The sequence below is a fragment of the Pinus tabuliformis genome, chromosome 9 (genome assembly GCF_031772625.1).
Source record: "Pinus tabuliformis cultivar Carrire ecotype Pingquan chromosome 9, CPIR1, whole genome shotgun sequence".
In the NCBI taxonomy this organism is placed as follows: domain Eukaryota; kingdom Viridiplantae; phylum Streptophyta; class Pinopsida; order Pinales; family Pinaceae; genus Pinus; species Pinus tabuliformis.
This window is the reverse complement of record NC_142307.1, coordinates 1,176,629,305-1,176,701,393: the sequence shown is the minus strand read 5'-3', so window position 1 is coordinate 1,176,701,393 and position 72,089 is coordinate 1,176,629,305. Positions and strand designations below refer to the sequence as shown.

Below are 72,089 nucleotides of genomic sequence, written 5' to 3'. Positions count from 1 at the left end.
TAATAGACTCGTATTCTATGGTCATATCATCCTTCCATAGTTAATGCTTGATGACGTCTGAGAATGATGAAGGTTCATTTTGTATGATCGTGCTCATGATGGTCAGATATCCTTGATACCTATGGGTTTCTTACTTTCACAAAAGGTTCCTCGGGGTGCAACATGTCCTTCAGCATCATCAAGTAACCCCTTAAGCCATGAAGGCCTCTTCCTAGTGTTGGCATTTTGGCTCAGGTGTGGTGCTATGATACAGGTGTTGTCCTTGATGGCAACTCTCTTTGATGACAGATCTCTGTTCAGACTACAAGAATGAAGAGAAATCTCATATACGCAGGTTAATTAAGTCAAAGTTGCGTATACACGCTGGTGATATGCATACTAAGTCGCGTATACGCAGGAGATCTATATACGAAGGCGCGTATACACGCAGATGCATGAATAGATGAGGGCGTATATGTCGGGAAGTTTCCTTTTGGTCCATGGTAGTTAGTCCTCGGTACTCGTGCCCATGTCTTTGGACCAAAGTACCTCGACAGACGTGTAGATCTCTAGTGTTGAAGTTGATGGTTTTGGATTTCTATGGTTTTGGCTCTTGGTATTGAGCAAGGCCTAAGGCTATATAAGGAGAAGAAGATCATTAGGCAAGGATATCTTGAAAAGGGTTGAATATCTGAAAAAGAAAGAGATCTGGTATGCAGGTTCTGGGTTGCTTGATCTAAGCTAAGGAGAGATCACATCGGCTGATGGAAGTCTAGATCTAAGGATAGATCGAGGTCTATTGGTTTGAAATGCACTATTATGATATGGTTGATCATGCGTATTTCTAGATCTGCATACTGACGCAATGTTATGTTCTGGGTCTAACTGATGTCTGGTACAGCTGCAAGTTAAGAGAATTCATTTTTAGATCTGTACGCTGTTTGCCTTCGGTAAAAGAGCGTGTATATGCGGGTTTCTCTCATTGAAGTAGCGTATATCTTTTGAAGTTTGATTTTGGGGTTGCAGTTGGATCTGACTGCTATTGCAGAGTTCTGTAATCTGCTCTATGTTCTTGTGACTGGTGTTGACAGGGTTCAGTGATTCAAAGATTGATGATGCTAGTATTGGTTGTTTTGTGCTTCAATGATCTGTTGTGAAAGTTGAATGAATTGTGGTCTTCAAATTGTAATGTTGTGCTTCAGGAATATCCAGTCTGAAAATGTATGAAAGGTGGTACCTGAAAGAAAGAAGATTGTAGGTCAGCACCTACGTACTAGTATCTTAGCTAGTACAAGAGCAAAGGGGGTTGGAGCTCCCTTCCAAGGAAGTTTGGAGAACGAGAGAAGGTTGTAGCCTGCGTACTGGTATAAGGCTGCACCAGTACAAAAAGATTGTAAACTGAAGTTTCATATTAAAGAAAGATAGAGACAACTTGCAGCAGGTGGTTTTCACCCACATTGGGTTTCCACCTTATATCTTGGTGTTCATGTGTGTGGTTTTTGTGCGATGATCTGTTCTGTTATACTGCATCTATTTTACTATCATGGTTAATAATGTCCTGATGCATTTACTGAAGATAAACTGATGAATCATAAGTTTTTTTTTATTATACGCTGGTTTCTTTAGACACAGTAGCGTGTACACGCAGTTTTACTTAACTGAAGTAGCGTATATGTTTCTGAGCATTGAAAAAGTTTTACAGATTTGATAATACTGATTCACCCCCCCCTCTCAATATTATTTCCAACAATTGGTATCAGAGCAGGTCCTTCAGAGAAGCTTGACCGCTTGAAGGTAGATCGTTCATCATGAGCAACTACGAGAAAGAAGCATCAATCAGGCCACCGGTTTTTGATGGGACAAACTTCAATTATTGGAAGGTAAGAGTTACTGCCTATCTTCAATCTCTGGGTACAGAAGTTTGGGACATCGTAGAAACAGGCTACGCCTTTCCTTCAGCTACTCCTACAGATGCAGCTGAGAAAAAGAAGTATGAAACAAATGCAAAAGCAGTCAGTACTCTATTAGGAAGTATATCCCAAACGGAATTCATGAAGGTAATGCACTTCAAATCCGCAAAAGAGATATGGGACAAAATGGTCACAAGCTATGAAGGAGATGAACAGGTAAAGCGTGCTAAACTTCAAACTCTCAGGATTCAGTATGAGACTCTCAAGATGTATAATGATGAAAGTGTGGCTAATTATTTTCTTCAGGTAGATGAGATTGTTAATTGTATGAAAAATTTGGGTGAAGAAATAAAAGAGGCTATAGTAGTTGAAAAGGTTCTAAGATCATTGTCCCCCAAGTTTGAATCTAAAGTATCTGCAATAGAAGAAAAGGAAAATCTCCAAATTCTCACTATGTCTCAGCTTCATGGAATTCTAACCGCTTATGAAATGAGAAAGGGAGGTCCATCAGACAGAAGAGAAGCTGCCTTCAAAGCTTCAGGCAAAGAAGATTATTATGAAGCAAATCATGTGCCAGAAGATGAAGAAGAAGAATCAAATTTTGTCAGAAATCTTCAAAGGGGTTCCGGAAGGTTCAGAGGTAAGTTACCTTTTAAATGTTTTGCTTGTGGAAGAGTAGGTCATTATGCTGCCAAATGTCCTCACAAAGATAAGAATGACAAGGGAAAGGAACCTGTTAGATGGAACAAGAAACAGAATGAAAAGAAGAAAAGCTATTACACTCATGAGGATAGTGATGGTCTTTCAAATAGTGATGAAGATGAACAAGGTAATAGATATAAACTTTTAATGGCTTTTGAAGATGATGACTACATGGATGCTCTAGATGTAGAAGGCTTTTATGAAGAAATGAAAGATCTCAAAGTTTGTCTAGAAGAGAAGAATGCTATTATTGATTCTCTACAATGTCAACTAGCTGAAAAGGAAAAACATCTTGAAAAATTGGAATGTGAGATTGTTTGTCTTAGAAAGGAGATTGAGAAAACCAAAGCAATTAATCTTAAGTTTGTTAAAGGATCTGAAACCATGGATGAGATTATCAATGTGCAGCGGTCTCCTCTGATCAAGACAGGTCTTGGATATAATGGAGAAACATCTCAAGCCTCTACCTCTAAAAGTTATCTTGATGCAGCAAGGAGAAGCGAGCAAAGGTCAAATAAAAGTCATCAGGTGAATCAGGGACAGTTTATCTCAAGAACAAATAAAGACCATCAAGAAATTCAGGGACAAACTGCCTTAAGGACAAACAGAAGCTACAATCAGCCACAGGTAAAATCTTCCCAATTTGCTCCAAGAATGAATAGAAGCTACAATCGGTTGGATGATAGATCTGATTATCGCAGAAGTTTCTTTAATGGCCAATGCTTTTCTTGCCATAACTTCGGTCACAAAGCAGCTCAATGTGTTGCCTACAAAACAATCATGACTAGAGAAGCTCAAAAGCAAGGGAGAATGACTGAAACCATGAAAAGGACTTATAACAACTTTTCGGTTCTTGAAAATGAAGTTGAATGCTCTATTTGTAATAACTTTGGTCATGAAGACTCTGAATGCAGGAGCAGGTTCCGGAAGACAACTCAGAAGGAACAAACCTCAAATGTCAGAACATGGAGAATAAAGGAATCGCAACCAGAAAGATGTGGAATAGCCTTTTATGCAGAAGGTCAAGAAAGTCTATGGTACATTGACAGCAGATGTTCGAAGCATATGACAGGGGACAAAGAAAAGCTTGAGTCATATACTGCATTAGAAAAGGGGAAGAAAGTTTCTTTTGGAAACGATATCTCTGCAGCCATAAAAGGAAAAGGTGTTGCTCCATTGAAAGAGAAGGTCAAAGCAGGAAATGTTTTATATGTTGATGGATTGAAGCATAATCTTCTGAGTGTAAGTCAGATGTGCGATCAAGGAACAGAGGTAATATTTAGATCAAATGGATGTTGTGTTCGCGATCTTGATACAGGTAAAACAGTGCTCAAAGGAAGAAGGACTCCAAATAATCTATATATCTTTGAGGAAAGACAACAATGCTACTTAAGCAAGGATGATGAACATTGGCTATGGCATCGGAGGTTGGGGCATCTAAGCTTTTCACAAATAAGGAAAGCATGCAAATATCAGGCAGTTTGTGGTCTTCCAGATATCAAAATTCCAAACAATACCATATGCAAATCTTGTCAGTTTGGAAAGCAAACCAGAACTAACTTTCCAGAGAAGGAAGGATCAGCTAGCATGCCTCTTGAGCTAGTCCATACAGATGTTTTTGGTCCATTTAGGAAAAGGACACCTCAAGGAGAAGAATATTTGATATTATTTATTGACGATTTCTCCAGATTTGTTTGGTTAGGGCTTATGAAGCACAAAGATGAAGCATTCGAAAAATTCAAATCTTTCAAAGCCTTGGTTGAGAATGAATCAGGACACAAAATTAAGTGCCTCAGATCTGACAGGGGTGGGGAGTTCACTTCAAATGAATTTTTCGATTTCTGTGAAGAACATGGGATAAGAAGAGAATTTTCTACAGCTAGAACTCCTCAGCAAAATGGGGTTGTGGAAAGAATGAACAGAACAATCCAACAAATGGCTCGTGCTATGCTTGATGAATCAGGTACTCCCGCAACCTTCTGGGGTGAAGCTGCACATGCTGCGGTTATTATTCTTAACAAAACAAATGTCCGAGTAAACAGCACTCAAACACCTCATGAGCTCTGGAGTGGTGAGACTCCTTCGGTGAAGCACTTCAAAATCTTTGGGAGCAAATGCTATATTAAGAATACTGATGAGCAACTTGGAAAACTTGAACCAAGAGCAGATGAGGGCATTCTTCTTGGTTATTCTCCACATAGCAAAGCATACAAGTGCTACAATAAAAGACTTGGCAGAATTGTTGACAGCATTGATGTAGTGGTTGATGAGAAGGGATATATTCCTAGGCAAGTTCATCATGAAGACATTGAAGAAGATGAAGGCTACCCTCAAAGGCAGAATGATGAAGAAGAAGAACCTCAAGAAGAACCAGAGGAGCAGACAATAATAGAAGAGAAGACTCCATCCAGATATGTTCAAAAGAATCATCCAGAATCTCAGATTGTGGGGCAGAAAGAAGCAGGAGTACAAACAAGAAGGACACTTGCAGAAGCTTCAAGCTATTTGGCATTACTCTCCTCCACTGAACCACAAAATGTGAAAGAGGCATGCAAAGATGAATGTTGGGTCAAAGCAATGGATGAAGAACTTGAGCAGATCGAAAAGAACAACACTTGGGAATTAGTTCCTAGACCAAAAGATAAGAATGTAATAGGAACAAAATGGGTCTTCAAGAATAAATTGAATGAAAATGGAGAAGTAATTAGAAACAAGGCCAGACTTGTTTGTAAAGGGTATGCGCAGCAAGAAGGAATAGATTTTGAAGAGACCTTTGCTCCTGTGGCAAGACTTGAGGCCATCCGAATGTTCCTTGCTCTCTCAAGCTTTCAGAACTTCAAGGTATTTCAAATGGACGTGAAATCAGCCTTCCTGAATGGAGACTTAGAAGAAGAAGTATATATTGAGCAGCCAGATGGTTTCATTCTTGGGAATGATCCAAACCTTGTATGCAGATTGAAAAAGGCTCTCTATGGACTCAAACAAGCTCCAAGGGCTTGGTACTATCGGTTGGACAAATATCTTCACCAACAAGGCTTTTCAAAAGGATCAGCAGATAGCAATCTCTATATAAAAGTTGAAAATAACAAATTGCTAATTCTTGTTGTTTATGTAGATGATATTATCTTTGGCAGCAATGAAGAGACTATGAGTCAAAACTTTGCCTTGGTTATGCAGAAAGAATTCGAAATGTCACTACTTGGAGAATTGACATATTTTCTTAGATTGCAAATCCAACAAAATGAAGGAGGTATATTCTTGTCTCAAACCAAATACCTCAAGCAGATCTTGAAGAAGTATGGCATGGAAGAGTCAAAGCCAGTATGTACACCCATGGTTACAGGATGCAGCCTCAGTGCAAATGATGAATCAGCAGCCGTTCACCAACCCACTTATAGATCCATGATTGGGAGTTTGCTTTATTTGACAGGTACCCGACCAGATATTACACATGCAGTAGGAATTGTTGGAAGATTTCAAGCCAACCCAAAGGAAACTCATCTTCAGGCAGTCAAAAGAATCTTCAAGTATCTTCAAGGGACCCAAAACTATGGCTTATGGTATCCTAGAAATACAGATCTCACTCTTCATGCTTACACAGATGCAGATTGGGCTGGAAGTGTGGATGATAGGAAAAGCACAAGTGGTGGTGCCTTCTTCATGGGTTCCAGATTAGTATCATGGTTCAGCAAGAAACAGAGTTCGATTGCCTTATCTACCGCTGAAGCAGAATATGTGGCTGCGGCATCTTGTTGCACACAACTTCTTTGGATGATGCAGACCTTGGAGGACTTTCAAATCACTTGCACTCCACCAGTATCTATCTTATGTGACAATACAAGTGCAATCAGCATTTCAAAGAATCCAGTCATGCACTCAAAGACCAAGCACATACCAATCAAGTACCATTTTCTTCGGGAGCAAGTGCTTGAGCAGAAGGTCAAGTTGGAGTATGTTCCTTCTAAGGAACAAGTTGCTGATATTCTCACAAAACCATTGCCCAGGGAAACTTTTGAATATCTCAGACAAAAGCTGGGAGTAGTTGATGCTTCATCCTGCTGTTGAAGCATGTTTGTTCTACAGAAAAGTTGGTATACGCAGGTTACGTAAAGGATATCCGCGTATATACGCCTATTGGTGCGGGGTAAGTCGCGTGTATGTTGTACGCCTGTTGCAGAAAGTATATCCGCGTACATACGCTGGTTTATGCAGGAGAAATCGCGTATATGGAGTTCTGAACAGCAAGGGCAAACTCCGGTTTGAAAAGGTCTGAGATGGGTATGTCAGAATTCATCAGACTCAGTTTCAGGGGGTGCAGCAGGCACAGGTTCAGGGGGAGCAGCTTAAAAGTCTCATTAAGCATTGTTGGCATTTAGATGTTTTGGTTGTTGGTTTCAGGAGAAGGAGCTCAAAAAGAAATCCTGGTTGCTGATCTAAAAGATGTTTATCAGATGCTACTGGTGACTTTCATAAGTCTTGGTCTAGATCTGTTGTCTCTATGTCATGTCTCTCTTTTGTGATATCTCTTTTATGGCGTCAAGGTCATGTAACGGCCTATGTTGGTTTCCCCACTATGCCTGGGATGAATGATGTAATATAATTGATTGTTTCTGATGTGTCCCCTCTTGGTAGGGAGTATGGATGTATGTATTGAGTCTTTTAGTGATAGGAAGGTCCCTTATGGTGTATAAGTCTTGGTTCTTGTTGAAGAACATCTTTTGCAGATCTAGCCTACAGTCAGGGGGAGCATGTTTCAGCACAGCCAAGCAGAGGTATCAGCATGTACTCAGGGGGAGCACAACCCTTTGCCCTTGATGACAAAGGGGGAGAATGATTCTAAGATCTGAAGGTTGCCATCAAGTCCAAAGGGGGAGATTGTTGGCATTTTGGCTCAGGTGTGGCGCTATGATACAGGTGTTGTCCTTGATGGCAACTCTCTTTGATGACAGATCTCCGTTCAGACTACAAGAATGAAGAGAAATCTCATATACGCAGGTTAATTAAGTCAAAGTTGCGTATACACGCTGGTGATATGCATACTAAGTCGCGTATACGCAGGAGATCTATATACGAAGGCGCGTATACACGCAGATGCATGAACAGAAAAGGGCGTATATGTCGGGAAGTTTCCTTTTGGTCCATGGTAGTTAGTCCTCAGTACTCGTGCCCATGTCTTTGGACCAAAGTACCTCGACAGACGTGTAGATCTCTAGTGTTGAAGTTGATGGTTTTGGATTTCTATGGTTTTGGCTCTTGGTATTGAGCAAGGCCTAAGGCTATATAAGGAGAAGAAGATCATTAGGCAAGGATATCTTGAAAAGGGTTGAATATCTGAAAAAGAAAGAGATCTGGTATGCAGGTTCTGGGTTGCTTGATCTAAGCTAAGGAGAGATCACATCGGTTGATGGAAGTCTAGATCTAAGGATAGATCGAGGTCTATTGGTTTGAAATGCACTATTATGATATGGTTGATCATGCGTATTTCTAGATCTGCATACTGACGCAATGTTATGTTCTGGGTCTAACTGATGTCTGGTACAGCTTCAAGTTAAGAGAATTCATTTTTAGATCTGTACGCTGTTTGCCTTCGGTAAAAGAGCGTGTATACGCGGGTTTCTGTCATTGAAGTAGCGTATATCTTTTGAAGTTTGATTTTGGGGTTGCAGTTGGATCTGACTGCTATTGCAGAGTTCTGTAATCTGCTCTATGTTCTTGTGACTGGTGTTGACAGGGTTCAGTGATTCAAAGATTGATGATGTTAGTATTGGTTGTTTTGTGCTTCAATGATCTGTTGTGAAAGTTGAATGAATTGTGGTCTTCAGATTGTAATGTTGTGCTTCAGGAATATCCAGTCTGAAAATGTATGAAAGGTGGTACCTGAAAGAAAGAAGATTGTAGGTCAGCACCTACATACTAGTATCTTAGCTAGTACAAGAGCAAAGGGGGTTGGAGCTCCCTTCCAAGGAAGTTTGGAGAACGAGAGAAGGTTGTAGACTTCTGCAGGTTGTAGCCTGCGTACTGGTATAAGGCTGCACCAGTACAAAAAGATTGTAAACTGAAGTTTCATATTAAAGAAAGATAGAGACAACTTGCAGTAGGTGGTTTTCACCCACATTGGGTTTCCACCTTATATCTTGGTGTTCATGTGTGTGGTTTTTGTGTGATGATCTGTTCTGTTATACTGCATCTGTTTTACTATCATGGTTAATAATGTCCTGATGCATTTACTGAAGATAAACTGATGAATCATAAGTTTTTTTTTATTATACGCTGGTTTCTTTAGACACAGTAGCGTGTACACGCAGTTTTACTTAACTGAAGTAGCGTATATGTTTCTGAGCATTGAAAAAGTTTTACAGATCTGATAATACTGATTCACCCCCCCCTCTCAGTATTATTTCCAACACCTAGAAGAGGAAGGCTCATATGGAGGAGGATCAATCAGATCCATCAGGCATTGATTCATCATCCTTTTCTTTTGGTTCCCTGGTGTCGGCTTCTTGAGAGCTCCTCAAAGTCAAAAGATTGGTCACCTTGCTGAGAGCCATATCTTCGTCAAAGGTGACATCATGACTAATTATGACTTCCCTTTGACCGGCTACATAGATTCTATAGCCTTTAGTATTTTCACCATAGCCCACGAAAATTCCCTTCTTTCCAGATGCCTTCAATTTATTTCTTTTCTCTTTCGGCACATGAAAGTATACAGGGCTTCCAAAAATTACCGGTGAATTTTTCTTCAGGAGTCTTGGAACCCAATGCTTGATGAGGGCATCAATTTTGTACATATACGACGGTGATTGTAGTTTTAGCCCATAGAAACATCAGAAGTCTTTGATCATGTAGCATGGCCCAGACAGCTTCCATCATCGTGCGGTTCTTCCTTCCCATCACACCATTCTGCTCAGGAGTATGTGGTGTAGAAGTCTCCCTCTTAATGCCAACCTCAGGTATGCCTGAGTGAACCAATTGTAATATATCAAAGGTCTTGCTTTGGCTTGAGGGGAATGGTCCCCTTTTGAGCTTTCCTTTAGCACATCCTAGACATACACCTTCATTCGCTATTCAGAATTCGGGCATCCCTATCACCATTTGTCTTACACCGAGTATAGCTTTATAATGAAGGGGGAAAACCTTTAATGCCAAAGTTCAGACTGAAGAGATGTGTCATAAGACATGACACCTAGCAGACTTCCATCGACCTGATATAATGAATCAACACTAAACCCAAGAGTAAAGGCATCTTTAACATTATTTTTCCATATACATACCTTGCCATCACTGAAGGTTACCTTGTAGCCTTTGTCTTCCGTTCCCGAGATGGACACTAGGTTCTTTTTGAGGTCAGGTGCATTTAATACATCCTGGAATTTCTGGCCTTCTTGAATGCTTGTCCTCTTCCTTGATTCCCAGCTCTCCTCTTACCTTTGCTGTGTAATTTGTCATTCCTTTGATTGCCATCAGAGGGATTTTGATCATCGTCCTAGAGTGAGTCCTTTCTATCCATGCACACCCTTGCATAGTGACTTGCTTTATTGCAAATGTAACATCATCATTTTCTTCTAGCCTTAGGTCCAGCCTTTCCTTTTGATTTAGTCCCGGAATTATTTCTTTTCTTTGCATGAAAAGAAAAGGTAGGAGGAGGACCTTTAGGCATGGGCATTTCTTACACTTCTTCCCTTGTTTCTTCTTGAATGCATCTAGCCATTAATTCCTCAAAACCAGGAATTACATTATAGTTCAGAAGAGTAGTCCTAAACACATACCATTCAGATGGTAATCCTTCAAGAGTTGTGAGTGCCATTTCTCTATCAGTAATAGTTTACCCAATAGATAGGAGATCGTTCTTGATCTCAGTGATTCTTAAGAAGTATGCTTGCATACTTTCATCTTTACCCTTCTTGATTTCCCTCAGCTTATTTCTAAGAAACAAAACTTGATTTGCATCATTAACTTTAAATAAACTCACCAGTCTATCGTAGATTTCCTTGGAGGTGTCTAATCAGAGATGTAGGCCACCAAGCGCTTGTCGATAGAGTCCCGGATGATCTTCTTTGTTTTGAATTCTCCATTTTTCCATTTGTTCCAGGCAACAGCATATGCATTTGATGAAGGCTCACCAATATTGCCTCTTACATGGTCCAGCACTCCTTGATCTTCAAGGGTTAGATCGATAGGCCTCTTTCATCCGTGATAGTCAACGTTCTCACGGAGCTTGTCTTCGGCAGGAAAGAGTGTTGAGGACCCCATAGTTCTTTTAGGATAGCCTTGCCAATCTTCTCTTCAATGATTGCTCTTGCTGTTTCTCGGGCTTTGTCTTCACCTCAGCTCTGATACCATGTTAAGTTATGGTATGTTCTATGCTTATAACAGTTTACTTCTTTTTCTTATTATATTCCACCGATTAGCAATCACATGTACATAAAGTAAAGTGCAGATAGAAAAATAAACGATCGACAGAAAACAAGCCAAGACAAGAGACACAAGATGTGGCGGCTAGCCAGGGACAAACCCCACAATGTGTGGGGAAACCCTTTGATCAAATCTTCTTTTATCTTCAATAATTCAGCAGAGAGAAATAGTACAATAAATCTGATTCATATCAGTAGTAGCAAACCCTAGATCAGTAGCATCAGCATTAGCGGCTTCATTATCAAACTAGGGCAGACCATATCTCACAAACCGACAGTCGGATTGACTTCATTCCACCACCAAACGTTTTGGCTTCCAAAGGAGGTTCATATGAACCTACAGTGCAATTCAGATGAGGAGATCTTCTAGGCCACGCAAGTCAATCTTTACTTCTGCAGTTGCAGCTTCAGTTTCAGCAGTTTTAGGCTTCAAACTAGGGCAGTCGATATCTTGCAAACCGTTCATCGGATTGACTTCATTCCACCACCAAAAGTTGCGGCTTTCAAAGGAGGTTCAGATGAACCTATAGTGCAATTCAGATGAGGAGATCTTCTAGGCCACACAAGTCAATCTTTACTTCTGCACTTGCAGCTTCAGTTTCAGCAGTTTCTGGCTTCAAACTAGGGCAGTTGATATCTTGCAAACTGTTCGTCGGATTGACTTCATTCCACCACCAAAAGTTGTGGCTTTCAAAGGAGGTTCAGATGAACCTACAACGCAATTCCAAAGAGGATATCTTCTAGACCATGCAAGTCAATCTTTACTTCTGCAGTTGCAACTTCAAATTCAACAGCTTCCGGCTTCACATGTGTGAGAGAGAGAGACCCATTTCAGCGCAGTAGAGAAGAGACTCATATCTTCGCAGTAGAGAGAGAGAGAGAGACGTGATGAGATGAGTGAGTCTAAAATGAGGAAAAGTCCTCTTATATTTATACACAACGTTAGTGGGTGAATAGATGCGACTGTTGGGCTTCTGAGCCTACATGAGTTGTAGGTCGGCTTGATAATAATTCCATAATCAAAATAAATTCATATTTCCATGAATACTTATCGGAATTGGATGATCTTTATATCAATCTTACACCTCTCGACGAGAGGAATCTAATAAAAATATTATTAGCCATGAATAAGATTACCCACATGAAGTTTTGCCCAGGTTGCCAATTTTAACACATTGTCTGTGCTCAATGCATCATCTATGCTATATTTTGGAAAGATGGTTTGAAACTCTTCCTCCGTGTTTGGTAATTGTTAGGATAGCTTTCCCTCTATATCTATTCTTTTATAATAATATACAATGTTTAATGTGTTTCCATTCAAATTGATCTCTCTCAATGGAGATCTATTACCTTGATAGATATCGGACTAGTGTTGTATCATTACATGTATCTCACTTATGGTGAAAGTTGATAATGATGGTTACAAAAAATTGAAGAAAAACTACAGTTGGTTTTCTTATAGGTAAATCCAATTGATAGATTGATCCTCAAATTGATGGTTTTTCTAGGTAGGACAAGAGGAGCGTTGTTTCTTTACGCAAACCATACTATGCGAGATATACATGCCTATGACGTAGTGAGCCCAAGGTTGCCTTGTATCAGTTAATTTTGCTTAATACCATATCCAATAAGATTATTTTTTCAAATGAAACAAAATTCCCACTGTCATTTATGATGAAGCCCTTAGATTCTATATTATTAACCTATTTTATTCTAGTAATATAGAACAACCAATTGCTAATGATGTTAACTAGAGAAAATTTTGGAGCGTTAATATATGCCTAGTTTGAAGGTGTATCCATGCAATATCTTTTTTATGATATAATTATCTTTCACTATGTTTTACTTATTTTTTTATTTAAGGTAACATATGAAGCATTTTTTTTTCAAAAATGGAAGAGGAAAAAAGTATACTGATAATATTCTAAATATTGCAAACAATTTAAATTTTTATGCATGTTGTGTCTTAAATGGTAAACTAAATATCTTTAATTTTGAAATCCTACTTATAGAATAGTTTTTACATCCATTCCAATCCTTGTTAATTATGTGTCCCATTTTCTTATAAGAAAGGAGTTCTTAAAGGAACTTGTGTGGTTATATTTCCTTCTCTCTCTTCCCATTCAATTATTATTTATAAAAAATGGACAAAGAGGAGGTGCATCTTCATTATATATAGGGCTGAATATAAAAATTTTGATGTTTTTTTTATTGTTTGTAGGTGAGAATTTTCTATATGCACATGAGGTTGAAAGATGTGTGTGTGTGTGTGTGTGTGTGCGCGCAAGTGGGTTTTAGGGACCATATTCTGAACCAAACTTTGATACCATGTGTGAATACCCAACGAAGGGTCCTCTAAGAAAAACTAAAATTTATCACATAAGTTTCATAGCAATAATGGCATATTCACAACACAACAATGTTTTTTTACAATACCATATATAACAAATTAACAAATTTGATTTACAACGTATTAAAACAGGTAAATAATTTTGTTTCTAAATATTTATATAAATTAAAAAACAAGAAGAATAATACATGATATAGTGGTTTCGTTGTGGTGCTCCTACTGGGACCACCTGAATAAATATATCACCATTATAACTAGGAAAGTCTATCTAGCTTCCTAGCCGAGGGAATCTCCATAAGTTCCCTATCCCTCTGAGTCCAAGTCCAACCATAGTATTAGTGTCTCTGAAACCAATCCAACACCGTCCAATCTACAAACCAAAACCAAGTATCTATATTTTATATGTATAATTTATGACATTAGAGAAGATTTTGGGGCTTCTTATGAAAACTATTCTCTTGAATATTTTTGTTTCTCTCATTAGAGAACAAGACAATGTTGAGAAATGGAAACAAGAAATTCCATTTTAATTTTTCCTTGAATTAATCTGAGAACTAAAATCGAATTCTATTCTCATAGTAATTTTTAAATAGTTAATTAAGTTTAGTTCACTTAATTAACTTAGGAATTTCTAGTTGGAAGTCTTTCTGTAGTCATGTATATGTTATCCCTAAATTTTGGGGTCCCAGTATGAGTTCAAATTAAGTTGCAATTAGATAACTCAATTGACTGAGTTATGGTTGGTTAAATTAGTTCTAATTGTTTGTGGAACTAATAGAGGACTAACAATTAGTCGATGCACTGCTGAATCCACAAGTGTTACTCCAGTTAATTGAAGATTCCCTCATGAGAAACTCATGCATGTCAGTTTAGAGAAAGACCCAGTTGAGACTAGAGTGCAGGGATAGTATACTATTAGTTGTATGATTTACTAAGTTGTAAATATCATTCATGAAATCAGAGAAGGACCTATGTTTGTATTGCATAGTTTTGGAAGAATGAATTCCCTTTAAATACGAGTTATTCATCCCAGGAATTGCGCAAGGAAATAGGGGCTTGGTAGGCAGTGGAAATTGGCTAAGTGTTGGCTAATAGCAGGCTTGTGAGGTAGAGAGTTGAGCATACTTGTGTAGAATTACTCTTGTCAGAACAAGCTTTGTATATTCACTCATATTTCTAATTTAATGCAATACAGGTAAGCGGGGTTTTGAGCTGTGGATTTCCCCAGGAAAAATTATTTTGTTATGTTCCATTGAGTTTTCTTATTCTAGTTCATCTTGTTTTCATCAGTCTATTCGCTTCTGTTGGTTGAAAATAGAAGGAGATTCTTGTCCTATGCTTTAGTAAATTTCATGAGCTTGTGAATCTAAAGGAAATTCTACATGGTATAGAAGATGAATTCGTATACTAGAGGAGATTTAAAAGTTTTGATTTTTGGGATATAGGTAAAATTCGAACTTGCAATACATATTTCAGATGGCGTTCTACGGTTTGCAGCTCGAGTTTTCCTTGGAAGGAAACTCAAATTATATATCCTAGAGGAATAAAATGGAGGTTGTGTTGGAGGATAATGGCTTGAAGGAATTCGTTGATCGAGACTTTCCTAAGCCAGCAACATCGGATGCACAGAATCTGGTCGAATGGAAGACGCGTGTCGCGAAGGCGAGGAGGATAATCCTTGAGGGAGTTTGAGAAAAAATTGTCTAGAGTCTCCATGGAAAGGAAAATATGTATGTTATGTGGAAATAATTGACGGAATTGTATCAAAAAAAGAGTGACCAAAGGAAATTAGCACTAAAGGACAAACTGCAAAAAAATCAAAATGGAGAAAGGCGAGACTATTCCGAAATACTTGACCAAGTTCACTCAATGTCATGATGAACTTGGAAGTGTTGGAATCATCCTTTCCAAATATGATATGATGAGTCTCGCTCTTCTGGGACTCCCAAAGAGTTGGCATAGTTATCAGGACTATGTCAATGGTCGGGAGAAGTTGCCAGATTGGGAATGACTATGGTCAGATTTGATGTAGGAGGAGATAAGGAGGAACACTACAGATGTCTCTTCATCAAAGACTGATGACAAAGAGAATTGTTCCTTAACGAATAAGGCGAAGAAGGGGAAAGGGAAAGCTTCCCATTCCAAAACTGATTCTTGCCATGGAGGTAAGAATAAAGACATGACGAAAGTTAAGTGCTCTCAATATCATAAGCTAGGCCATTTTGCTACAAATTTTCCACTCAAGAAGTCCAAGAAGAACTCATTAGGAGGAGTGGTGGGTGAGGCTTTGGCCTCTCAATTTGAATTGGAATTTTCCCTCATTGCATGCATGGTATCATCAATGATGGGAAGTGTATGGTACTTAGAAAATGGAGCTTTGTTCCACATGACTAGTGACAAGGATTTATTGAGTGACCTAGAGGAGAAATATCTCCAGATGCATATCAAGATGGGTGATGACGGGAGGTATAGTGCTACTAGATTGGGCATGGTTACTTCTCATAGGGATCATGGGGCTCCACTCACCTTGAAGAATGTTATGTATGTGCTTGAACTGAAAAATAACTTGGTATCCATTTCCTTGCTTGAGGATCGAGGCTATGATGTGATCTTCTCAAAAGGAAAGGTGTTCCTTTGACACATAGCCACGGGTAAAGTAAAGAAGATAGGGATTCAGGTGAAGAATCTCTATAAGTTGGACGTAGAGGATTGTGTTGTTTTTAGAACAAAGGAAAATATGGTGCAAAGCCGAGACATTGATCGGTTGTTGCATAGGCGATTGGGTCACTTGCATCATGGGGATTTGAAGATCTCCATTGTTTTCCCAAAGGTACGCTAAAGCAAGTTGATACATGAAAGGGGTGTACTTTGGGTAAATACACCGAGTCTTCCATTCATGACAAAGACAGTCGAGCAAAGGCTATTCTAGAGCAAGTCCATTCACATGTGTGTGGAACGTTCTTGACAATGTCCATGACCAAACATAGGTATTATGTTATATCCATTGATGAATTTTCTCGAAAATGTTGGATACTTTTTATATAGAAAAAGGATGAAACCTTCACAAAGTTTTGTGAGTTTAAAGAATTGGTGGAGAAAGAGTTGGGCAAGAAGGTTAAAGATCTATGGAGTTATAACACTGGTGAGTATGTCTCAAACAAGTTTAAGAACTTCTGTGCAGCAGAAGGGATTAAATGGGAATTGATGGCACCCCATAACCCTTAGCAAAATGGGGTGGCCGAGATGAATAACAAAAGAATATTAGGGCAGAGAGGGTGATGTTGCATGATCAGGGTCTCCCACTACACTTGTGGGCTAAGACATGCAACACAATGGTTTATGTTCAGAACCGTAGCCCACATCAGATACTTAGGATGAAGACACCAAAGGAGGCTTATTTTGGTAAGTGGCCAGATGTTGGTCACTTCAAGATTTTTGGGTCATCGGTATATTTCCATGTGACCAAATATGCATGGAAGAAGGTTACGCTGACAATAGAGTTGGCGATATTTGTGGGGTACACTGATATGCCTCATAACTAGCGGGTGTACTAGCTAACTAGCAAGATGATAGTGATTTGCAGGGATGTCAGATTCGATGAGGAGAAGGCCATGCGAGTTTCCCTTGGGAGGGAGCATCAACTACATGTGGTCGAGGAAATTTTAGCTCCTAAGGATGAGGAGCCTTCTATTGATGTGGAGAAGCCACATGTAGAGGATCTGAGAGTGGAGACATCAACTCAAGAAGAGTCTTCCAGAGATGGGAGAAAGTGCACCAGAGAGGGAGATAGATTGATGTCAATGCTAGAGAGAATTTGGTAGCACCCACATCATAGCGCAGACAGAGGAGGTCACCTTATAGGTACACTGCATACATGGCTCTTATGAGTAGATGTGTTGTGATAGAGCCATATTCCTTTGAGGAAGTAGTGCAATAGAAAGTTTGGGTTGATGCCATGGTGGAGGAGTATGACTCCATAGTTTGTAACAGTGTTTGAGATGTGGTCCCGAGACCAGAGGATAAATTCATGATGAGCTCCCGTTCGCTTTACAAGGTCAAGCAAGTTGCAGATGGTAGTGTGAAGAAGCATAAGGCTATATTTGTGGCTCGTGTATTTTCACAGGTAGAAGGGATTGACTATGATGAGACCTTTGCTCCTATTGCAAGGTACTCATCAATCAGATCTATATTGGCACTATCAACACATATGGGTTGGAAGATACATTAGATCGATGTGAAGACAACCTTCCTTAATGGTATGATTAAGGAAGAGGTGTGCATAGAGCAACCTGAAGGTTTTGAAACCTTCAATTGTGAGTCGCATGTATGTCGACTCAAGAGAGCGTTGTATGGGCTGAAGCAAGCACCTCATGCTTGGTACACCAGGATAGACAACTACTTCACCGAGTTGGGCATCATGAAGATTGAATTGGATGCAAACCTCTACCACACCTTGGTGGAAGGTAAACTATTGATAATTGTACTTTATGTTGATGATCTCATACTGACAAGTGATGATCAACTAATAAAATCTTGCAAGGAGGACCTTGCAAGAGAGTTTGAGATGATCGGCCTTGGGCTCATGCATTACTTTCTAGGCATGGAAGTATGGAAGGGTGATGGGGAGTTGTTTTGTCTCAAGGCAAGTATGCCAATGAGGTACTCAGGAGGTTCTACATGGAGAGCTGCAAGCCTATGGAGACTCCTCTAGTTGGTAACTAGAAGAAGGATGATGTTACTTTAAGAGAGGGAGTGGAAGCTACTTTTTACAAGCAGCTTGAGGGTTCACTAATGTACTTGGTTAACACACCACTGGATTTATGCTATGCAGTTAACTAGCTTAGTCAAGTGATGGTTAGGCCTACCAAGCTGTATTGGAAGGCGTCAAAGCATGTATTGAGATACCTCTAGGGCACTACTCAGTACGGATTATGGTACAAATGAACATAGGGAACGAAGCTTCAAGGCTTCACCAATGCAGATTGGGAGGGGAGTCCATCTAATAGGAAGAGCACATTAGGAGGGATCTTCAGTATTGGGTTAGCACCAGTTTCTTGGTACAACAGGAAACAGAGATCAGTGGCACTCATTTTGGTAGATGCAGAGTACATGGCCACAAGTCAGGCAACATGTGAGGCCATCTAGATGAGGAAGCTCTTGGTTGGTCAATTTGGTCAATAGATGGATCTGATAATGATTTACTGTGATAATCAGAGTTGTATCAAACTCTCTGAAAATCCAATTTTTCATGATAGGTCCAAAGCACATTGATATCTAATATCATCATCTCAGAGATTGTGTATTGAGGTGGATCATGTTGTTAGAGTACATTTCCACGAAGGAACAAGATGTTGAAATTTTGACAAAGGCATTGTCAAGATATAAATTTGAGTTTCGCAGAGATAGGATCAGAATAACAAATAATCCTTTTCTTATTGAGAGGGAGTGCTGAGAAATGGTGACAAGAAATTCCAATTTAATTTGTCCTTGAATTAAACTGAGAATTAAAATATAATTTTATTCTCATAACAACTTCTAAATAGTTAATTAAGTTTAATTGACCTAATTATCTTAAGAATTTTGAGTTGGAAGTCTTTCTGTAGTCATGTATATGTTCTCCCTAAATTTTAGGGGTCCGCTATGAGTTTAAATTGAGTTTTAATCAGATAACTCTGTTTACTGAGTTATGGTCAGTTAAATTAGTTCTAGCTTTTTGTGGAACTAATAGAGGACTAATAGTCAGTTGGTGCACTGGTGCATCCAAAAGTGTAACTCCAATTAAGTGAAGACTAGTGTCATTCAGAGAAAGACTAGTTGAGACTAGAGTGTATGGGCAGTGTACTATCAGTTGTATGATTTACTAAGTTGTAAATATCATGCATGCAATCAGATAAGGGCCTGTGTTTGGATTGCGCAATTTTGGAAGCATGAATTCCCTTTAAATACGGGCTATTCATCCTAGGAATTGTGCAAGGAAATAGGGGCTTGGAAGGCACTCGAAATTGGCTAAGTGTTGGCTAATAATGGGCTTGTGAGATAGAGAGTTGAGGATACTTGTGCGTAATTGTTCCTTTGAGAACAAGATTTGTATCTTCACTCATATTTCTGATTTAATATAATACATATAGGTGGGTTTTGAGTTGTAGCTTTCCCCCAGAAAACTTATTGTGTTATGTTCCATTGATTTGTCTTCTTCTTTCTCATATTGTTTTCATCGATCTATTGGCTTCCACTAGTTGAAAGTAGAAGTAGATTCTTGTCCTATGCTTTAGTAAATTGCATGAGCTTGTGAATCTACAGGAAATTCTAGAGACAAGACCTTCCATATTGGATCAATTAGCACTATAGGTACATTTAACAAGGTCCTAATAGCCAAATAGAAATATAAAACCAAGAATCCAAAGAAGCACCATTCTCACAACAACAATAAAAATAATGGTTCCAAACCCTCTTAACGAGTCTCAACTCCTAATTGTGACAAATGACCAAAATTAAAGCATAAGAATATTGGTAGATGTTACAATTGTTGTGAGGATGAAAGTCATCTAGAGTCCAAATGTCTAAAAATATATAGAAGCAATAGTGAAGAAGAAAAATATCAACCTTGATTTTTTTTGCTAACGCTTCTTCTTATGGGCATGCACTTTCTGCTTCTAGTTTCTCCTTCAACACAACCTCTACTTCTTCATAAGAATGGCTTATTGAGTCTAGATATTTTTCATGTAGCTATGCATAAACCAAATTTTTTTCTCGTAATGAACATAACACAAAATAAATATTTGTTTGTGATTATAGATCTCTTAGTTTTATAGGGTCTAGAATAGTTTAAGTAGATAATGGTAATTTCAATAATGCATTATGTGTTCGAAGTCTTCCTTGCAACCTTTTATCAGTATATAAGATAACCCATTTAGGTGAAGATAAAATAGTAGATTTTTCACTTCACCAAGTTGTAGTTAAGGATTTAAAATATCTTGAGAATCTCATTTCTACTAAAATAGTTGATGATGCTACATGTTTGTACCAGTTCGAAAACATTGGACATCAAATTTTCCCACAATTTTTATTGCTCATAGTAATAACTTGAGAAAACTTTAGCATGAGATATTTGGTCATATAAACCATCGCTCACTACATAAACTATGTAATCAAAATATGGTGATTGATATTCCTCTCATTTCTTGCAAATATGGTGTTTGCGATGGTTGTTTTCTCAGTAAACATCATTGGGATGGTTTTGATGAATATGCCTCATGGCATGCCTTAACCCCTTTGCATCTTGTTCATGGTGAATTATGTGGCCTACTTTATTCTCCTTTTTTAGATTCAAGTACTTATATACTTTCATTAATGACTTATGTTCTCAGTAAACATCATTGGGATGGTTTTGATGAATATGCCTCATGGCATGCCTTAACCCCTTTACATCTTGTTCACGATGAATTATGTGGCCTACTTTATTCTCCTTTTTTAGATTCAAGTACTTATAAACTTTCATTAATGACTTATCGAAACACACTTGGATTTATTTCTTAAAACTTAAGAGAGAATTTTTTGACTTGTTCTTCGCCTAAAAGGCCCTTGTATAAAAATAATCTAGACATTAACTGCAATGGTTAAGAATAGATAATGAGGGTGAATATGTCAACAATAAATTTAGAACTTACTCTATTACACGAGGAATTCAAATGAAATATACTATTCTATATACACAACAACAAAATATTATTATCAAATGAAAGGATCGTACATTAAAAAAAATAGCCAATTGTATGATTCAATCTAAGGGATTAAGTCATCATTATTGGGTAGAAGCAATCAAATGTGCAGATTACATAAAAATTAAATTCCCACAAAGGTTTTAAGAAATATAACAATAAAAGAAGCATAAAATAACACTAAGAAAATTGTAACCTACTTTTGTATCATTTTTTGTGTAGAATGGGTTCACATTCCTAATGAAAAAAGAAAAAATATTACAGCTTAAAAGTGAGAAGTGTAATTTTATTGTATATTGATAACATAAAAGGTTATATACTTCTTCAACTTCACTCCAATGAAATAGTCATTAGAAGATAAGTTATTTTTAATGAAAATATCTTGTCCCATGAGCCTAATTGGGGGGTGTGTCCTCTTGTGACTATGAGTCATCTCTAGAATTTGTGCCACCTTCTCTTCACATTTTGGTTTTGTTTTAATGGTAACACTAAGAATGAAAATACACCTTCGCCTACTCATATTCCTCCATAAAAATAAATCCAACATGAATCTATCTCAACACCATAGCTTTGCAAATTGGCTTTCTCAACATATAAAGTAGTTGGTGACCTTGTCTCTGATCCTATAGATCAACGCTATACTTGTTCGTAGTTCTAGCAAGCCTCCTATAATTTTTCTTAAACTTTAGAGACTCATGATCTAGAATGATCCGAATGGAAAGTTGCATCTACCCATGGTATTCATTCACCCATGGTATTTATCCACCCATGGTATTCATCCACCGATGGTATTGTAAGTGGAATCCACCCATGGTATTGTAACTGACATTTACCCATGGTATTCATTCACCCATTGTATTTACCCACCCATGGAATTTACATGTAGTATTGTAACTAAAAAAAGACTATAAGTAACAAGTCACATTTTGTAAAAGGACAGATTATCCACCACAATGTAGATTTTACAGTTATTCTCTATTTTAATAAAAAGTCTCTTTGTGGTTTTTTTATTGTGTTTTCTCCTCTCTTTTTTTCCTGGCATTTCAATCATTCAGATCCCCCCCACCCTGGCCCCCACCCCCCCCCAAGATTCATTTCAATTTTTTTAGACCTTGGGGGTCTCCCCCCAAGATCCAGATTAGTGGTATCAAATTTAGGTTATGGCTGCATGGGAATGAGGATTTGACGCATATTTCAGTTTCAAATTTTTGCAGCAATCTTCAACAAACTTTATGCACGTGCTCCGACCTCTATAAAGCACTTTCTTAGGCGAAGTGGGAAGAACTTTTATTTTTATTTCTTTTCATTTTTTTGCAAGGATTTTTTGGACAGCGAGTTTGCAGATCAGATCTAAAATTTTTTGTGCAAAAATTACAAAAACAAATAATAGATCTAAATTCCTTACTAAAAAATACCCAAATTCGAAAAACAAATTGGTTGAATCAGAGTTCGGATGAGGGATATATCGTTGATTTAAAATTAGTTATTTTTTCATAACTTTTGTGACGATGGGACAATTTCAACGTGAATATTAGTTTCCAGAGTGTTTAGATAGGGATTTCAATCACATGGGAATATGCATAATGGTCATTCTATGATCAGGTGCTCAAAAATTCGCTCAAAATTCAATTTTGTCAGATCGGTGTGGAACCTGAACGACTGCGTAGTGCTTGTCATCCAAAATCTAGTACAACTTGTTTCACGCAAAGCAGACTCTGTATGCTCCCAGAAACATGTTATGTTCGTTTTCCTAAACAGATGAACTTGAAAAAAAAAATATGCAGGCAAGCCAGTCAGCAGTTCGTACTGCTCTTTTGGCACTGACTGGGCATGCCTATATTGCACACTTACTGTGCATATGACTGATTTGACCTCCAGTGAATTGTGTGTTGACACATGGCAGGTTCCTAGGTTGAGTTTTGGATGAATTTCATTGGTTGGTTGGAGACCAACCATAGGCTACCACATGGCCCAACTAGGGGCTGCCACGTGGCAGCCTAAGGGCCACCAAAAATTGGGTTAAGCTCTGAGAAACAGAAGGTGGGGGTCAAGCCCATGACCTCCAAGTTCAAAGTTCAAGCCATTACCAACACGTCAGACAGTAGTTCTTATTATATGTAGTGTTCGACATATATTTAAAATTCACATTTCATGCCATCTAGACAAGGGGCCATCCACGGGGGCCAACCCTTGGGCGCATACATTACACACGACCACGACGGAGCGGAGTGGGGGCCCGGTTGGCGAGTGCGGGCCGTTGGCCTTAGCCTCGAGCATGTCACCCCCCATGTGGCCCAGAATTTTCGAGATTAAGGCCTTATGGGGAATCTAATCTGTCTGACAATTTCGCTTGAAAGTAGGCGAAATCATCATTCAGTTAGTGGAATTGGGGGCAAATTTGTAGGATTGTGTTGGATTTAGGGAAATTGAGGTGCAATTATCAAAAAGACTTGGAGAAGCCATAACTTCTTCAATTTTTTACCAAATCAGGGGTAGAAAGAGGCTATAGAGGCATTTTTGGGCACTCTGAAGCCATTGGAATAGGTTTCAGATCTATCTCAACATTGTAAACTGATGTATTCACACTTTTTAGCATAATAGAGAGGGTCAAGCCATTCGAAGCTGGACCAAGAAGGTGTAGCCCAGGTGGGGCGAACTCCTTCATTATGTGTTGTTGTGATACTGTTTTGGTCATGTTCATGTCTGTTATATGCTATTATTCAGTCATTTGTTTATGTTAATTTATACATGAAATTTACATAAAAACACTCAAAAAATCATGTTAAAATTTGCAATTAACCTCATGAATCCTTAAGCACTTTTGCATATTCTGAAGAGGAATTTAGCACAACAAAACTAATTTTCCCATTTAGATCAGGTTTGGCATCGGAGCACTTGGTTTCTTCGTGCAAGTAGGATTTAATTATTTACAAGTGAATGTGATGCTTATAAGGTTGAATCTTAAGAGAGGAGAAGGAAATTTGGTTGAAGGTCCTGAAGTTGGGTCAAGGAGAAGGAGTGCAAGATTTCCATAATCTCCACCACTAGTTCTAACTCGAATTGCAATAGAAGCTTCAGTGAGCATGTCACATGAAGGGGGGCCTTCAAATATGATATAGGATGAGAAGATTTTTAGGAAGGATTTCTTTGACATGACATAGATAGTAAAATTCTTGTATGAAGAGAGGAATACAAGACTACAGGGTGAAATATCCAAGCCTCCAAAAGGAGAAGATTCTTTAGGAGGAGGAGCTAATGGAAATGGAGGTAAACCTCCACCATCTCCACCATCATCTTAATCTTCATCTTCACAGGAACCTTCACCCTCTTCCACTTATATAACCCTTACTCATACTCATCGACATACGTCAAAAGGAATTAGTAAAACACCCCTATTAAAACTTGATGTTAAATTTGAACTTCCCATGTATAATGGTGAAGTGAATGCAGAGAAGCTTGACAATTGGGTTCATCAGTTGGAAGTCTATTTCAGAATTCAAACCCTTTAAGATGATGACATAAATATCCAGATAGCTTCCTTGAGGGTACAGAGTGGAGCACTAATATGGTGGGAGGCCAAGACTCAATAAGAAATTAAAAAAAACATGGCAAGATATCAATTTCTTGGTCTAATTTCATTTCTGCAATTAAAAGACATTTTTACCTTCTAGAATATATGTAGAAAGTCGTCATGAATTGGAAAACCTTTAGACAACTTAAGGGTCAAAATGTGGAAGATTACACCCAAGAATTTAGAAGGTCTCTAATGTTAGGTGTAGATTTGCAATCGCAAGACATGTTGCTAAAGTATATAGGGGGTTTACACAGTTAACTTACACATACTATCCTTATGCTTAATCGCAATAATATAGATGAGGTTTGTGTGCAAGCCACTCATCTTGAGGCAAGAGGGAAAAATACTCCAGAAGAGGGTAGTAGAAATCCATTTAAGGGTAAAGGAAAAGAAAAGGGTTTCAAGGGAAAGGAAAGAAAATTGAATGCATTAATAAAGAAGTAGAGAAAATAACATGCAAGCATTTTTCCAAAGAGGGTCACGATCAATCTCATTGTTGGAAGCTTCATCCTGAGATGAAACAAAATAAATTCAACAACAAGGGAAAACAAAAGGCAACTGCAACCACTCAATAGGATTTGGGATCCATTTTAGGTGACGAAACTAAAGTCATATCCATGGGTATAAATGGTAAGGACTCCATTGCTAGCACTAGTACTTCAAATTTACACAATGAAACTCCAAATGAAAAGAAGAGGATATAATTTTTTCACATAAGCATTTCTCAAAACATAGCAAAATTTATACTCTTTTTGATAGTGACTCTCAAGCCAATCTCATCTCTAAAAACATTGTCAAAAGTTTAAACTTTGAAACCATTCCACATCATAAGTCATATCCATTAGGATGGGTGTGTGACAAGTAACTAGAAAGTGTAGACTAAAATTATCCATTACTACAAATTTCATAGATGAAGTGCAACTTGATATTGTGCCATTAGACATATGTGGTATAGTTTTTGGTAGTTTATATCTCTATGACAGAAAATCAATCTTCCATAAACATGAAAACAAATACCATTTGTTCGAAGATGGAGTAGAATACATTGTAAGATCCCATAGCAAGAAACTAAATCTTTCACTTGTAAATGTGGGGCACATGAAAAGACTAGTGAATTCTAGCAAGAATTTTGTGCTTCTAATGATAAAACCCAAGAGTAATATTGATAATGAAGCTTTTCAAGGTTGTGAATCAAGATTGAAATCTGAACTGGTTGATGTTGTTAACCAATATAATGAGATGTTTCAGGAACCAAAAGGATTTCCTCCCAAGAGAGGAATCCAACATGAAATACAATTGCAGTAAGATTGTCCTCTTCCTAACATTGGCATGTACACGATGTCAGTGATGGAAAGTGCAAAAATTAAAAATAAAATTCAATAGTTGTTGGATAAAGGGATCGTCAGGCCACTTTCTTCGCCATGTGGATCACCTATTTTTTTGGTGCCAAAGAAGGATGGAACATGGCGCATGTGTATGGACTTATGTGCATTGAACAAGATTATGGTAAAGAACCGGTACCCACTGCTTAGAATAGATTATTTACTTGATCAATTGAAATATTCAAATTATTTTAATAAGTTGGAATTATAGAGTGGCTAACATAAAATTAGAATTGTTGAAGGAGACATTTGGAAGACATCATTCAAGAAAAAACAAGGTTTGTTTGAATGGCTAGTTATGCCTTTTGGTTTATGTAATGCTCCTGCTACCTTCATGCATATGATAAATGTTGTGTTGAGGCCATTTATTGATGAGTTTGTTATAGTCTACTTAGATGGCATCTTAATTTTCAATAAATCTCATGATGAACATGTCATGCATGTGAGAAAAGTACTTGATGTCTTAAGGAAATAACAGTTCTATTTAAAGATGTCAAAGTGTGAGTTTGGAAAAACTTCTTTAGTTTACTTGGGTAATATTGTTGGAGGAGGTAAGCTAAAAATAGATCCCTCCAAGGTTGACTTCATTTTGAATTGGCCAAGGCCCAAGACAGTTGCTGAGGTAAGAAGTTTTTTGGGAGCAACCCAATATTGGAGGAAATTCATTGCTAATTTTTCTTCTATAGAAGCTCCTTTGCATGCATTGACTAACGTGAAAAAGGTTTTTCAGTGGAGAGGAAAACAACAAAAGGCCTTTGATGAATTGAAGGAAAAGATCAATTCATCCCTAGTACTTGCACTTCCAGAGTCGAGACAGTCATTTGAGATCCATACTGATGCTAGTGACTCCGCCATGGGTGCAGTCCTCATGCAACATGGTAAGCCTATCTATTTTCATTCAGAAACTTTCAATGGTCATGTGATTAATTATCTTACAAATGACAAGGAATTGTATGCATTGATTCAAAGTGTGAAAAAGTGGAAACACTACTTGATGGGTAAGGAAACAATCATTCACATTGATCATCAACCATTGCAATACTTTCAATCTCAATCTAAGTTGCACCAATCAAGGCACTTCCGATGGATGAGTTTTCTTCAACAATTCCACTCGGTGATAAGGTATAAGAAAGGTATCTACAATAAAGTTGTTGATATGCTTTCTAGGTCTATTATTACTGTAGCTACTTTACTCAAGCATAATTTTCTTTTGCATGAAAAGTATATTGAGTAGTATACATTAGACAATGAATTTCAAGATGTTTATGCAAGCTTGAGTCAATATAACCAAGTAGAAGAATTGGATTATAATTTGCATGATAACTGGTTGTACCATCTTGATAATATGTGTATTCCATGGGGAGAAATATTCAACATCATAAGAGAGGCACATTCCTCTCTTATTACTAGGCATTTTGGTATAAGTAAGAGTGTGGCACATCTACAGAGGTATTTTTATTGGCCTCCTAGGCTTGAAAGTGTGTCAAGTTTTATTAAAGGATGTTCATTATGTGCAGTCAGTAAGTGTAGCGATAGGAACTTACGATTGTACACACCACTTCCGTTACCTTCACGACCATGGGAGAGTGATTCTATGGATTTCTAGGAGGTCTTCCATTTTCAAAAAGAGGTGATTATTTGTATGTAGTTGTGGATAAGTTCAGAAAAATGTGTATTTTGATGCCATGTAAAAATAAAATTACAGCTGAACAAACTGCTCAGTTATTCTTTCAGAATGTATGGGTGCATTTTGGATTTCACATATCCATTGTTAGTGATCAATATTCTCGCTTTGTTGGGAATTTTTGGTCATGCTTGTGGCGATTCATGACCACCAAATTGAAAAAGAGTACAACATTTCATCCACAAACAGATGGTCAAACAGAGATGGTGAACAAGACCGTGATACATCTTCTTCATGGGTATTGCAACAAGCATCCTAAGTTGTTGGATGAACATTTTCACTACATTCAACATGCTTACAACCATTCCAAGCACTCTTCAACTGAAACATCGCCATTTGAGGCATGTTTGGGATACTTGCCTAAGTCTCCTTTGGATTTAATTTTCGGAAAGGATGTTTCTATTGATTTTCATAGTGACAAAGACAAATCAAGAAGGTTCATTGAACAAATCCAATTGGTACACCAAAGAGTTCAAGAACAACTGGAAAAGAGCCAAGGCAAGAACAAAGAAAGGCACGACAAGCATTGGGTAGATCACAAGTTCCAAGTTGGTGATGAAGTTTGGCTTCAAATTGACAAATAGAGGCTCCAAGGAGAAGGTAAAAATTTGAAACTAGTTATATTTAGAATTCTAGAAAAGATTGTTGACGATGCCTTCAGGTTGGATTTTCCTTCATACATGTAAATTTATGTTGTTGTTAATGTGGAAAATTTAAGGTTGTATGAGCCTCCTTTTATTGAAGATCAATGAGAGAATGCTCAATTTTCGTCCATTGAAGATTTATCTCTTGAATACCTTGATGAACTACATCAAGACACCATTCTTGATAGAAGAAAAATCTCTTCAAAATGAGAGAATGTGGATTACCTTTGTGTGGGGCTCAAAGGAACAAAGAATTCCAAAGCCAAATGGACTGAGATTGGACAGGCGAGGGAATTGTACCCTCACATGTTGAACAACTGAAAGTTATATTTTTGGGTCCAAAAGCTTCTAGTGGGGAGGAATGATCAGGTGCTCAAAATTCAAAGTTGTCGAATCGGTGTGAAACTTGAATTACCATGTATTGCTCGTCATCTTGAATCTATGACAACTCATTTTGCATGAAACAACCCCTGTATGCTCATAGAAACATATTCTATTCATTTTCCTAAACTCGCGAATTTAAAAAAAAATGCAAGCAGCCCAGTCAACAGTCCGTACTGTTGACATGTCTATGACTGGGCATGCCTACATGGCAGGATGACCATGCCTATGATTGATTTGACCTTCGACAAATTGCGTGTTGACATGTGGCAAGTACTTAGGTGGAGTTTTGGATGAATTTCATGGGTTGGTTGGTGGCCAACCACAGGTTTCGATGTGGCCCAGCCAGGGACCGCCATGTGGCAGCCCGAGGACCACAAAAAATCATGTTAAGGTCTAAGCAGTAGCGGGCGTGGGACGAACCCACGACCTCTGAGTTCATATTCCAAGCCATTGCCAACATGCCATTCATTAGTTCTTATTATATATAGTGTTTGAAATATATTTAAACTTCACATTTCACACCATCTGGAAAATGGGCCAGCCATGAGGGACAACCCTTTGGCGCATACATTCAACATGAATGTGGTGGAGCGAAGTGGGGGCCGGCCGTTGACTTGAGCCCCTGGCACGTGGCCCCCCATGTGGCCCAAAATTTTCGAGATTAAGGCCTTACAGGGTATTTAATCCATCCGATAATTTCCCTCAGGATTAGGGGAAATCGATGCTCATTTAGTGGAATTGGAGGTGAATTTGTAGGATGGTGCTGAATTTTGGTGATGTTGAGGTGTGATTAGTATAAATACTTGGGAAAGCCATAACTTCTTCAATTTTTGACCAAATCGGGAGCAAAAAGAGGCTAGACAAGAATTTTTGGGCATTATGGAGCCATTGGAATAGGTGTCAGAGCTATCTTAGCATTGTAAACTAATGTATTCACACTTTTGAGCATAATAGAGAGGGCCAAGCCATTGGAAGTTGGACCAAGGAGACGTAGCCTAGGTAGGGTGAACTCCTTCACCATGTGTTGTTGTGATATTGTTTTGGTGATGTTCATGTCTATATGTTGATGTTTAGTAATTTGTTTATGTTAATTTGTACATGATATTTACATAAAAACACTCAAAAACTCATGTTAAAACTTGCAATTAACCTCACGAATTCTTAAGCACTTTTACATATTTTGAAGATGAATTTAGTACAACAAAACTAATTTTCCCATTCAGATCATTCTATTTCCAAAAACAGGTTATAATAAATATTTTGAGTTATATTGACTTAGTTATGCCCATTTTAAATTAGTTTTTATATCTCGAGCAGCATTCAGAGTGTGTTTCATTTGGAGACGTGCCCTCCCACCCTGTTTTAGTAGGAACCTGCTTCACATTCATCAATTTCAACATAGCAGCATCTAGGTTGGGTTCTTTTGAGACGCGCCCTCCCACCCTAATCTATGTAGGCACCTGCTACTTCATCAACGGTCAGCATCATAGTTATGGGTCAACCGCAGAAAATCCTTGTCATCGAAGTTCATTTTCTAGGTCACACACTGTTATTATCACAGTTGGTCACAACAATTACAAGGTATTTGTATCCTCGGATCTTCTTTTTTCATGGATATGGGTCATCCACAAACCCACACTTCATCGAAGTCCATTTGTTAGGTTGCACACTATCTATATCACAGTTGGTCATAAGCATTACACGGTATTTCTATCTTCGGATCTTCGTTCATCAAGATTATGGGTTAACCACACAAAACCATTCTCTTTAGTGGCTCTTCATATTCAACACAAACTTCTTAATATGGAACTTCATGCAATGGGGACCATTACTTCTTAAGGAGCGAGGAATGGTCTGAATGGAAAGTGGCATCTACCCATGTTATTCATTCACCCATGGTATTTATACATCCATGGTATTCATCCACCCATGGAATCTACCCATGGTATTGTAAGTGGAATCCACCCATGGTAATATAAGTGGCATATACCCATGGTATTCATTCACCCATGGTATTTACCCACCCATGGAATTTACCTGTAGTATTGTAAGTAAAAAAAACTATAGGTAATAAATCACATTTTGTAAAAGGATGGATTGTCCACCTCAATGTAGCTTTTACAGTTATTCTATATTTTAATAAAAAGTTTCCTTGTGGTTTTTTTTTGTTTTTTCCTCTCTTTTTTTTCTAGCACTTCAATTTTTCAGATCATGGGGGCCTCCCCCCCCCAAGATCCATTTCAATTCTTTTATATCTTATGGGCCTCCCCCCAAAATCTGAATCAACGAAACATTTGCAAAATGCTTCAAACCGTCAAGATTGGGAAACAACAATGAATGAAAAATATCGTTCCTTGATAGAGAATGATAATTGGGAACTTATACCTCTTCCAAAAGGAAGAAAACTTGTCATATGTAAACAAGTATACGAAACTAAATATGCATCAAATGAAAGTGTTGAAAGACATAAGCCTAGTTAGTTTCTGAAGGATTCTCTCAATTTGAAGGAATTGACTATAGTGAAACCTTTTCCTTCATTAAAAATGAATTACATCCCCCTTGTTCCAACCCTTGTTTCCTTACATAGATGGGAGGTCCATCAGGTGGATGTTAAATCCACCTTCTTGCATGGATATCTACAAGAAAAAATATACATGGAAGAACCTACCGGCTATGTTCAAAGTGAATCTAGCCTTGTTTTTTGTCTTAAGCCTACTCTCTCTATGGTCTTAAAAAAACTCCTCAAGATTGGTACACAATTATGGATAGCTTTCTTCTTGACACTAGCTTCTCTAGTTATCATTCCAAACCCAAAATCTACACCAAAAAGGTAGGAATTGACATCATAATCCTTTCTGTTTATGTTAATGACCTTATCATCACTAGTAGTGACCCTAAAAATTTAGCCCATTTGAAATCAAGCCTTAAGAAGAAGTTGAAATGACAAACTTAGGTTTTTTTCATTATTTCCTTGGCGTCCAAGTGTGACAAACCAAGGAAGGAATTTATGTTTCCTGATATAAGTGTGCATGTAACCTTCTTCATCACTTTCACATGGATTATTTTAAACTAACTCATTTTCCCTTTTAGTCTAGATTCAAACATACTGGAACTTACATTAGGCCTGAAGTTGCTACCACTTTATATCATCAATTAGTTGGAAACCTCTTATATTTGACTCATACCCATATTGATATTTCCTTTGTTGTTGGTGTTATTGTATGGTATATGATAATACTAAATGAAATTCATTGGAAAGTATAAAGAAGGATAATTCAATATATTTGGGTTATATTTCAATTTTGGATACATTACAATTCACGAGTGAGTCCTTTTATGGTTCGTTGCAGTAATTTAGATTCGGATGGTGATCTTAATGATCAGAAATATATTGCAGGTTTTGTTTTCAATTGTGGTTCAAGACCTGTCAATTAAGTTTATAAAAAGTAAATGCCTATTGATCTTTCTTTAGTAGAAGCAAAGTATCGGTCAAGGCTTAACACAATTCAATAAGTCCCATGGCTTTAACATACCCTTTCAAAGTTTGGATTTTGGAAGCAACATTTGATGACCCTCTGGTCTGACAATTAGAGTGCCATCAAGCTCACCAAAGATCTAGTTTAGCATCAACACAACATAGACATTGAGTTACAAATGCATTTTATCAGAAATCTCATATACGATGGAGTTATTGAAATTCACTTTTTCCCTAGAAATGATAAAGTTGTGAAAATTTTGACAAAGTATCTTATAGAAGAAAATTTTTCTAAAATTCGAGATATGTTAGGAGTTTAAGAATTTGTCATTAAATGGAGATAGGCTTTGATGTCTCCTTCCTTCTCCTATTGTGTCACCTCTGTAAATTATTCAATCTTATCCCAAGATGTTCCTAATGGGGGATGTTAGGATATTTAAACATTTAAGAGTTAGTTAAGTTCAACATGTTCTAATATATCTATTAGGTAAAGGTGTGTTTATAGTGTGTTTCTTTAATATGCATTAGTTTCATTGTAATCCATTAGTCACAATATGTTGTAGACCTAGAGTATGCCAATGACTCATATTCTCCTTCATACAAATGATTATTGATTCATGGCTACACATTTGAATGGTCATGATTTTTATTTAAACGAAATGATAGATCATGGCTAATGATTGATTGTGACAACTTCCTTATGTAATTTTTTTTTGTTCATTAATAATATTGCCTCAAATGATCGTGGTGGTTGAGGTTGTGGAATATTTTTCTTTCACATGGTTTTAACCATGTGAAAATAATGTTGTTGTGATCTTTGATCTGATTGTCTGAGTGGTTATTCAAGGTTTTCATCCTGTATGGAATACCATGTTTACTTGAATAGAAAATGTTGCTTCATTAACAAGCTCAAATACTCTTAGAGCCTTGTTAGCCATCACATCCTTGAATTTGATGTCAATCTTCTTGAATTTAAATTTATCAAAGGAGGTATATGTCAATCAACCACTAGGTTTTGAAGTAAAGTTCCAAGGGTAGAAAGTGTACGAGTTGAAGAAATCCTCGTATGGCTTAAAGCAAGCTCCAAGATCTTTGTACAAACAGATTGATTCATATTTACTTATCAACAGGTTGAGTGGGAGTACTATTGAACCTATTCTATGTACCAAAATTAGATCATATAAAATCATTATAATTTGTATTTATGTTGATAACATGATATGTATTTGAAATTGATGTTAGATGACTTCAAAGGTGCTACGAAAAGAGAATTCGAGGTGACTTGTCACCTAGTACCTTTTTGGAATTTAAATCAAACAATATGATCATAGGATTTTCAGATGCCAAAAAAATTATGCTATCAATACCTTAAAGAGAATCAAAATGAAAAAAAGCAAACCAATAGATACGTGACCAATTGTAACAAGAACAAGATTGAGCAAGTAGGGTGATGCATTGGAAGTTAATTCAACATTGTATAAGAGGCTCGTAGAAAGTCTCATCTAACTCACTACAACTAGAGATGATGTTATGTATCCAATTAGTTACATCTATAGATTTATGGAGTCTCCAAACGACTCTCACCAAAAAGTTAGAAAAAAAACTCAAGGCCTATTGCAAGTACAATTGATGATGGATTTTACTACACAAGTTTCCATGACAACACACTTACAAAATCCACAAATAAGGATTTTTTTGGTGGAATTTATATTAGAAAACGTACTTCATGATATAATTTTCATTTGGGTGCAAATTTGATCTTGTGGGCCTCCAAGAATCATGCTATTATCTCAATATCTTCTCGAGAAGTAGAATATGTGGCACGTACTACAAAATCATAAGAAGGTACTTGAAGTATTTTTCACATGAGGAGTAGCCAACTTCTATTTTTTTTACCAAATTTTAATGATTACATAGTCAAATAACCATGTATTTTAGCAAAAAAGCAAGCACATTAACACTCGTTATCACCTCATTCTTGAGCTTTTCAACCATTGTGGTATATCTCTTCAATTTGTGGATGTAGAGATCAATGCTAGTAGATATCTTCACCAACCATTAGGAAGAATTGTTTTTGAATTTCGGAGACAACATTTAGGCATTTCCATTGTTGATGAATGTAAAGTTCAGATTGAGAGGGAGTGTTAAAATGTAATCTCTCCTCCTAACTAAGTTATTCTAACAATTAGTTGTCATATACTTCTAATTAGCTATTAGTTCTAAACATTTCAATAAAGCTTTTAATCTTAAATATTTCTTAACATTATTACTCCCAATTATTTTTTATTCTTTTAGTTTATTATAAGATTTATTTAATAGTGAGAAGGGAGAGAAATCCATAAATTTCTAATTAGTTTTGATTCTTGTCTATATTTCTGAGTTCAACAAATACTTATTATAAACAGTTGTAGCATTGTTCAATTGTTATGTCTTTGTTGCATTGGAGGAGGATACATATTTGGTCCAGACTTCGGCCACATTCAATAATGCTAAATCTTGTTTGGGATGTGCCTTGAGCAAAACTATCAAACATTGTATTCAAGTGGCTCCCAAATATACTCCCTTTTGTATACTTAAAGTCGCAGTTATAAATAGTTAGTGGTAGTGACTGTGCTTTCTGAGTTTAACAATTACTTATTATGAACAGTTGTAGCATTTTTCAATTGTTATGTCTTTGTTGCATTGGAGGAGGATACATATTTGGTCCAGACTTCGGGTGCATTCAGCAATGTTAAATCTTGTTTTGGATGTGTCTTGAAAACATTGTATTCAAGTGGCTCTCAGATATACTCCCTTTTGTATACTGAAAGTCATGGTTATAAATAGTTAGTGGTAGTGAATGTGTATTACATATCTCTGCATGAAGAGTGATGATTACAACAATTATGTAGAATAGTGTATTTTCGCATCAGAAGAGTCTAGCAAGAAATTATTCCATTGAAGTCTGTATAATTTCCATGCATTAAATTGTTTTATTGAAGTATGTATAATTCCCATTGATGTCTATATAATGCCCTTGAATTTCAATAGTTGTTGGACAATGGAAAGCCTACACCAATGCAAGGAAATACCAAAGTCCAATAATGCTTCACAAAATCTTATTATCCTGCAAAGCAAGTGATAACACATCAGGTAAATTTTTTACTATAAACTAGTTTTACTTTTGACTAAAAAATAACCCATATTAAAGTTAACATTATAGAATAAAACATTATTATATATATATATATATATATATATATATATATATATATATATATATATATATATTAATTACTGTTAATTGGTTATAATCTCATTCATCTTATTATGTAATGATTTCATTTTATACATCTATGACATGAGAAATGTACAGTGAAATAAATATCAATTAAATAATGACTATACCTTGTGTTTTCCTGGATGTACCGTGTGTTTTCTCTTTACACCTCTGCAACAGAGATGATAATTATTCGGGACCTCAAATATCTCATATGACTATAAATATATTAGTGTATAGCCATAATAAATTTGTTATAATATAATTATATGGTTATCGTGAGCTACTAGTCAAATTAAATAATCAATTAATTTATTTAACTTTCATAATCCAAAGATACAGAAGGAAATATTATTATATTTTGATGAAAATTGAAAAAAAAAAATTAAAACAAAAAATAAAAGAAATTTCAAATTTATATAAAAATAATATACAAATAAATTGCATAATCAATTATTTTATTTATTTCTAATAATCTAAAAATATCTTTTAAAAATCCAAATATTAAACTAAACCTTTGTAAAATTATATTTTAAAGTATAAGTCATCATTTCGGTAACTAGGGAAAGAATAGAGAGAGCCCCAGCACTCCATACTCCATAGAAGTACTTGACATAACTGTAGTTTGCTATCACGTGAAATCAGGTCAATATCTCCTTAGAATCCCCCTAAAGGGCCGGGTCTACTCCCATTAGCTAAGGAAAGACGATAACTAAGGTGCTTATCTCCTTCTCATTTTCACCACCATCTTTTAAAAATCCAAATATTAAACTAAACCTTTGTAAAATTATATTTTAAAGTATATAAATAAAAATATTAAAAATATATTTTAAAGTATATAAATAAAAATATTAAAAATAGAAATGTTATAATGCATTATTTTATTTATTTTTATAATCTTGGAAAAAAAAATCAAATGCGAGATGTTTTATGTGCAATGCCAGGCCAATTTAAACACGGTAACCACAACATATAGAATGCCATCCAATTTAAACACGGTAACAACAACATATAGCATGCCAGCTCTTTCGTGAAAGATCTCTATGAGATCAGGTAGCTAGGGATGTAGGCATTGTTTTTTTACTAAATATGGACAATATTTATCATGATTTTTTGAGAGTAACACTTTAAATATTTATAGTAATATTTTTATTTATTTATTTTAAATATTTATTAGATAAAAATATTTTTTTTGAAAATAATTGATAAAATATGTATTCTATATATAATATTTAAATAAAATAATATTATTAAATTATTTTTAAATTTTATCAATCTGATTCTAGAAGATTAAAAGTATCTTTCTGTTTTAACTAGTTCAAAGAAGAAAATTAATATAGCTAAGATTAGAATGAACTCTCATGAGCTCCATAGTGAAACTGGTCCATGGATGGAAAGGTTCTACTATCTCTATGAGAATACGAACATCTAGAATGAAAATCACTTCCTCTTAGAGTGCCCTACGTACAACCACATTAGATCTCAGTTTCAAAATCTTTGTTGCAATACTGACCTTCCTAGCCTTTTACGTTGTCAAAATTACAGTGAGCTAGGTGGCTTCTCTCCAAGTTTTTTGAGCATAGGAATAAAATCTTAAATCAAACTAAATAATTTGTTTCTTTAGGTCAATGGACCTTAACCATCATCATCATCATCATCAAAAATATATGTTTAAAAATAAAATAATGTAAATGAAAAAATATCTCACAATTTTTTTAGGCAAATCTTATAGACATCATAAACATTATAACATTTAAAAAAATAAATAATTAAAATAATTAATGGAAGTGCACCAACTTGATCAGCTTGCTAGAAATGAATGAAACTTTTAAAATGAAAACATTTCAATTCTTCGTGACAAGTTAACCTAACTAAAATTATATAGTTATTTTATCTATTCTTTTTAAACTCATATTATTATTCATCAAAGATGACTTAATATCTTGAGCCTAACCCCAAAGGCAATTAGGAGATTTGACATCCCAATAGGAAAGGTACTTAGCAACGGGGCTCGACCAATTAAACTAACTCATTTTTAAACTAAATTTTAAACAAAAATATTTTTAAAAATATAACATTTCAATGATTATTTAATATTCTTTCGTCATCCAAAACAAATTGTATACTACAAGTAGCTATTTATAAATAATACATTATTTAATTTTTTAAATTAAGATACAAAATCGAATCCTTATCATAGTTAATTAAATATAGTTATATTTTTTTTTAAACTATCCATAGGACATTTCTATTTCCAATATCTTATTATATATATTTTTAATATGTATGTTTAACTGATATTATTATTATGATGGTTAAAAATAAAATATATTTAATATACAAATTTAGGAATTCAAATTTATTATTTTATTTTATGTTGTTTTTAAACTAGATTTTAAACAAAACTATATTTAAAAATGTAACATTTCAAAGACTATTTAATATTCTTTTTTCATCCAAAACAAATCATATATTATAAGTAGTTATTTATAAATAATACATTCTTTTATTTTCTTATTTTTTAAATTAAGATAAATTTTTTCAAATAACTAGTCAATTCATGAAAAAATATGTAAAAAATTATTTATATTTTAAATTATAGTTTTCTAAGATAAATTAATCTAACTTTACTTTCTCAAACTTACCTGAGAAATACATTTTGGAACTACAATTAAAAAAATATTAGAACTACAATTAAAAAAATAGTGCCCACATAACTTCATTATTTTTCCCTTAACGGCAGGGAAAAACTAATATATAGCACTTGTTCTTGCTACTATATAGCACTTGTTCTTTGGGGCAATGACACGAAAATGATAATAGTATATGGTCAATGAAGAACGATAACGATGGACCTTTGCGATGTTCAAATATTCTGAACCCATTGACGTAATGCGGTGTATTGCGAAGAGATGAACATGTGTTAATATTGATGTAATGTTGTGTAGGTTAGAACTTAGGATCATGTCAACCTATCAACATCTTTCCAACCCGGTCTTGCTCCTCCAAAGTCGCTATTAAATTTCTGATTTTAATAAAATTTTATCAAATTACTCTAATTTTTTTATATATCTCATATTTCATTAAATTATAATTAAAATGTGTTTCGTTGAAATTTCATCATATCACTTTATCACAAGAATATTTTTTTAATATATGTAATATATTATTAAATTACTATTAAAATGTGTTTCATTTTTTATATATCTAATATTTTATTAAATTATAATTAAAATGTGTTTCATTGAAGTTTCATCATACCACATTATCACAAGTTTTTTTAATGTATGTAATATATTATTAAATTACCATTAAAATGTGTTTCGTTGAAATTTCAACGTACCACATTATCATAAATTTCCTTGTCGTTATCATTATATGGGTTTCACTGTTTAATTTTCTCAAATTTTTTCATCAAACTTTAATTTTGAAAAACCCTACCTCATTATATTTATATAAACAAGGGAAGCTGCAAGGCAGCAAGTCCCTACATAAAGAAGGCTATGGAGGACAGCAGAGAAAAGCGGAGAAAATTCATCTACGGGTTTGCCAGTGTCTATCTAGTTTTATCCAAAGGTACTCGAAGGCTGCTTACTGAAACAACACCGCTCACTGCTGCTTCATGCCTTCTTGAGTAGACAACATACCCCATAGCTAACTTACTTTGTACTGGGTTCTCGGGACGGGTTCAGCACCTTACTGCCACAAAAAGGTCATGTATCCGGGTAAGGACAGAAGCAGGAGAAGAAAAAGTAGCTGGTGGAAAATCTACCTTTGCAGGCGGTGTAAGAGATCAGGTCTTAGCGGCGGGAATCTATTGTGCCTTTGCGGGGGAAGTAAAGTACCGTTGTTGGAATCTAAAGTGCCTTCGCACGGAGAGGGATCCTAGGCTAGGTGATGGCTCTCGATCTTGAGATGCTTCAATGGTTTCAAGTCTGTCTCCAACTGTAGGGTCTCGATATCGATATGGAACTGGCTCTGCACCTAGTAGAGGATCTGCGACTGGAGGGTATGGATATAGATCTGGAACCTATGCCTTAGCCTCTGTCTATGGTGCTGCCTCTCCCGTAGCCTTCTCTGCTGCATACCTAAAGCTACAGCGCGAGCCTTCCTTCTTCTTTTGGGTAAGTAATAAAGTATTCAATTTGTCGATATATCCATTCAATTCGTAGCCGCGGCATTGAAACAGTTCGAGAAGTGTCTGCATTCAGTTTATGTGTGTTACTCGGCAACCTGTGGTGAATGTATTTTGTTTATGTGTGTTACTGGGCAACCTGTGGTGAATGTATTTCGTTATGTTTTGAGAGGTAGAGAGGGGAAAACAAATATTGGGAGTGCTTGCTCAGTTTATGTGTGTTAGTAGGGAACCCTGTGTTACTCGGCAACCCATGGTAAAGGATAAATAACAATAAGAATTTTTGGTTGACTTGGAACTGCAACCTCCATTTATCATGCAAATATATTTTCTTATGTTTTGATATCATAAACTCAAATTTGGTTTGTTGCAATATGGCTTTAAACTTTCACCTCTAGTTTTACCGCAACCACTTTGTTTTACCCTGAGTCATTTTCTGTGTTTTTTAAGTTTATGTCCCGTTGCAATTTGCTTGCGGCAACTCTAATTTGTTGAGGGAGCTTCTCCCCTTCCCCCTCGTAAAATTCTTAACAGTTCAGCCGAGAAAATTTGAAGAGTTAAATCAAGCACCATTTTAAAGACAGTCGCATCATCTCTCATCTTATTTGTCGCTATCTGCAAGAATGATTTTTTATTAACTTCCAGGGAGCCGCTATCCATCAGGCATAGCCGCCAGACACCTGTAAGAGTGACGTAATTCCCTTGTTCGTTGATAAAGACTGCTAAGAGCCTATATCGCTACAACGTATTTTTTATTTTATTGAAGCTGGTTGATGTTTGGTCCGAGGAAGAAGTCACAGTAACCGAGCTCACTTGGCCCAAAAACAGCGTAAGGAGAGTTCGCTTAGCGTTTTTAAACCTGTCAGTTGTGCAGAATCCCAACATGCCAGAGCTAGAAGAACGGGGTAGTTAGTGCCACTATGAGAAACCCCAACCGTTGCCACTGTCGCTGACCTAGGAGTCGTCCAAATAAGAAGCAGAAGGCCGCAGCCCTAGCCGGTGTGAGTAGCATCTACAGCCGCTTCCACACCATCGTAAGTAGTGACAGAGCGCAACCGTTGAGAGCCAGCGTAGAGGTTTGAAAAGTCTTTAAAAGAGTCGTACTTGTAGCCGCCGCTGGAGGTTTTAAGTTTGAAGTGTTTGAAACATTTATTCAAAAGTTTGATACAGGTTGATCAAAAGATTATTAAAGGTCTTATTTTTTAAGCTAAGAGGGAAGACCATACGTCATTTTTTTTAAAGCTATGATACCAAAGCGTTACGGGCATCGAGGCAAGCGCGCGTCAAGATTCGACTGCTCCAACACACAAATATTGCCTTTTGCATGCATTTCACGTGTCAGTAGCAGTGCATGCATTTACCACTAGGCCAGAGTAACCGCAATTACTTGTTATTGCGGTCGAATAGCTCAGTTCAGAGGGAATCGCTTACAGCTGCTGAATTGAGTCCTTCCAGTTCGTCCTTCGTGCATGATCTGAATAGTCAAGAACAGTCAGGTGACGGTAATATTCTTGATATACATCCAAGTGAGTCTGTTTAACTGGACTCTTGCTCTGATAGCACAGTTTCAGTTGTTGAGATTAGTGAATGTTGTCTGTTTAAAGTTGACTCTATTTTCTTTCATGCCGAATCAAGTTGGTGCTTGGATGAGCTCAAGCTCATGATGGAGGGTTTCGATTTGTTTCATGCGATGTGAATCTGATCATATGTGTGTGTGTGTGTGTGTGTGTGTGTGTGTGTGTGTGTGTGTGTTTATTTGACTGTAATTGCAGTTAATGTGAACGGTTACTGTGTACGGATGCAAGCATGGTTACTGCAGATGACTTCATGTTCAGGGGCCTAGATATTGCAGGGGATACAGGTAACATGATGGGATCCAACGTCACTCCAGCGAATGTAATGCAGATACCAGGCTTAAACACCTTGGGAATCTCCATGGCTCAGATTGATTTCACTGCTCCTCTCTGCCTTAATCCCCCTCACACTCATTCGCGGGCCACAGAAATCTTGGTTGTCATGGAGGGTGCTCTCTCAGTCGGCTTTATCACCACTACCAATAAATTGTTCAGCAAAACGCTTGAGAAGGGAGACGTGTTCGTGCTCCCCAAAGGTCTGGTGCACTTCCGTGAAGTCTGCTGAGCTTCGATGGGCAGAGCTTCAATGGGGTAGAAGAGATGAGTGTATGCTGAAGCCCTACACACAGTTGCTGAAGGCCACCTTAACATTGACGAGCGATTACAGATGAAAACAAGAAGGTGCAATTCCAAATCCAATTGGAAGAGAAAGGTGCAAAAGGTACAGTTTTCTCCTAATATTCTTTTTTTTAATATGTGCAAAATAATATGTGGTTGAAAGCAAAATTCATTAGGATAATGCATTTCATGGAAGGGATACAGTTAATTGAGATTAAGGAAATACGTGACGAGCATCATATGTCAGAATAATATTATTACCGAAATGTTTGTATCTGGATATAAGAAGGAAAAATATAGAGTGAGGAAGTATAGAATTCCATTATTACAATAAACTAGAGTTTGATGCGATAATGCCTCGTATGTTGGCCTGAGATTAATAAGAAAGAGAAGTCGTCATAGCAATAACGGTTTGTTCGTATGGGAATTGTGTATGTTAAGGTCATAATCTAGTGCTTTGGATGAATATACTTACGGCTGGAGATATGAACTATAATCGATCTGTTATGTCACTACAGTTTGGCTTATCTAGACTTTAGTAGTTGAACTCTTCCATTAGAATACTACAGAGGAATAAATTGTAGAAACTTCTTGCACTACAAAAGATATAGAGAATATGATATTCTGAATAGTTGAATTTATTAATTGATTATTAAGTTATTGAGTGAAAATCAGATTATGGGAAATTCGTTATCCTTTTAAATCATGAATATAGGAATATTGTTTTAAGTTTAATAGGTGGACTTATTAGGCATGTGAGGAAATACAATTTATCTGGTTAAGTAACAGAGGATTATTGTTTGCACTTAAAAGTAGAACTGTACCCTAAGACTGCAGACTTACAGAGTAAATATTGTTGTGGGTGAAGCCATTATTGTAAATAGAATACAGAAGGGAGGATAATCCTAGAAATAAATGTCATCATCCCATATTTTCTATGCGGAAAAGTTAATTCTATGAACCTGGTAAAATTCAATGACACTGATAACTTTTATACCTTATCTTCTGTGGTGCAGGTGCAGATGAAAGGAGCCGCACAACTTCATTCTCCAAAACGTGGTATAGGAACCAGCGCTCTCTCCATTTCTACCACTCCTCTGTTGCCCCCAATCCTGCAATTGCATGCTTCGCCGAGGTTTTTAGAATGAATTTATCCAGTTTTCTAAAGGTCATAACTTCAATGGATTAGGACACTTGGAAAAAGCCATAGCAGTTGTCGAAGCCATAGCAGTTGTCGACGAAGCCATGGCACCTGTACATGCAGAGACAGCGAGATGCTTGCAGAGACAGCGAGATGCTTGTTCTCAGTATATACTAAAGAAATATACATGATAGACATTTGATTTTTTGATTTAATGCTAGCATTACTTGCACGCTAGATTTTTAAATTTCTAAATGATTTCTAAATGTGAAGCGCAAATATGATATAACCGTATGTTTTAGCCTCCCCGCCTCGGGAAGAGGCTAAATAAGACGATCGAATGGATTGTTGTTCAAAAAGTTTGGTTATTTGTCATAATAGCTACTTATTCGGGATGATAAGAAGCTCAATTTAATGCTAAAAACGACAATTCGATTCCTATAGTCCCTGGCCATTGCCAGATGGCAGGGACTAATAAATTAAAATAGTCGACCACATCTTTCAACCATTTAATCAAAATTTTCTTATCGTATCGAATTATGCAAACGTAGCCAATAATTACCGTGTATATATATATATATATATATATATATATATATATATAAAGGCCTGTTACAGCTTACATCCAGTTAGAAGTCAGAGGCGATCTATCTATCCTTCGACTTCCATTTATCAATCCTTTGACAAACAGATATCACTTTTTTTTTACTAATTTAAGATTCATTTTTTAAATAAAGTATGAATGTATAACATGGGATGTATCTGCACCACTGCCGACTTTAACTAATTAAAAATAAACCTGACTTTCATGACACAGATATCTAATTTTATCTTAGATTAATTAATTTTTTAAATCATAATGGGAAAATTATATTAATCTAAATTTGATTTTTAACCAGGAAAATTATATTAATCTAAATCTGCAACACACGAAATTACATCAAACAATTTACTCCAAGGTATTTCTTATTAGAACCAAAAGCTCATATTTTATCAAATAGAATAGTTAATAACATCATAGTTTTGGCACACGCTTGTATATTATTAAGCATGAAAAATTCCAAAATCATGTAGGTTTTAAGTAGTTTAGCTTGGAGGGTTGTTTACACAGCCCTGTAGAACAACAACTTGAGGTGTTACATTCAAATTTAAAAATGGGAGAGAGGATTTGATTGATGTTGCTGATAAATTTGAAGTCTGAAAAGCTTGCTAACTTATAATTCAATCTAAGTTCTAAGAGTATTGATTTCATCTTTCATTTTATGAATTCAATGTTTCTCATTATAAGAATTTTTATGGTAGAGATCCATTTGTGACCATTTATACTTGTTGAAACTAAACTTGGTTTATCCCTCTTGTATGTGTACCATTGCCTTTGCTTGCCTACTAGGAGGATCATGTTTGTTCTTATTTGCATTATTTTCCATCTCCACAATAATAATCTTCACTCGAGGTAAGTAACATGGGGTCATGGCGCTTCAAAAGGTTTCCAGCTAAGAGGAAGCAATTAAATGGACTTGTGAGCAGGGTCCAACTAAGAGAGAGCCTTGGTACCACCCTCTCAGTGTCAATTTGGCGGAGAGCATAGAGGAAAGTTGGACCATAGCAGAGACGATCATGCATGACAACAAGAACTATAAATGGGTTATCGTAGCTAACTCCTACATGATTGAAAACTAGAAGAGAGCCAGAGAGAAATACAACACCAAAACACACTATGATTTTGCTGATCACATAAAGAAATTACATATATAAGACTTAGATCACTAACTTCAACAAATTATTATTCAAACATGACACAACTCCAACTCATAACATAGGAATCAACGGTTTGTAGATTGACTCCTCGTAACTCATAATGACAACTATACATGACATGAAAGCATTACTTCCAACGCCCTCCAATTAGAGGAAATTTCAGCATAAAAGTGGTCTCTTAAGAAAAAATAATCAAATAATAGTTAAAATAATAAAATAAGAGGTGAATTTTGGAGGGAAAGAAGAAAACTATTTTCTTTAATTGTATTTTTGGCTTATCTCCTTATAGGCTTACTCAAATTGGTGTACACACTCGTTGAATGCATAATTAAATTTCACATGCAATGAGTACACATCATGGATACTTTTGAGATGACCTACATTGATATAACTTAAATATACATTAAAAAAGCATATTTAAAACGTTTTTTAAATGTATCTTCATTTTTTTTTATCAATGTGGGTCTTCTCAAAAGCATGCATGATGGGTACTCGTTGGATGCAGAATTGAATTCTGCATCCAATGAGTGTGTACACTTGAAATTTGAGTAAAAATATAAGGAGATAAACCAAACATACAATTAAAAAGGTGGTTTTTCTTATTTTCCCTCCAAAATATTTACATGTACCTCATTTTAAATTTAAAGGATTTTGATTGGTTTATATATTATGACATGGAAATTACGTGAAATTTTCATGGGCACTTTTAGGCTAAACTTTCCTCTGATGCCTTAACGCTTACATGTAGAAAATATAGAAAACACACATTATAACAATAAATAAATATTCGCCATATTTATCTGATATGGTCATCACTAGCATTCATATCCACTCTAGAATCTCACAGTTTCTGCTCTTTTCTTCACCACACTTTCGATCTTCTCACTTAATCCATTTAATACATAACCACTTCAAACCATCATTGATGTGCTTTGTATAATTTACGCTTCTCAACCTCCCGAAGCGAAATGGGTCAATTTCGATATTGAACCATCCTATGGAACTGCCACCATCTGTTAAATCCATGGCCCTCCGCAACCTTCATTAGTTATCTAGGATAGCATTTTGGATACAGAATGTCTTCAAAAAACAATTATACAACTTGAACTTGTATAAATAACATGTACTGATGCTCCGAGAGCATGACAGGTCATACCAACTTGACCTTATTAAGAACTACCTATGAATAATTCTCCTGGAGCACAACAGGTCACATTAAATTGTTGAATAGTTGACATTTTCTTTGTGGTTCTGCATAATTTGATTCTTGAATAGTATACAACTACTTCAACTCACACCACAAACTTGGGACACACAATACTATATCACAAAATCAACACTATATATATCACCATTAATATTTCTAAACTCAATGGCCTCCCAAGATCTTCACCGCCAATTTTCAACTTGACAAGAGTTATGAAAACGAAACCAATCTTAAAAATAATATTATGCTCTTGAACCCAATGCATAGTACATTGGAATCAATGGAGAAAACCTCTAGAAATAGTCAACCCCAAGAAGTGTTTCCTGTGCAGCAGAAGTGTCATAGATAAATTCTTTATGGATCGACTCTGTTACTTCCTTTTTCCGTCATCCCTCTTGTGATTTGGGAAATTAATCGGCATAACAATACTAACCGTCGGAACCACATGCGTGTAAAATGAAGTATTATAGAAAAAAAAATGAAACGTAGAGACATGGCTACCGTCGAATAGTATGGTCTCTTGTATCCCCAGTAGAAACTAAACCCCATCAATATACTCCCATTCTTTCCAATCAATACAAAACTCTGGCTCAAATTAAGTCTAATATATTTAATGGTGTTCATTCCAACATCTAGACCAAATGTTAAAATGCACTAAAGATAATCATTGAAAAAACAAACATAGACCAGAACTTAATAACAATGATTCTAGCTCAAATTTTACCAAAAAAGGTCCACCGAAATCCTCGAAACGCAAAAAATAGGATGATGGGGCAAAGTTCAATGTCTGATTCACTGGTTTCCCATTATAACAGATGGAAAATGAGCATACTCTTCTCAATATATCTAGCCCAGATCTTACCTCAATACGTTGAAATGGTTTATATTTAAGCGATTTCACATCCCATGCTCGACAACATTACAAATTTCGAGAAAGAGTTGGAGTGTGGAAACCTTGATTCTATCAGATCCGAATGTGTAATCAATGACAACTATCACTGTCCATCACAACATGTTGAAATTTCGCGCTGAGATTTCAACAAGTCACTACGAGTGAAATCTCTCGCTTCGATGAATAATGCAGAAATATCTTGAGCAGTGGTCACTTCCACGACTTTCACACCATCCTTTGGCTCAACGAACACTCAGCAGGACTGCTCAGTACTCTACATACAAGTTCCTGATCTGCAAAATATCCTCGAATTCACATATCTTCTATAGGGACACGTCCTGGCCAATTCTATAACAAGCAACTGAAAGTTCTTCTTTTCATATATAGTGGACAATCTAATTGCAACACCACTTATAAAAATAAATAAAATAAAATAGAGCTATATATCTACACAAAAGGAACACAAAACATAGCTATTTTTTCTACCACATCATAAATTGGCACACTCCTATACTAATTTATGTACAGAAGCAATGACACTTAAGGTTCCCTATCTTCTTAGCCTTCCTGTAAGGGAATCATGCCAGTACCTGCTCTGATACTATGATTGAAAACTAGAAGAAAGATAGAGAGTGATACAACACCAAAACAGAGTATGATTTTATTGATCACATAAAGGAATTACATATATAAGACTTAGATCACTGACTTTGACAAATTATGGCTTGAACACGACATGACTCCAACTCATAACTCAAGAATCAACAATTTCTATATTAACTCCTCGTAGTGCATAATTACAACTACACATGACATGGAAGCATTACTTCCAACACTACAACCTTTGAATCAGTGGCGTAGGGAAGTGGGTTGTGAGTATGTGACGAGCACATATATTATAGTGGAGATACAAGGCATGATATGAATTGAGGCCAGACATGCATCCATTTTGTGCATGATATCATGTTGCCACCTACCCTTTTATTAACATCATCACTATCCACGATTAATGAATGGGAAATGAGAACCGTGACCATTTGCTAGCGAAACTTTTTTTGGTGTTAGTATATTTGTGTATATTGGGATGAGGTATTTGTATTTAAAGTCAATATATGTGTATATTACGATGAGGTATTTTTATTTGAATGGTATATTTTGGAAATATTTCAAAATTTAATAGACAATAGTGAGCTTAATTATATTCCATAATCAGAAATATAAAATTTGTTGAGATTGCAACAAGATGATGGAGCTTAGTGAAAAGAGTCGCCTTCACTAAGTGGGCCCGCAGGCAAATTATGGCGCAAGTTCTATTTTTGACCACAGTATGAGTGATCACAGTGTGGGTGACCACAGTATGAGTGATCACAGTGTGGGTGACCACAGTGTAAGTGATCACAGTATGAGTGATCAAAGTCTATTTTTAGACTGGCTGTCAAAAATAGAAAAGTCAAATATTATTGTCTCATAATAATATTTGTACTATAAACTTGATATTATTCTCTTGGAGCACTTCAGGATGAGCTATGGATGTGGTACATGCAGATCCCAGAGGGAAATACGTGGTTACCTATGGGATGACTAATATTTGCATGCAGGACTTCAGTTAGAACTCAAGTGAGTTGAGTTTAGTGGACTGGAGGTGCAGTTGATGGAGTTGTGTTCAATTTAGCTTTGTTAAACTAGTTGTATTTAGTCTAACTGGCAAATAGACTAGAGATGAGTTGGGTGAATTAGTTATTAATTAATTCACAAGTTATTAACTCATAATGCAACTATAGAATACATCAGTTAACTCAGTTGCATGTCAGTGCATGTTCAGTTCAGCAGGGACATGTGTTAGAGGATCAGATTGCTATCAGTTGTGACTATAGTTGTGCATGATGATTTTCACAATCAGAGGGATTGAGTATGCCAATGAATTGGCCAATATCAAGAATTGTAGCCTGTGCTCACGTCCAACACAGTGTGAGTGATTCTTTGCAGGTGAAATACGAGTTTGGTAAACCATTCGCATCAATTCTTGAGCAGGTATTGAGCTGGAGAGGCAGGCAAGTAGTGGAATAGATTTGGAGATCAGATCTAAGTTGTATTGTGTGTAACAGGTGGAGCTGGTACTGGATTGCTTGTGATAGGCATTGTACTTTGTAATGTTACATGTTCTCAATCATTAATATACAGATAATGTGGGGTTTTTAGCGAGATGCTTTCCCCGGGTTAATATTGTGTCAATGTGTGAATGCTCTTGATGTTTTATTGTTATTGATGTTGCTATATTGATGATCAACGTAGAGGAGCTTATGTATTGTGTATGTATTCCGAAATAGTACATGATCAGGATAATCTCTGTTGAATATGTGTTAAATTATTCAAAATTTCTACAAAATTCATAAATATTTTCAAAATTTATAATCAAAATAAGTTCAATAATCCTTATAACTTACAACACAAAAAATTAAATTAAATTAATATAATTTAGAGTCAATCCAATTATATAGAAGAAATCTAAATGAATCTACTATCTGTAAGCAAGGAATGTAAATAAAAATTCTTCATTGTGAGTACAGGGAATGCAAATATTTTTCTTTATTACTTTGAACATATTTAGTTATGTAACTTGCTCGATGACTTGATAAAATGCATATACCTTATAATAATTAATTAAGTTAAGCTATCTTTTTTTTGTTTTGTTTTTTTTTATTGTTTGATGTCTTCATATGCTTATAATAATTAATGGATTAATATTCATTTATATAACCTGCTTGATTTCTTGATAAAGTGTAGCTTATTCTTTCCACATTTTAGATGCACTTACATGATTTTTTATTTTTTTTACTTACAGAGGAATCGGAAACTGGAGCAGCCTTGCAACTCGCGTTACACGGGGTTGATTCTAATCGCTACCGCTATAATCCCTGGGAAACTGCGCCCGCCTCTCTCCACAGCTTCGGGTTAGTCCGAGGGAATTGAATTCGTGACCTTCATTACGGAGCCCGCCTTTCTAACGAACTTCATCGCATTGTGATTACCAACTCGCCTAACCCCGTGGGGTTGCACTTACATGATTTATACTTACCACCTTTTTATATGAAAATTATATTATTAATAATTATATGTCATGTATCTCAAATTTCTTTTTCTTAATGTGTTTCTAAGAAAGAAAAGAAATGTAGCTTATATAATTTATTCAATTTTTAATTTCCTTGTTATTTCTAAAACAACAATATTATTTTTCCTACAAAATTCTTGGAACAAAGTAAACTATTAAACGAGAATTGTACCAAGTTCTCACTTTTTTGAGGTAGCAAAAAATCATCCGATTTTGAAAAGTATTAATTTAGAGTACACTTTTTTTTTGGACCATATTTTTGACACTTTAAATTTCTTATGTATCAAGTATGAACACATTTTTTAAATGTTAGTGATTTTCATGTTGGTTTTGAAAATCGTTGATGTAGCATCAACCCCTTTTTTTAAAAGGATTATTTTTGACACGTAAAATTTTCTAATGTATTAAGTGTGGATAATTTTTTTAAATGTTAATAATTTTCATGTGAATTTTGAAAAGCATCAACATTTTTTTAGGACATAATTTTGAAACTTTTAAATTTTCTTATGTTCTAAGTATGCATATTTTTTTTAAATGTTGATTATGTAATCATTTTTCAAGTTGTCTTATTCATTTTCTTGTTTTTCTTGCTAAGATGTTTATTTTTTAAGGGTTTTGAAAAAATGTGTTTATTGTTTTTCTTTGCAATATTTTTTTATAATGAAATTTTCAATTTTTTGCAAAGTTTAAAAAAAATAATAACGTTAATATTTTGATGCTAGGATTTTTTATATATCATTAATTAATAATTCAATACACAAAATAATTGTCACTAAAAAATAATAATTATAAAAACTTGACAAAAAATACATATTTTGCATATAAATATAATTAAAAAAAAAATCTATTTGAGGGCCTTTTCGTTAAAAATGACATGTTAAATAAAAAATTATTATGAAAAAATTGAATAAAAAAAGTTGAAGAAATAACAAATTTTATGAATTTTATATCCAAAGATGATGTCATTTTAAGTTTTTGTTTTCCCAAAAAAATTATTCAAATAAAATTTTAAGTAAAAATAACAAAAACAAAATTGAAAAAAATAATAAAACATACAATTTAAAAAAATAATATAAAAATAGAAATAAAATCCTTAAAAATAAAAATTATAAACATAACAAAAAAAAAAATTGAAAATAGAAAACATTAAAAATGAACTAAATTACAAAAAAAACAAATAAAAGCATTTAAAAAAATTAACATTAAAAAAAAACACTAAAACCAATTAAAAATTAATATATATAAAAGAGAAATTAAAAATAAAAATAAAAATAAAAAAATTGACGCCCATCGGGCCTTGATCGGGGCTTGGCTGATTCCGCGAATCAACCTTGCCCTGCCCAGGCTCGTGGCCCCCACAGACTTTAGGTGGGGTAAGGTTGATTCCCAGAATCATCCAAGCCTCGCCCAGGGTCGTAGCCCATGGGACATGGATGGGGCAAGGAATGACCAAGCCCCTCTTAGGTCTCATGGGTCTGCAGTTCCTGCATGATTCCGGGAATAGGCCAAACCCCTCCTAGGGCATGTAGTTTCATAGGGCTGGGTGCGACAAGGTCGATTCTTGGAATCGATCTTTCCCCACCCATGGGCTCATAGGGCCACAATTTTTTTATTTTTTATTTAAAAAAAATAATGATTTTCCTTTAATTCTTTTAAAATGTTTTTATTATTTTTAATATTTTTTTTTTTTTTTTTAATTTTTTTGTGCATGCAGCAAGACTCACCTAGCAGCCTTCGCTACTTCCTGCAACACCTCTGCTTGGCAGCCCACTTCTGCTGAGCTCCCTCAAGCCCCTCTGAACTGATGCATACCCTCTACGTGCGCAACTTTCCTCTCTCTTCTCTTTACTTGGCAGCCTCCTGTTGTTGAGATCTTCCACACCATGCCCCTTTTAGTGGGGGGAGACTCTTCCTCCCATCAAGGGATTGATGATCAAGAAGCAGCATTTGCATCTCTAATAGCAGAAAATGGAGCTCCAAAAGCTAAGCCATCCAATAGTAAATTTGTGAAGAAGTTAGCAGACGTACCAGAGATCTCATTACCTCCAACACTCCCCAGAAAAGCTACTATCTCTTTAGCTGAACATGGTTTGGTGGGACAATTTACAGGGTTGTGGCCTTCTCCCAGAGCAATCCAAAAATGGGTAGAGAGAAACTGGAGTGCAAATATACAAGGAAAAATAGCTATACGTTTCTGTGGAAGGGGATATTTTACATTCTTATTTGAAACTAAGGAAGATAGGAACTTAATATTCAGAAATGGACCCTATTTTATGGACTCAAGAGGCTTATATCTGAATAGATGGTCACCAGATTTTGATCCAGAGATGGATATCCCAAGCGTTGTTTCGATTTGGGTTAGGTTGCCTCATCTTCCCCTTCAATGCTGAGGCGATGAGTCAATGAAAGCAATCGGAAATGCGGTAGGCAAGTACATAGACAGATGTGAACCAAAAGACAATATGCATGCCTGTGCTAGAATTTGCATGGAAGTAAATCTAGGAAAAGGGCTACTGGAAGCTATAAAAATCAAGGTGGACCAATGGACACACATCTAGCAGCTGGAATACGAACAAATCCCATTCAAATGCAAGGTATGTCACGAATACGGTCATGTCACAAATAGATGTAGTAAACTAAAAGAAGTAGAGAATCCTGAGAATGTTGAAGCTCAAGAAGATACTTGGGAACAAGTAAAAAGAAAGAAACCCCATAATAAATAGGTCGCACCGAACTCCTCTCAACCCCATGAAACCAATGCAACAGAAGCTATTCCTCCAATTAATATGTCCCTTCCAGCAAACCCTTCCTCAAACCCATTCTAACTCCTAAGAGAAGACTTGCCATCCCCTTGTTCTCCTTCCCAAGCTAATGCATTAGCCATTATCTCATCCCCCACCCAGAGCCCATCCTCCCCTCCACCCACAGTTGACCGAATACAAACAAAAAACAAAGCAAAAGAAAACACTAAGCATGGAATCAACCTAAAAAAGTAGGAAGGAAGTCCAACAAAGAAATAAGAGATGAGGTAGTAGCAAAAGAAATGGCCATAGGCACTCAATAGCTAATGGACTCCTTCCTTGGCAAACAAAAGGGAAGTAGAGAAAAAAATCAACAAAAAGAAAAGGGAGGGACTCACCACAAATTTAGTAAATAATGATTACGGTCTCTTGGAATAGCAGGGGTCTAGGATCCGCTTTTAAAATCAATGCAGTCTGAGACATAATAAAACAAGAACAACCAGACATTCTTATGATCCAAGAGACCAAAGTCAGCAATCAAGAAGTTCAAAAAATGATCAAAACACAAATTTTTTTTGAAGGAACAACCATAGACTCTAATGGAGCCTCAGGCGGTATATGTACATTGTGGAACAAATGGAAATGGGAACTTGCCAAACAAAAACTCAATAATTATTGGGTAAGAACAGATCTAAAAAATAAGAGTACAAACGAAGAGTTTAGCTTCATAAATATATACTCTCCAAACCACTATAGAGATAAAGCTCAATGTTGGAAATCAGTGAAAGAAGAAGTTCAAGAAGGGCAAAGAGGCAAATTAATTATAAGAGGGGACCTAAATTTGATTAGAAATATAGATGAGAAGCTGGGAGGCAACTATTTCAGCGATCCCTCAAGAGCAGCGCTGGAAGAACTCATAGAAGAGCACAAACTACTTGATATACCTCCAAGTAATGGAAAATTTACCTGGAGCAATAAAAGAACGGGTGCACACAACATAAAGGAAAGACTAGATAGAATCATGATTCAAGAAAATATAGCAACAACCTTTTCCACAGTGAAAAGAAAAATAGTGCACACTTCAGCTTCCGACCATAAGCCTGTTGTGTTGATCTTGGATAGGCTGGAGAATCAAGGACCGATAACTTTCAAATACAACAAAATGTGGGACAACAAGGAAGATTTCGGTAAGCTAATAAGGGAAAGTTGGGAAAACACTGTAATAGGCTCTCCTCATTGTGTATGGGAAACTAAGCTAAAAATTTTAAGATTTCAACTAAAAGCACGGGAGAGAGAAAATGCTCTCAAGGAAAAAAATAAAGAAATAGAACTGCAAGAGAAACTTAAAAATATGAGCAAGGAAAAAGAAAATAATCAAAATAGCGAGCAAGAGTATGCACATGAAAAAGAAATTTTCTTGGATCTATACAAGAAAAACAGGCAAGAGGAGGAGGAAAGTAGGCAAAAGATGATCTCCACGCTTATGAGACTAAAAACAATGATGATCTCCTCTTTCACTACACTTGACCCACGATGGCATCACTCTATTCACTTGTATACTCGCAAAAATCCCAAAAAGGCAATTTTCCCAAAGAGGATGAGAAGCTTCGTGACCTAGAAGCTTCCAGAGCGACAAGATGGAGGTTGTTTGGCATAGATGAGGTTGAATTCTCCCAACTTGGCCTCTTGGTCTTATCCCTATGAGTTACCTCCTTGAGATAAGGGCCTAATCCTATCTTTGGAGAGGTCCTAACTCCCTTTCCCAACCTATTTATTCATCCTCTCCCATTTCCAAATGGTTGGTCTATGTCTATTTGCACCTTTATGCTAAGATTGTGCCTATATGTTACTCATTTGGCTTGGAGGAGTGCTTGGAGAGCTTAGCTTGGACTTGGAATATATTCATTCAAGGAGAGAATATCAACATCAAGGCTTGGTTATATGCTTCCCTTTATTTTCTATTAATATACAACTCCTGGTTCATTTTCCCTAAATGTGTATGTTCATGTATCATTTAGCTTAACATTCCTTGATTAGTTAAGTAGGTTTCTTTTGAATATTCTATTTGTATTTGCATGCCTTGTTGTGTCTTGATCTCTTGTGCAGGTGCATAAACACTAAGAGCAGCAGGAACGAGCCCGTGACACAAGTGATTCAAGGTCTTCAATAAAGGAGATCGAAATAGCATCAGAACAAGGTAGGCCATCATCTTCATCTCTCTTTTCAATTGAAACTTAGGAAAGTGTCTAGTAGATTGTCACTTCGATCGCTAGACCCACTCATTGGCTAGAGGGACTGTCTCTGTCCAAAAAGAGGATTTACCTAGACAACAAGATGGAGGATGCAAAAATTGTGAAACATAATGATTTTCAATTTGTGCGGCAGAGTGATGAGGAGCCTTGAAAGATACGTCATTATTCTTATCGAAATTGGAACTAGCCTTAAGGCTACGAGAACTTGACATAACCATCAGCTAGGGATGAAGTGCCTCGACAACTTGGGAAAGTTCAAAATCATCAGAAAATAAATCATCAAAGACCGATGACTTAGAAAAATCAACAATGGAAAAGTCAGAGTTGTGACCAGATGAATGGGTGAAAATATCATGACAACCATGATTAGAAAGTTTAAGATCATAAATAGAGGCATCCTCATGATATGACAAATCATAAAGAGGGGAAGATTGAAAACAAGAAATTTCAGCCTCTATTTCTTTAGAATGATGAGATGGTGGATTGGGAAGATCAAGAAGAGAATATTTTTCCTCTCTACATTTGGCTAAAAACTGGACATCCCACGAGTTCTGAGAGTGATAGGAAGTAATAATATCATAAAAAGGTAATTCTTCCCGAGATTCAACAGGAATGACAAAATTGCAGAAAATGTGGGGATAATGAGGGAGAGGTTCGGAAGGAAAATAAACATCCTTCTTTACAATTTCTTGTTCAGATGTGGACTCCCACACATAGTCATTGTAAATAATATCACAAGTTTGTTGCTCAACACCAACTCCATCCAAAACTTGATCCTCATGAAAATCAAGAGAAATATTCGAAACGGGTGAACACAACAACTCACAATCCGGAGGACCAAAGGAACCAAAGGTTGGAGGATAAAGAGATTACACTTCATCGCAAACACTAGGTTTGCAGTCCGAACTTGTGATAGAATTCCAAGTATATGTGGTGGAATAAGATGGTGGTAAATCAGCAGATGAATTCTCAATTTCTCCCACCTCAACCTTCTAAACTAGAGTTGTTTGATTAAAAGGAAACAAAGAGCCACTTGGTACAACAACCTCATCCATCGTAGATTTAGAAGCTCTAATACCAAGGTATGTTGGTAGGCTTTTGAAAAATTCATATTCATCTAGATTCATTGAAATGTCAACAATAAATTCGAATTTCTCTTTCACTATAGGCAAATCAAAATCATCTTTAGAAAATTCAAAACAAAAATGAATGAAACGATCGTGAAAATCATCAAGAGATTCATCAAGTGCTTTTCACAATCACATAATTTTCTTAAACACAGATTTTTAATCATACCTATGAAAGGCTCGTAAATTTATGTGGCAAGATGATCGAAAGAGTGAATGGAAGTGATTGGCAGTGTGTAACACCATTCCTTTATGTTCCCTTTGAACATGAGAATGAACAACCTACAGGAAGCATCCTTGTAGTGAATATTATGTTTTGTGTGAAATTCAAGAAAACAAGTGATATGATCAAAGAAGGTTTTTTCACCCTCACCATTGAATTTAAGATTTGACAAGTCATCAATGATTCTTGTCGGAACTTCCAGATTTGCGGTTCTAGAAAAACATGTTGGGGTTCTGATTTGGGGAGAAGCCATTAATGAGTGTGGAAAGTTCAAACAAACTTCATGGGCTCATCTTGTCATCTAGCCCTCCTTCTAGTGCCAGAAATGTTGATGGTGCTAGACTGGCCAATATTCATGGGATCTCCTTGATATTAAGTCCCAATTAGACCTCACGCTGTTTGGTGTAGGAGTCCCATCCGGAATATTGCCTAGTTACCGATGCAATGGGTTTAATGATATTCCTTGGCTGCAATTATGCATAGAGTGATGTATAGTGACTCTGGTGAGAAAAAGTGTGTGACCCTATGGAGAGACAAGTGTGATGCGTGAAGGTTTTGCCACGCAGAAGGGAAAATAAGTGAGCCCCTTAAAATCTTGTAATGGTACGAATATTGGAAGGAACAAACGAGCATAATGACATCATAAGATAATATGCGAAATAGTTCACAAGTTAACATTGATGAATTAATACAATGACACACATTCAACAAGATTTGTACTAATGCAAATGAAATAGTTCATAAGCATAATCATAAGTTGAATAACATACATTGCAAACATAACAAGAGTAGTCCTACTATATTTACAACATATGCATGAAAACGTGTCGGCTTTGAGTTTTTGTTAAGTGAAAGTTCCAATCATACATACACCATTGATGAACCACTAGCCCTAATAGTGGAATGTGAAGTCAACATCGCCTGCTCCTCCAAGTAAATATACTTCCTCTATGCTACAGAGAGGCCAAGACTCTCACAAACTCCCAAGGCTTTGATTCTAAGCCTAATCCTATCCAAAATCTTAGCTCCCAAAATCCCTTTACATGAGTTATGAGGTTATATGTATAATAAGAGGGAGTGACTCTTCAACTCCCCTTTATGATTTTTGGATTACCCTCATGACTCTTCAACTTCTTTACAAAATAACTCATTACATTACATCATGACACTTCACATTCTAATATTGACACTTGGAATTCCACTTACAAATTAATTACAAATAATATTACAATTTACACTCGTACCCATATAAGACAAAATATGGTAGATCCAACTAGACAACCTAACCAGTCAAAACACTATCATGCTTGAGTTTGGGAAAACTCAAGCTCAACAACTTCCAATTGTTGTCTCTTGGTCACGTATCGGTGCCAAGATTGGTACTATACGATGACATCCCCAAAATGTGTGATGGTGTTGGGCTGGAAGCAGACTATAGCCTCCATGGCATCTGGGTACAATGATTTGGAACCAATTTCAACTTCCTTATGAAGCATGAGCAACATTGTCATTACTTGGACAAGGCCACCGATGTAGTTCTGCATATTCTGTCTATTCACCTCCAAATCTTCCTTGGTGGAAATTTGTCTAAGTTTCTCCAAGTATTCTTTTATCTCCTTCCCAACTTGGTTTGTAGGTTTGGACTCAGTGAGTGTGCCAACTAATGGGATCCTGTGGGACTTCACCAAGAAATCTAGACTGTTGTATAATTGTGCACACGAGGCTTGAATGTAACCAATGAATGAGGCAAGCTACTCATTGTTATGGATCAACATCGACACCTCTTTTTTTCCATCTCTACCCATTGCTTCATTTGATTTCCCAAGTCAAGCGGTGCCCCTTTGTATCACATTGACCATTCATGCGCGACATCGACTGCAACTTGCACATTTCTTAGAGCTTTGACAAAATATTTACACTGCTAATGTAAGCCATGCACGTGGACAACTGCCTTATGCACGGTAACAAGATGCTTATAGACATTCTGCATGGTCTCTCCAAGTGTCAATACTTAACCAAGTATCGATGCCTTCATTTCCTCCAGATGGACGTGTGTGGAAACTATGTTTTAAGTTTTTGCATGAAGTTGTTCAACCTCTTGCCTGACAACCTGCAAGTTATTTTCAAATTGCTTGTTCTCAGCCATCAATTACTCAGTGTTCGAATTTGTGCACCTGCGAAGGCCAATTTGGCTATGATAATGGTACTAGGATTCTTCCTAATGCCGACCACAATCACCCTTTCTGTCATAAAAGCAGGAGATGCAAGATCATCTTGAAAATGCTTCTTACAGGCTTGTATAATCTTCTTCTAGAGTTCATCACATGATAGATTATATGTGTCCATAAAGGAATAACTTCACCTTCCTTGTCTGGAGTTGACTCTGCTGTTGGAGGTGGTGGAGACTGAATGATGACTTGTTGTGTGCTAGGCATCAGGTCGACATCTTGATTTTGCATCTCCGGTACATCCTCTATGTCTATGATATCTATCAATTCTTAAACCCGTTGAGCAAGCTCCTAGTCCTGCATATGTTTGCTCTCATCCTCTATTGGTTGTTGGTTTTGTTCTTTCTCTTCAACTTATTTCCACGTTGTTTCTTCAGCTATTACGCTTTGCCTTTCTTCTTATTCCTACTTTTGCTTCTCTTCTTATTCTTTCTTATGCTTTTCTTCCTCCAGTCTCCTATGTTCTTCCCTCTTCCTCCATTCTTCTCTATGCATCCTCCGTTTCCTCTTTGCCTATGTTGCTAAAGTTTCTTTCATAATAGCTAGATCCGCTTTCATCTTGTGGATTCGTTCTCCCCCTCGACTATAAGCAAACTTTCACTTTCCCTTATCCGACGCGGGGTCACTCCCTTATGCTGGCACTACTTCTGGAGTAGCTTCCTTCTGTGGAGTCACCTGTGAAGTTCTTGCAAAACTGACCAACTCGTGGGACTTGAAGGCATTAAAGCAATTCTGCCATGGATCCTCCTGCTAGTGAAATCTCTCGTTAGGACACTGAAAGTGATTTCTCGCACAATGGTCTTTACAAAAACCATGGGGATCATACATATTAAAGTCTCGAGTACTATATGAAAACTTATCGATAGCCTTTCCTTTAGCATCCGTGACCTTCGGGTTATTTATCTTGTACAATCCAATTTGCATACGAAGAGTTGGCCAATGTGCTTTCTTCTTCCTATGTAAATTTGTTGAGAACACTGTGGAGAGATGATATGAAACTTCTTGCATGGGAAGCTTGTCAGTTGCATACCTTGGTAAAATATGTGATTACTTATGACATCCAAACATTTTAACTAAGGTGTCATCCCGTGAGGCAAACCAATATGCGATCTCTAATACTGCTTCAACTTTCCCACATGACATGCATGATGGTTCCTCCTCAAAGATCATCTTGTATAGAAGAATGAGGAATTGGTTAGTTAGCTTCTCCATTACTCCTCGATGGTTGCAATACGAGAGCAGTTTGCAATGAATGTGTACGACAGGGTCTCGAGGTGTCCAAGTCCAGTTCATGCCAGGGAATGCATTATGTGCACAGATTGCATCCAGTAATTATGCAGACATATAAAATCTCGCTTGGCCTCCCTTGGGAGGGTTCATCGTGTTACCTACATGGATACTTAATTTTCGAGCCAACAAGTCTGACCAGTTGAACGGCTTCCCCTCCTTCACAACTTGGTTCAATAAGATTTGCCACCCTTCAAGAAAGGTCTCTATGCTCCACTGACCATAGATTTTGCAGCCAAAGATGACCAAAAATTGATAGGCCCTCATGAGAGACTCTGTGTTATAAGTATTGGTGGGTATCTATCAAAATTTTTATTTCTCTTTCACTCAACATTTAAAAACATCTTTCATTCCCATATAGTTGTTGGTGGTATAGAAGTATGAATCCATGAGTGTTTCTGGCTTGGGAAAATGGTACATACGATGGTAATATGCTACCAGGAAAGTAGCAATATTTCTTCTGCAGGCACTACTCAAAGTCATGGTCTTCACATCAATATGTTAAACAATCTAGTTGATAATATCTACACATGGGAAGGTTGGATATCTACATGCAATGCTTTGTAACCCTAATTTCTAGACATTTATGTATACGTGCCAGTCATTTAGATCTTCTTTGAAGCTATTTGTTAAAAAAAATTTGTTTACTTTCTTCCATGTAAGATCCGATTCCTTCTCAACATATAGTTGAATGGCTAAATATACTACAAAATTTACTAGCATACTCTCAACTGCTTCCCCGATATTGCTTTCTGTGGTGTCTTTTGAGGTAACTCTCTTGGGTGCCATGATAATAGTGACTACTAGAGATAATTTCTCAACAATTGTGGTACTTGTAAAAAGTAAAAGGCACTCGTGGCACGAATAAATTAGCTTTTGCAAGTCCACTTTAAAAGAAATATTAGGCAGTAAACCAGTGCATTGATGAGAGATATTGCACAATTTTCAAGAGCAAGGGAGGGAGGCTAGCTAAGGGAACTGTGCATTATGCAGTCTTAGCATCAAGTGATGCAACCTGAGGCTTGAGACTTCGCAATGCACAGTTCATCCTAGGTAGTGATAGGGAGAGACTGTGCATTGTGTATTCTCAGTGGCCAAGGTGGTAGGGCTGAGCCTTGTGAGTGTGAAATGTGCAGTTGAGCCATCTTGTATTGCACATTGCGCATTATCAGAGGCCAAGCTCTCAACTTGAGCCTTGGACTTGCGTAATGCCTAGATGGGCAAGGAAATGCATGGCCAAGTGAAGTGCAGATTTGCTTGGTGATGGTGAAGGAAACAAGCATATCTAGGTGATAATGTAAGTTCAAGTATGGATATGACTAAGTATGGATAGATCAATCTGAATTATGTGCATAAACTCAACAAATGGAAGGAAAAACAAATATGCAACGTAAGTTGCCGAAACGACGATCACTGGTGTGCACGAACAAGAAAATTGATGCGACACTTATGAAAGGCGAACAATAAACTAAATCAAAACTTCTACAAGCTAATACAAGATAAAATTCTAGCAACCATGAAGGGAAACAAGAAAAACTACACTCACAGAAGCGAAATACAAAAATTGACAGATAAAATGCAAAGACGACTAAAGAAAAACTCACTCAGAAAACCGATGCAAACTCCACGGAAGGCTCCTTGATCTCCCTTTGAATGCTAGAGCTCCAAGATCGAATGTACAAATGAGCTCTGGAGGTGTCAATTAAACAGATTTGTACAGATTAGGATTTATGACGGGCATTCCTAAAATCCAAGAAAAGGCAATACTTTGAAGAAATTTTTAAAAATAAGGATTGTGTCACCTTCAGGAAACTAACGGTGAATCCCCTTTTTTTAGGTATTTCTTTTTCATTTTTTTTTTTGCTTTTTCAGGAAACTTTCCATTCACACTGCCAAGGAAGATTGCACAATTCTGGAGTACTATGCAACTTCCTAACTTAGTGCTTCATGCAGTTTATGAGCACAAGGGATGGATTGCACCTTTTCTGAGCTTAGTGCTGGGTGACCATCCATGACTGCGCAATTCTCAAGCTCAAGCCTAAGCTGCTATTCTAGATTGCACAGTTTTCATCATCAAGGTTGGCTTGCTTTCCAAGATTGCACATTTATGGAGTAAAGCCCAGGACTGCTGCAAGGTCAAGTTGGAAGGTTAGCTTGTGACTCAAGAAGATCAGATAAGTATGAAATCAAGCAAACACAAGCACAAATGAATAGAATAAGTCAAGCTCAAACCATGAATACTTGACGATAGTCAAAGATGAGCTCGTGTAAACATAAGAGAAAGATCCAAAATCAAAGTATAGACAAAATTTTGGAGAGTGACTATAAGAGCTACAACAAATCCTCAATTTAAATTATATAATTTACACCATAAAAATTTTCAAAATAATAAATACATATCAAAAACATATTTTAAATAATTAAAAATCACATTATCTCTTAAAAAAATACATATCATTAAATTCCAACTTAAAAAATCACCGACATATCTAATTAAAAACCCAAAACAATAGACGTAATAGTCACATTTAGCCAGTGTAATTAGGTCAGTACGATAGACGTGAGGTGTCCCCACACTAAGGAAATTTAGTTATCTATAATTCGAGAGGTGGCACCATCTCTTGCCCAAAGTCGGACGAACAGAAACGTGTATGGAACCTTCCCTAAGATTGAATACTTCATTGTTTATTTCAATCACCACTTCTAAGTCTTCCGCTTGGGCTGTATTGATTATTCAATGTTGTCCACCGAATGGAGAAAATATATACATAATCGCGGCATAATAATAATGAATTCAGTAGTTATTGACTGTAACGTGTGACGTTTTCATGAGAAAGGGATTAATTTACTATTCGTTTTGGAACCACAGTTCCCGGACTTCGACATGGACTGTATTAATTGATTATTCAAAAGGGGTTGTTTAATTTGGGAGCTTTTTATTTGAATTCAGTGAAATCTTAAAATGTGTTATTTAATTTTTTTGGTTAATATATATAAATTCAGCAACTTGAAACATTTAAAATTTACAAAATTGTAATTTTAATAAATCCCTATCCAATTTTAAAGACATATTTAACCCAAAATACTACTTAAAGCCATATAACAGATAGACTACTACTTATTCAAAGTCTTCGAGTGAGTCAAGTCACAAGTTAGAGATAAGGTGAATACACATCCAAATCCATCGTATTCGGCCAAATGATATAAAAACAAAATTTGCATTACTTTTCAAGTTTTCAGTGCAGGCGGCCGGCGATGATGATGTTGCCGAAGGCAAAGGGAAGGGACAAGGAAAGCTGGACGGGCAGAGGGTTACGTTGTTGTTTAATTATTTGAAGTTTTGGTTTGGATAGTTTTAAAAACTGTAACTTTTCTATTGGTTAAATTATAACTCTTAATAATGTATAAATAGGATTTTTTTTATTAAAAAAATAATTCAGATATTTTGATTTTGGTGATGATATAGGTTAAACACACATTTCATTTATTTTTTAATTTTAAATAAAATTAATAAAAAAATAAAACAAAATGAGACTATACAAATTATAATTATGTAATTTAAAAATTTTATTTATATTTTAAATAAATGATAAATATAAATTATATGTTTTCTTAATTAATTAATAAATATGAATTATATTTATTGTTAAAATATTTTATAAGGATTATAAGAAATTTTATTTATTATTTCTAACGCAACTGAAGTAAGCAAAATTTATTTTTATTAAGTTTCAGATTTTAATTTATTAAAAAAGGCTAGCTATATGAATTAATTTATAAAAAAGTTAAGTGTGGAGTAGAAATTGTTATAAAAGGTGTTTATTTTGGACATTATTTTATAAGATTTTGATTTTTGTTATAGCAATATGTAATCTTGTAGTGAATAAATAATTTTTTTATTTAATATTAAAATTGAAATCAATTTAATAATAATAACAATAACGTTGGATGTAATATTATAGAATTGTTTTTTGTTGTTATTAAAACAAGTTACAATTTTATGATGAAATAAGTTAATTTTCCTATTAATATTGAAATTAGAAGTTAAATTATTTAATAGTAATATAAAAAATATTAAATATAAGAGTTAATTATGGATTAAAAATTATTTTAAAGAAAATCTATCTTAGACCCATTCTCATTTTTATTGCAGCAATTTGTAATTTTATATGAATTAAATTAATTTTCTATTTAGTATTAAAATTGAACTCAGTTTAAATTATTTAATAATAATAATGAAAATGAAGAGAAATTATTTTTATGATTTTAGGTTATAGTTTATAAATGAATTCGGATTGGAATTTTCAAAACATCTCATTTACTGAAAATAACCAAATCACTTTCATCTATTATAGAATTCAGGCTTCTGTGATCCATATCAAATTTATGAGAGATTTTTGGGCTATATTGAATGGTTAATAATAAATCTGACTTCATGGCTGACGTTTTTCATAGAGTCAGATTGGAATTTTCAAAACATCTCATTTACTGAAAATGACCAAATCACTTTCATCTATTATAGAATTCAGGCTTCTGTGATCCCTATCAAATTTATGAGAGATTTTTCGGCTATATTGAATAGTTAATAATAAATCTGACTTTGACGTTTTTCATCGAGTCATTGTACCTGTTGGGTCTTTTCACATGGTTTCATTGATTCTGGACCGGAAGCATACCCTGGGTAGGCAATGCGCTTAGAATCTTGGAATCTAGACCGAAATTTTTAAACACGGTCTATGAGCCCATTGACAATTGATTACGCATAGGATATCTCTGCGGAATAGATTCGAATTTTGGGGAGCATTATATGTATTGGCACGTCCTTCCACTACGCATGGGACAACTGTGCAGAATAGGTTAGAATTTTGGGGAGCATTAGTATTAGCACGTCCACCGTGTGTGACAATCCTAAGGAATTCAATAGAAGAGTGTCTTGCTTGCTTCAGTACTGTCCAGATGGGGCAAGTATGAAGCTATTCTACATAATTATAGTTGTCTTGATCATCATTACTCTTCATGCACATATTTGTCACGCGCAGCAGTACACTTGCCGCGCCAACGTTACCTCCACAACAGGCAGTAAGTTTGAGAGCAATCTGAATGCAGTCTTAGATAATCTTGTTCAACACCCCTCGCAAACTGGGTTTAACACTTCTATGTATGGCCAAAGTCCCGACCAAGTATATGGCCTCCTCCAATGCACGGGAGACACAACAGTCGAACAATGCTACAATTGTTCCCTACAAGCAAGCGCTTCCCTTAGGAAATTCTGTGGTAATGCCAGCGGTGGTTTAATTTGGCTTGGCGACTGTTTCTTGCGTTATGAAAACCACAGTTTCATCGGACAACTGGATACTGTCGATGGATGGTATCTTTACAATGTAAATAATGTTTCCAGCCCTGATGCCTTTATGACGGCTCTGGGGAACCTATTCACCAATTTATCAGCTCAGGCAGCATCTAGCTCTAACTTTTATGCTTCCGGAAAACCACAGACTCCTTGTTTCAAAAGATTTATGGTCTGGTCCAGTGCTGGAGAGATATATCGAGTGACGACTGCACAACATGTCTCTCAAATACAATCAATTATATTTTCACAGTTTATACGGGAAGGCGAGGGGCTAGGGGTCTGATTGGAAGCTGCATGGTTCGTTATGAAACATATCCCTTCTTTAATTCGGCTGGGCTTCCACCTCCCCCTGCGAAAGCACCAGCTAATACGGAGGCTAATGCACCACTGAAGCAGATCACATCATCAAGTACACGGATCAACCACTCAGGAAAGTCTTCAAACAAAATGCCGCTGATTTTAGGCGTTTTTTGTGGTTCGCTAGTGATGGTTTTCTTATGCCTTTTTGCAACTCGGAGGAGACTGAAATCTGCCATATTTAGAAATCGACACGAAGGTATTCTATATAATTGTTTTCGCGAGATCTGAAGGTATTCGATAAAATTGTTTTGGCTAGTTGGTGAGGGGGCGGGATCTGATCATATGAACCTCTAACGCAATGTTATCGGTGCATATGATTAAACCCGGAATTAGATGAGTAGGAGCTAGTTCCTACAGTCAATGCACAGTTACTAGATGAGTAGGTGCTTGCATTCAAAGTCCCACACACCGAGAGTCTAATAGATCACCCTAGTCGTTGCGGCGCTGACAGTTTTCTCTGTTAGAGTATTGACAACATTTTATTTCGCGAACACGATTCACTTCTATTATTAAACAGACTTATCAAATCATTGCAAGACCAAAGTTAGACAGAATACAATTTTTGCCTCTATATTGTTTGATGAAGATGTGTGTGTTCCTCGTATAGGTCATGCGCCAGTCAAGGAAGACACACAAATCAGTGAGGACCGGCAGATTGTGTTTACCATGGAAGCATTGCTAGTTGCTACGGAAAACTTTCATGACAATAACAAGCTCGGAGAAGGTGGATTTGGGGCTGTATATAAGGTAACATGGGTTAAGAAAGATGCTACTACTTTATAAGGTATCAGCTGGCTGCATTCATTGCACAGTAAAGACAAAATCTTAACGCCCATATTTTGTCTGTCTCTCAGGGAACGACTGAAGATGGGAAAGAAATAGCTGTCAAGAAGTTGTCCGTAAGATCTATGCAAGGTAAAAAAGAATTTCTGAATGAAGTTAAACTTGTGGCAAAAATTCAACATCGAAATCTGGTAAACCTATTAGGCTGTTGCGCAGAGGGATCAGAAAGGTTGCTTGTTTATGAGTACTTACCGAATAAAAGCCTCGATAAAATCCTATTCGGTGAGTCATGACTTCCATTTTTAATATGTGTGTCGATAAAAAACCATCATTGTTTGTACATATTTAGTTAGTGGATCTTCCATGAATTGATACAGATCCAAACAAACGCAACCAGCTTGATTGGCAGAAGCGCTACAACATCATAGTGGGAGTGGCTCGTGGGCTTCTCTATCTGCACGAGGATTCTCAACTGCGGATTATTCATCGGGATATTAAAGCGAGCAATATTTTGCTGGACGAGGGACTAAATGCGAAGATAGCAGATTTTGGCCTCGCAAGACTTTTCCCTGAAGATGAAAGTCAACTCACCACAAGAGTTGCTGGAACATAGTAAGATCCGAAAACAATCAGCACTCTGTCTATGTTTTACTCTATGCTCATCTCTTCCGATTTCAAGAGGAGTGGCAGTATTATAACTTTTGCTTTTGAAAGATCTTGATTTTGGGAATTTACTTTATTGGGTATAAATTCTAGGATCCAGGATTTAAGTTTGCTTCCTAAAAAACTTTCAATTTATGACAATTCTAGGATCCTGCATTAAGTTTCTTTTGCAGAAAGCATTAATTTTATCATTACTAAATTCTTAATTTTTTCCACGCTATAAAATTATTGACACCTTAATTTGGATATGCAGCGGGTATATGGCACCAGAATATGCTATGCAAGGGAAATTGTCTGTAAAGGTTGATGTCTATAGCTTTGGCGTTGTTCTTTACAACTTATCACAGGAAGAAAGAGCGTGGATTACAACTTGGCACCTGAAATGCAGATGCTTGTAGAGTGGGTGAGATACCTGGATATAGTTCTCATTGCATTTCCAACCGAGCCAACCAACTGTTCTCATTGCATTTCCAGCAAAGCATATCTATGTTATCCACGCCATGTTATTTTGTTCATCTATAAAGCGTTTAGGGAAGTATGAATTTGGGAATTTTATTACTGATCCATTTTTATATGAATTCCTGCCTTATTTAGTTCACCTATAAACCGTTTAGCGAAGTATGAATTTGCGGATTTGATTACTTATCCATTTTTATATGAATTTCTTATATCTATTCACTTCACCATACAGTTGAAGAGAGACCGATATGTTGGATAGACTCTCTATCATGTGTATATTCAATATTGAAATGACAATCCGTTGTGGTTATGTAGGCGTGGAGATTATACAAACGGAAAGATATTGTGCAGATGATTGATCCATCGATAATTGAAAGATGCGATGACGAACAAGCGTGCAGATGCATTCATGTAGGTCTTTTGTGTACGCAAGCCGACGCCTCACTTCGTCCACATATGTCCACAGTGAATTTGATGCTTTCATCTCATTCTGTGACCCTGCCGAATCCGACAAAGCCTGCTTTTGTAGGGTCCTTTGCTTCCCACAGCGCCAATTCTACCGGTTCTGGCCAGTTGTCGCATTCAGCCGCGACTACATCTTCTTGTCTGTCATCTCACAGTCCCGTGGTCGCTCCGCCTTCCAACGCCGACGATTCCATCACTGAGTTGGAACCCAGATAATGCTATTAAGTTAGACTTGAGGTGGTACCTATGTATCGTTTCCATTAACCCTCAATATTTGTTGAATTTCCACTACAAGAGGACTTGAGTGTTCATTCCTTCCAAACAGTCCTTGTAAAAAAGAAAAACTCAGCATTAGCGTTGTTTAAATTTCTTTCATTGGACCTATGGTTCTTTATTTACCTACACATTTAACATGCACCCTCGTCTATATTTACATCGCCCTTTAATGTAGAAATAACAAAACACATTCATATTCTAATGGTGGGCATAGTTTTCTGAGTGAATTTGTAGCAGTATTTGACGACTTCTTCGGTTAAGCCCTCATCTCCAACATTTTTTTTTTAATGGCTGATGCACTAAATTGTTTAGTTAAATTATAGGATTCAAGAGTCTTGTGCATTAAATTAAATTTCATATTAATATGTTATATTTCTTTTCAATCACCACCATGGGAATTCATACCATGCTAATTTAGGTGGTGCTTCGCCAAAATTCTTATATATTACATGGACATGATAACTATTAATATAAAATATTTCAATATTTACAAAAATATTGATTCTTTATTACAAAAATATTAATATTTTTTTTCAAAGTATTTTTTAAAACTAAAACTATATTATCTTTTATTGTTTTTTTATTACAAAAATATCAATGTTTTTTTTCAAAGTATTTTTTAAAACTAAAGATATATTATCTTTGTTTAAATTTGTGTCATTTGAGTCATCATTTTCATACCCCTTGGAACATCAAATTTATTTATTTATATGTGGACTATATCTATTACATTTCTTTCTCATTCAAAGAAAAAAATATTATTCAATATAGTTTTGTTGCTTAATGACTTTCAATTTGCAAAAGGAGGTTGTTGGCTTCTTCACTTGAACTACAACTATAGTGTTCAATAATTTATTTTGTTGGATCGATCATTTTTTGGCTTAATGTTTACTTTCTCAACTATTAATAGGTTCAAACACTTGGAAGAGATTGATTAAAGCACCTTTTTTTTGTGTAACTAGATGCATGAAATGTATGCTAGAATATGCTATGAAGCTACATATGTGTCTCTGCATAGCTATGCTATAGTATGTTACGATATTTTCCTTCCTTGAAATAGTAATCATTGAATGGTCCTTTGTGTAACTAGATGCATAGAAGCTACATATGTGTCTCTGCATAGCTATGCTAGAGTATGTTACGATATTTTCCTTCCTTGAAATAGTAATCATTGAATGGTCCTTAAGTTCCCTAGGTACAATGCATTTGTTTCTTACGAATGCTTGAGGGAGACCAAATTTGAAGTTAAGTACAAGAAATGGCTAAAGACCAAATATGAAGCTAAGAATGAGTGAAACATATGGATAATGGCTAAAGGAGACCAAATTCTGATCAATCATTTTTTGGCTTAATGTTTACTTTCTCAACTGTTAATTGCTTCAAACACTTGGAAGAGATTGATTAAAGCACCTTTTTTTTGTGTAACTAGTGAAAATGAGTGAGTATATTTGGGATTTTTTTACTTAGAGTATCAATGGATCTCCATCGAGGAACTCAATTCATAATGCTTAGCTAGTTCAAAAGAAGGTGATCTTTGCATTGGCTATGGAATATCTTTGGCACACTTGAGGTGAGGCAATAATTAACAACCTTTTTGAATTTTGAGGTCTCAAATTCCAAGTTATAATGTTCAAGAATTAAAGGTACAATATGCTCCTCTTGGGTCATAATTTCTCTATTGTTTTATAATAGAAGCTACATATGTGTCTCTCTTACTGTGCTTTTGTAAATAAAGAACATTTCATGCATCTAGTTATGGGTAACATACATCCTTTGTGTAACTAGATGCATAGAAGCTACATATGTGTCTCTATAGATGCATAGAAGCTACATATGTGTCTCTGCATAGCTATGCTAGAGTATGTTACGATATTTTCCTTCCTTGAAATAGTAATCATTGAATGGTCCTTAAGTTCCCTAGGTACAATGCATTTGTTTCTTACGAATGCTTAAGGGAGACCAAATTTGAAGTTAAGTACAAGAAATGGCTAAAGACAAAATATGAAGCTAAGAATGAGTGAAACATATGGATAATGGCTAAAGGAGACCAAATTCTGAAATGATTATTTGTGAAATGTATGGATTAACATAGTAAGGTATTAAATTTACAAAGAATTAAAACTAAGTTTTTCTCTATAATATAAAGAATTTTGGGCATGTTTGTGTGCATAACTAGATAGTTAGTGGAAAACTTTTTATTAATGTAACAAAAAAAAGTAAGATCTAAATCCATTAAGATTACCTCTATCATGTGAATCTCCTTTAGAATACAAAATATTACATATTCTATTGCATTTATATTATGTGCATGAACGATTAATTGCTTTCCATTTAGTTGTGTTCAATCCTAATTTACACATCGATGCATGAAGTGCTACACCTTCAATATTCACATATTGCTCATCTAGGCTTAATCATTTTTTATGTAACACCCTCCTCCCACATTTACCCAAGCTGACTGGTGCACCGAGGTAAATATGTGACAAAAAATTACTATGGTATGATTGAACTCCCCAAGTATATTTAAGGAAATGGAACTGACAAAAAAAACCAATTTGACCTTCTTTAGGAGCTACAGATCCTTTAAGAGGAAATCAAACTTTCCACATGCTTAACCCCCGAGACAACTTATCATTTTATTGATTTGAACCTTCAACCATTCCCATGACAAGCCATGCATGGGACTCAGGCCTTCTAGTCGGTACCGCAGCAACACATGCTAGTGACTGTGGAGTTTCTTAGGTAGTTCTGAGCCAGCGACCGAGATTCTGAGCCCCAACGACCTTGTGCCTTCATTAGAAGCCCTTAAATATTCGTTTCTTTATAATTGGTTGGAGCAACAATGGAAAAGATTGAAGCATGCAACCCTCCTTCCTCTAGTAGGATTTGAATAATATATTAGTGCATAACAAATGATTAAAAATTCTCACAAAGGACACATTAAATAAAGAAGCAAGAAATTAAACAATAGTGAGAAGTAATTACGAGAAACCAAATCCTAGTGCGGGAGTACTCAATTGTAGAAAACATGTGTCATAACCTTGATGTAAAACCCTTATGAGAAACTCCTAAAGAATTTAACAATGGAATGACAAACATTTTCTGAGTTGGAATGACTGTTACAGAGGAGTTGAGGCCATGGAGTGGAGCTCCATCCCACCATCAAAGAAAACATAAATGAGACAAAGACAATATGGTTGGGTAGGGTAGTTACCCTAATCCCCTCACCGTGGAATCTAGAACGTCCATAATCAAGAAATAATGTTTATTGTTAGATCTAATGATTCATACCAGATACTCAAAGGATGCAAATCTTCTATTTCAATATTCCTTCTCCAAATTAAAAACCATAATTTGTTGACAGCTAGACTGGCCATGATATTAGTTATTGATCTACCAATCCCACAAATGGAATATATGTGTAAACGTTTCAAACTCGTGGCATATATATTTAAATGTGTTTTGTGATAATTAGACCGCATGTAACAAGAAAAAATCTGCAACAATCCATATATAATTCAATTATATATTATGTAATGTTCCAGTAAGAGGATAAGTCATTTTCTCACTCGAAAGGTGACTATGTGTTGGAAAATTTTCATAAGAATTTAAATTCCAAATGTTGTAAGGTATCGACTTAGTTGCATAGTCGGATATGATTAATATAGAAACATTTTTTATAAGTTAGACATGTGAATAAATTCAAGTGCGTTAATGTTGAAAACACAAAGTAATATCATATATAAGTATATCCATGTGAAGGAAGAATGTCTTAGGACTAAATAGCGTAGATGATATGTAAACTAAAGGTGAGGTATATCGTTGTTTGTATTTGTAATGAAAAGCAATTTAAAGTATGGTTTAAAGGAGTTAACTAAAATGGTGAATGATAACCATGGTTTTAGGGTACTGCTAAAAAAAATAAAATTATCAGTATATGAGATTTCAATCTATTTATTTTTTACAGTA

The 72,089-nt window shown here is 36.0% G+C and overlaps 1 protein-coding gene and 1 pseudogene across 2 annotated transcripts; both read left to right on the top strand.

Moving 5' to 3' along the window:
- Positions 1 to 41,413: 41,413 nt before the first annotated feature.
- On the top strand, positions 41,414 to 61,700 carry LOC149152769 (germin-like protein 1-1). The gene is made up of 3 exons (XM_089443599.1): positions 41,414 to 41,717; positions 49,640 to 49,748; positions 61,637 to 61,700. Exons 1-3 carry the CDS (start codon positions 41,414 to 41,416, stop codon positions 61,698 to 61,700), a joined length of 477 nt encoding a protein of 158 aa, XP_089299725.1.
- Positions 61,701 to 64,545: 2,845 nt separating this feature from the next.
- LOC149152768 (cysteine-rich receptor-like protein kinase 15) lies at positions 64,546 to 68,114 on the top strand (annotated as a pseudogene). Its single transcript, XR_016262508.1, has 6 exons — positions 64,546 to 65,670; positions 66,082 to 66,221; positions 66,329 to 66,539; positions 66,635 to 66,869; positions 67,174 to 67,323; positions 67,695 to 68,114. The product of XR_016262508.1 is annotated as a cysteine-rich receptor-like protein kinase 15 (transcript).
- Positions 68,115 to 72,089: the final 3,975 nt, after the last annotated feature.

What these genes read in the sequence shown, in the direction of transcription:
- LOC149152769 (XM_089443599.1), top strand. Translation starts at nt 41,414, where the DNA reads ATGGTTACTGCAGATGACTTCATGTTCAGGGGCCTAGATATTGCAGGG. An exon ending in CGTGTTCGTGCTCCCCAAAG is followed by an intron (nt 41,718 to 49,639) that starts GTCTGGTGCACT and finishes TTTTACTTACAG; the next exon opens with AGGAATCGGAAACTGGAGCA. An exon ending in GCCTCTCTCCACAGCTTCGG is followed by an intron (nt 49,749 to 61,636) that starts GTTAGTCCGAGG and finishes TTGCTTTTTCAG; the next exon opens with GAAACTTTCCATTCACACTG.